The sequence below is a fragment of the Vigna unguiculata genome, chromosome 5 (genome assembly GCF_004118075.2).
Source record: "Vigna unguiculata cultivar IT97K-499-35 chromosome 5, ASM411807v1, whole genome shotgun sequence".
NCBI classification, from domain to species: Eukaryota; Viridiplantae; Streptophyta; class Magnoliopsida; order Fabales; family Fabaceae; genus Vigna; species Vigna unguiculata.
The window spans coordinates 42,335,445-42,407,533 of record NC_040283.1 but is presented as its reverse complement, the minus strand read 5'-3'; the positions used below and the strand labels follow the sequence as shown (position 1 = coordinate 42,407,533).

General features: G+C 30.1%; 5 protein-coding genes across 7 annotated transcripts; 1 reads left to right on the top strand and 4 right to left on the bottom strand.

The window, feature by feature from the left end:
- Positions 1–3,140: 3,140 nt before the first annotated feature.
- Positions 3,141–19,881, top strand: LOC114185570 (ubiquitin carboxyl-terminal hydrolase 8). The gene is made up of 13 exons (XM_028073386.1): positions 3,141–3,376; positions 3,719–3,970; positions 5,036–5,177; positions 9,942–10,001; positions 10,359–10,451; positions 12,197–12,532; positions 12,683–12,823; positions 12,933–13,103; positions 15,039–15,302; positions 15,426–15,574; positions 15,792–16,322; positions 16,954–17,224; positions 19,068–19,881. Exons 1-13 carry the CDS (start codon positions 3,291–3,293, stop codon positions 19,188–19,190), a joined length of 2,619 nt encoding a protein of 872 aa, XP_027929187.1. The 5' UTR covers positions 3,141–3,290; the 3' UTR covers positions 19,191–19,881.
- Positions 19,882–25,848: 5,967 nt separating this feature from the next.
- LOC114183972 (putative axial regulator YABBY 2) lies at positions 25,849–34,673 on the bottom strand. Of its 2 annotated transcripts, none has more exons than XM_028071192.1 (6): positions 34,162–34,673; positions 32,148–32,267; positions 31,870–32,008; positions 30,947–30,995; positions 29,776–29,851; positions 25,849–26,285 (listed from the first exon to the last, which is right to left on the bottom strand). In XM_028071192.1, the coding sequence occupies exons 1-6, from the start codon at positions 34,231–34,233 to the stop codon at positions 26,181–26,183; spliced, it is 561 nt and encodes a 186-aa protein (XP_027926993.1). In that variant the 5' UTR covers positions 34,234–34,673; the 3' UTR covers positions 25,849–26,180. The 2 variants fall into 2 exon arrangements, with proteins under 2 accessions (XP_027926993.1, XP_027926992.1); XM_028071191.1 differs by lacking the exon at positions 34,162–34,673 and adding an exon at positions 32,966–33,047.
- An 18,650-nt stretch (positions 34,674–53,323) lies between these two features.
- Positions 53,324–56,905, bottom strand: LOC114185544 (fasciclin-like arabinogalactan protein 15). 2 transcript variants are annotated; one of them, XM_028073337.1, is made up of 3 exons: positions 55,322–56,905; positions 53,875–53,958; positions 53,324–53,681 (listed from the first exon to the last, which is right to left on the bottom strand). In XM_028073337.1, the coding sequence occupies exons 1-2, from the start codon at positions 56,622–56,624 to the stop codon at positions 53,885–53,887; spliced, it is 1,377 nt and encodes a 458-aa protein (XP_027929138.1). In that variant the 5' UTR covers positions 56,625–56,905; the 3' UTR covers positions 53,324–53,681; positions 53,875–53,884. The 2 variants fall into 2 exon arrangements, with proteins under 2 accessions (XP_027929138.1, XP_027929137.1); XM_028073336.1 differs by having other exon boundaries at positions 53,341–53,681; positions 53,840–53,958; positions 55,322–56,904.
- A 5,118-nt stretch (positions 56,906–62,023) lies between these two features.
- LOC114184977 (E3 ubiquitin-protein ligase RHF2A) lies at positions 62,024–66,146 on the bottom strand. Its single transcript, XM_028072423.1, has 9 exons — positions 65,923–66,146; positions 65,490–65,648; positions 65,353–65,399; positions 64,162–64,224; positions 63,944–64,052; positions 63,476–63,864; positions 63,252–63,359; positions 62,808–63,166; positions 62,024–62,393 (listed from the first exon to the last, which is right to left on the bottom strand). The coding sequence occupies exons 1-8, from the start codon at positions 65,926–65,928 to the stop codon at positions 62,854–62,856; spliced, it is 1,194 nt and encodes a 397-aa protein (XP_027928224.1). The 5' UTR covers positions 65,929–66,146; the 3' UTR covers positions 62,024–62,393; positions 62,808–62,853.
- A 5,051-nt stretch (positions 66,147–71,197) lies between these two features.
- Positions 71,198–71,665, bottom strand: LOC114184736. Its single transcript, XM_028072046.1, has one exon. It carries the CDS (start codon positions 71,663–71,665, stop codon positions 71,198–71,200), a length of 468 nt encoding a protein of 155 aa, XP_027927847.1.
- Between the last annotated feature and the right edge of the window lie 424 nt (positions 71,666–72,089).

Below are 72,089 nucleotides of genomic sequence, written 5' to 3'. Positions count from 1 at the left end.
TTTTTCATTTCTCTTCTTATCACTTCACAGTAACTTATAATTTTATTATTTCTGATTTCTTTTAAGTGTATACTAAATGTTAATATACCTCTTTGATATTCATTCATTACTTTGTCATGACTTTTGTATACTTTTCTTTAACTATCCATATTTTTCAATTTTACTCTTTAAATAAAAGTTTTTTAAATTAAAATAATTATTTTATTAATTTTATTTTTCAAGTAACTGATTTTTTTAAATTTATTTGTCTTTTAAATTTAATTATTTTTCAATTATAAAATTACCTATAAATAAATAAAATTTATTTATAATAAAATTAATAATATATATATATATAATTATACAATTATAATAATAATAATTTTATTATTTTTTATTATAAAAAGTAAACACATACATACAGTAAATATAAAAAAAATTAATTTATAAATAAAGCAAAATTGTTTTAAAATATTTTGGTTGATTGTATTGATGAATGCATTGAACCATTAACATCAAGGTTGAAAGACCAAGACCAAAACTTTGATTTTCAAAGTGCATGATAATTAGGCATTGTTATAGGAATAAGATGCGAATAACATAAGAGACACAAGAGAGGCACGTGATGAAAAGTGGATGCACATGAAATTGGTTCATCACGTGAATAGGTGAGTGAAGCACCAGCTTTACAGTGATAAAATAGTGCGAGCTGCTGTTAGGGTTTTCTTCAGGCCCACAACCATCATTTTATGTGTCATAGCCTCGTGCCAGAGGATTTTTCGGATCTGTTTTCTTTTTTCAAAACTTTAATTTCTATTTTAAATATTTATTAAACTTTATGCATGATAACATCCTAAGTGAACTTAATAGTATGTTTGATATATTTATTAAATTTTATGCATGATAACACCTTAGGTGAACCTAGTCCCATTCACAACATCCAAAAAAAAAAAATACTATTTTTGTTCCTATGTTAATTAGGGTAGTTTGTATTATGATAACTCTTATTTTCTGATTCATAATTGAGTATTTATCCAATTGAATAAATTTTATTATTATACCTGATCAATGATGTGAACTTCTTTTCACCAACCATACATAATAATTAACTTCAGAATTAGAATGGTTTTTTTTTTTTTTTATGTGTTTACTGTTCCTTTTATTTATTTTATCATTGGAAAAAAGTGGTGATTTTTCTTTCAATATATTTAAAACAAGTATAAGTTATAACAAATTAAATAATAATGTATTATGTTCATTTATTAATAACAAAATATTTGTTTTGCTTCATTTCAATTAAATTATTTTTAAAATAAATTTATATTTTAGGTTCTAGTTTGTTCTATCTTAATTCATTCATGTTTTGGTGAATTCAAAGTAACCATAAATTATTTTCTAAGAAATATTGATAGTGTGAAAAAATACCAATTAATATCTTTTATATTATTTGAAGGGATGCTAAAATGGTAGTTTATTAGATGTTTATGTAAAATACTGTACTCCATCAATAAACTTAAAGTAAAGCTTTTAAAAATTATTGAATAAATGTATAAAAACCATTGAATAATATTTTAAAATAGGGGGACACTGAAATTTAAATATACAGACAATATAATTTCTTACACTTTATCAAATAGTAAATTACATTTTTTGTAAAATTAATGACTTTTTTAATGACTACTTATGAAGTTTTATGGACAATGTTTTTTCTTTTATAATTTTTCAACTGTAATAATTGATAAATTACATTCATAAATAATAAATATTTTCAAGCTATATATTTAGTACTTCTTTTCTCTCCTTTGACATACTTTAAGCCTTTGTTCACACTTGTTACTAAGAAGACAAAAATATATCAAATATTTTACTAAACTAGATTTACATTATTTTGAAAACAAACTACGATTTTTTTTTTTTGTTAGAAAGTGAACTTCGTTTTGGACCTTTTTATTATAAGAACTAAAGATATTTAAATCTGGACTGATTTTTTTTTTAAAATTTATAAAAAACTAAAATATGATTTTTAAATTACTTTTTGTAGTAATTGTGTTGATGTTACTTGAAGTATATGAATAATTTACTCCACAATTATTGTTTGTAACAAAAGATAACTAATATATCTATTTATTAGTTATTATAGATTACATGTATTAAAATAAAACAATAGCTCAGGTATCTTAATTTTACTATGAGATTAAGTAACTATTTTTCATACATATAAAAGAAAGTTAAAAAAAAAAGTGAAAATAACAATAATCATTAAAATTATTTCACAATCTCTTTAATTGATACTTTTTATCATAAAATATTTAACAACTATCTTTTGAAAAATATTTTACATTTATTTTGTAATTTCCTAACAATTTCAAAATGTCAGAACTATCGAATTCCAAAATATTAGCTAGGATAGATTTTATGTTGAATTTTAATTAAAACAAATTAATCAATATGGTATGTTATATTTGATTCATATTTTAATAAAAGAAATTAATTAAATTCAGGAAAATATGTCAAATTTTTAGAATACATAATTATGAAAATATTTAATTTAATTCTTATATTTAAATTTTGATTTTATTTTTTACATTTGTTGATTCAATTGAATATTTATTTTTTGAAAGTATGTTCTTTTCGATGAATTAACGTCAATGTCATTTAGATGTGTAATGTATCAACATTGTCTATTACGTGTTAAAATTCAGATATTTTTATCTTAAAATTCTTCTAATACAAATAAAATATTTTAAATAAAAAATGTTTCATATTTTCACAGTGACAAACCCATGTTTTTATATATATGACATTTTTAAATGATTTTAAAACTCATTTAAGTGAAGCTACCACAAACTATTATTTTCAAAAAAATTAGTAGAAAATTACTAATTAAACCAAACTAGAAAGATTTTATATGGCAATTTATATTTAAAAAATCTTATAAACCAATGATGTGATTATACTATAGGAATGATGATTACTATAGTATTGTGAAAACGATTTTTTTTCATTTAAATTATAAATGAGTTGATGTTATAAACTTTAATTGGCAAAATTAATAAATATTAATTGTTCGAACATTTTCCGAAAAAAAAAAAAATACGAGGGGCAGTAAATAAGTTAAAAGTTTACGAAAGTAGAATATTTTTTCCCTCCCTATCCTGTAATAGTATTGTCATTTGCATCCTTCTCTTCTCTTCCCTTCCCACAAAGCTCCACTTGTTACTTCTTTCTCTGCAATTCTCTCATTTTTTGCTTTCTCTGGTTCTATACATAATCTGCACAATTTGGAAGCGAATTCTGAATCTCTGTCTGCAATGGACTGTGCCTCGGAAGATAGCTCCGATAACTCTCAGCGACCAGACTCACACAAGGACCAGCGAGTCTATTTCGTTCCTCACAGGTCTCTCCCCTTTCAAGATTCCACTCATTTCTCACTTCAATTCAATTAGCGCCTTATTTAACTTTCCCTAAATCTGTGAGTCCATTTCCTCACTGTGAATCTCTGAAATCCAAAGCAACGGAACTAACAATGCACGTTTAGGGTTGGACCGATCGAGGCGAAGCTGAATTCGATTTTATCGGTCATATGTATTTTTAATGTTTTTCGTGGAATAATCGAACTGGCTAGCTTGTTGATTCTGTTGTGCCTCGTATGGATTTTGCTGTGATCCGAGCTTGTCTGCATTGTTTGATTGAGATTGAATGTGTGAAGAGCGTTGGTGGTTGATTCCGTGTGTTTCAGGTGGTGGAAGGATGCTCAGGATTCAATGCCTGCGGATTCGGATAAGAAGAAGGGAATTGCGTATGCCTCTATTCCTGGTTCGTCCTATGCTGGGCCTATGAAGATTATTAATACCATCTTCAGCTCGGATCTTGCGTTCAGTCTTCGGAGGGAGGAGGATTTGCAGCACATCCGTGAAAATGGCGAAGTTGGTGTATCTGGACGGGATTTTGCTCTGGTATCTGGAGATATGTGGTTGCAGGCACTCAAGTGGTGAGTGAAGATAGATAGGTGGCTTCAATGTATGATGTTTAGGTTAGAATGTGCACTGATGCAACTTTTTTTTCCTACTTCAACCTAGGTTTGGATTTCATAGCTTTTTGAAATTTAGATAGCAGGCGTTGTGCTTTGTATTGTGTGAAATTCTTCTAGCTTTGAACATTTGTGGCACAGCTTTGTGCTGTGTATTTATGCTTAATTGTTTTAACAGTTTTTGCCACTCCCATATTCCACAGTCAAATAATAACGTTGCTTGCTGAACTTAAAGAATTTCAAGTTTGGACATAGTCATCATTGATTTTTCTATTTCTGTTGCAAATGAGTTCTACCTCTTTTTTATGCTTGAGTTTCTTGTATACAAGTCCATTAATTATTTGTGCAAATTTTTCTTTTTCACCGGAAGATGTGCTAGATTTGATGCAAGATAGTTGGAATTTCTGTGAGTGTTTACAAGTTCTTGGGAAGCTGGTTTGCACCTTGCAGAGTGTTGTCATGACCTTTGAACATGTCTAAGCGTACTTTTTATATTAGTTAAGGACTTCTTTTTGAAGGTGCTATTAGTGCCACATGAAGAAAGCTTTGTTTACCAGACTTGTCACTTTTAACGATGGATTTTATGGAGGAGAGCTCTAGTGGTATTTAATCTTGTATCGTAGCTCACCCCATGACTTTTTTATCAAAGTTGCTTTCTTGGTCGTATATGCTAAACAAGTCCCCCTTGATGGGACCATGTTATATATGATACATGTAGCCTAAACTTAAAAGTAACTAGCGTATAAATGATTCATAATTCAATGCATCGATTCATAAATTTTAGTCATATTGCTCCTTTTGTCTTTGTTTTATTGGCATATTTATTTTGTACAGAATTTCAAGTGGTTACTTGCATTGCATGTTCCATGATAAGTAGATCTATAAGGTGCAAGTTTTTGTTTTTAATGTGGATTTGAAATTAAAAATAGTTAATGTTTCATGATGCTACTAATGAAAGTTTTCTGACATCTAGAATATTTAGATTGTCTATATCTGCATCATCACGTGCTTTGATATTTCATGTAGGCATAGTGATTCGAAAAATGTAGTGAAGGATGACAAAGGCTTTTCAGCCACTGACAGTGATATGTCAGATGTATATCCTTTACAACTCAGACTTTCTGTTCAGAGGGAAACAAATTCATTTGGAGTACGAATAAGCAAAAAGGTCTCTTTCTCTCTCTGCTTGGTTTTTTCCCTCTCCAATTTCTTTTATGTTGTGTTGGTATAGTGAAAATGACCATGAAAGGGAAGGAAGACGATAGAAATGAGTGGAAATGAGGGAAGTTGGTCTGTTTGTTACCCTAGAATAGCATAATTTTTTTCAAAAAAAGGTGTTCTTTATACGGGCACTTTATGAAAGTTCATCAAGTTTCTTTTTCTTCTTAAATTTAAATTATGTTGTTTATATCCGTTATTGTCCTTATAATTTTGACTCGCGCTGCTTACATTTGATTATGATTCTTTTGACATACAAGAATGTGTCACCGGTCACCTGAGTGATGTAGAACATTAATCACTAGACCTATACTCGCAAAAATCCATTCCCTCTGTGTTCTGTCTTGCTGCATCACCTCCAAAGCTTTTGCATGATCATTTGGGTCACCTAAGTTTGGCAAAAATTCAAATAACGGTTCCTAGTCTCAAACAAATTTAGGTTTTAGAAGGTGAATCTTATAAACTAGGCAAACATTCACTTAAAACTGTAACTCCTTTTTTCCTAAGCAAATTGAAAAAAAACGTAACTCCTTTTTTTTTCTACCATTCACTTAAAACTTTGAAGTCCTAGCCCTTTAACATATTTTGTTATATTCATTGATGAATATTTTAGAAGTACTTGTGTATATTTAAATCATATTGGTATGAACTTTTTATCTATCTTCATATATTTCTTTGATGAGATGAAGAACCAATTTGGAAAAATATTTTAAATTCTTAAGTGACAATGACTAAGAATATTTCTCTATTGAACTTTCTTCCTTTGTATCCTCTCAAGGAATTTTGCATCAATCAACGTGTCTTCACATACCAACAAAATGAAGTTGTGAAAAGAAAATTTGACATTTAATTGAAATTGCACACACCTTAATATTTAATGCAAATGTTCCGGTACATCATTGGGGTAATACAATTTTCATTGCTTGTTTTGTAATAAATAGGACACCCTTTTATTCTCTAGAATACATAATTCCTCATTCAATAATTTTTTTTTTTTCAAATGAACATTCTTACATCACGTCTCTCCGCAAAACTTTGGTTGCACATGTTTTGTACATGATGTCTCCCCAAAGTCTACACAAACTTTTTGTAAGAGCTATTAAATGTTTTTTGTTCATTAAGGAGAAAATCTTTTTGATAACTACAATAGGACATTTTAGTTTACTTTAAATGTGTTGTTGGAAGATACTAGATATCTCTTTGTAATTATTACTTTGAAGTTAGAGTTCTCTAGATATAGAGACTGAGGTATTGTTTCATTTAATCAATTCAATAAAATCTTTTCTCTCATACAATTTAATCTCTTTCAAGTTGGTATTAGAGCTCTCGGTTTTGGAGGCTCTTACACATTTCTTCATTGCCGTCTTAGATGTAGTTCCTCTTTTAGGTTGCTTGAAGTGCACCCAACTTGTGTTTCATGACCACTATCTTTGTTCCCCCCCTTTTCCATAGTTGCGGTTCCACTTTTAGATTGCTTGAAGTGCACCCAAGTTGTGTTTCATGACCACTATCTTTGTCCCCCCCTTTTGCATTGCTTTCATTGTCATGGTAGCCTAAAATTATACTGATGATCACACGTATGGATTCACCATCCTTTGATCTATTAACAACTAGAGTTGCGTCACCATTGGAGTAGCCAAGCACTTGCATGTGCAAGTGGGCTTCACGTGCCAGGTGTTTTTGTTGCCACTTGCTTCGCCAAAGTCTCCTTTAGGTGGTAGTTCCAGACCTTCCCTGCTTTGCTCTTTCTTCTTGGGTTGCATGCGTCTCCTTTGAAAAATGCATTGCTCACGACGATGTTTGTGTTTTCTCCTTTAAAATGTTTTTTCAAAGATAAGGAATTTCTTGTGTTTTGGCATGACAACTCGACTATGTAATGCTGCTCTTAAACATTTGCTTGATGATAACTGTCTTAATGGTCAAAATTGTTTCTAGTAGGCTCAATTTATTAGAACAGTACGAGTAGGGTAAACCATATTGAAGTTAAGTCCATATCTTGGGGTAATCCTAATAATTTCTATATTGGGATTATGATGTTTGGCAAATTATTACAAGGTTATGAAGACACATAACTACAAAATTTGGTAGAGATTATATGTTCTACTCCAATGCCCTTAAATTTGGAAAGACCTTGGAACTACTTATTCCATGTGACAAGACATCTCTGCATGTTATGAGTTAGAAAGCAAGATTTTTGCTTCAAGCCATAGAGTGAACAATTTAATATACAAACCAAAACCAGAATCTAGGAGGTTGCTCAATGTAAATCTCCTCTTCCATATCACCATGACGAGAGGTATTTTTATGTCCAATTGGTAAATAGGACATTGACGAATGACAACTATAGCAAGGAAAAGGCGAAGTTGAGGTCATAAACCTAAGTGTATCCGTTAGCTACTAGACAAGGTTTGAGATGATCTACTTCACTAATGGGACCAACCTTAATGACATAGATCCATCTACAATCTAGAGGCTTCTTACCAAGAGGAAGAGTGATAAGCTCCAAAGTATTAGTGTGTTCAAGTGCATGCATTTCATCAATCATGGCTTGTCACCATCCATTTAATGGTATATGTTGATGACATTGTTTTTACGGACAATGACCACCATGACATCTCACAGATGAAACAACACCTTTGTCACTACTTTCAAACCAAAGATCTTGGAAAAATCAAATATTTATTGGGATTGAGGTGACATAATCCAACAACGGTATTGTTAAATCTCAAAGGAAGTATGAATTTGATATTTTGGAGGAAATTGGATTGATGAACTCAAAATCTGTTGACACATCCATGATCCCAATACCAAACACTCCTACTTAATCATAGGGAGCCTCTCTCAGATCCTGATACGTACAAAAGATTAGTTGGAAAGTTGAACTATCTTACTGTTATTAGTCCTGACAATTTCATTGCAATCTGTGTGGTGAGCCTATTTCTTAATTCCTAATGTTATGTCACTAGAATGCAATTAGTCATTCATATATTGAAGTACATTAAAGGATCTTCTGAAAAGGTTTGCTATATGATCACAATAATCACACTAAAGTTATATGTTATTTAGATGTTGATGGGGCAAGCCCTCCTTCTGATAGAAGATCCACCTTCGGATATTATGTCTTCATTGGTGATAACTTGATATCTTGGAAGAAGTAGAATATAAAGTTATGATCTCATCTACTTGTGAACTTATTTGGCTTAATCAATTACTTAAAGAATTGCAAGTTTGGAGATGTCACTAAAATGACACTTATATGTAAGAAGCAGGTTGCTCTTCATATTAGCTATAATCCTGTCTTTCATGAAAAGATCAAACACATTGTGATTGATTGTCATTTTCTTTGAGAAAAGATTCTATTTGGAGACATCAAGACTAAGTTTATTTATTCAAATGATCAATTAGTAGATATTTTTATTAAATCTTTACGGAGATCTATAATTGATTATATTTGTAATAAACTTGGTACATATGATTTAGAGGCACCAGCTTGAGGGAGAGTGTTAGATATTGTTAGATATAATGTCATCTGTATTAATCATGAAATTGGCTTAGCCTATATTTTCTGTATGATTTTTTATTCTAAATACATTATCCTATGTGTATTTTATACTAGGGAATTAATCCTATACCAAGTTTTCAACCCTTTTACACAAACTAGGAGAAGAGGGTGTAGAGGAGATATCCCTTCTAGTCATGCTCCTTGTAATTCTCTTAAGAAACTCCCGTCCATTCTCATTAGGGGCCTTGGGCTCATCATAAAGTTACTCTTAGCGTAACACGACACCTCCATATATATATATATGTATGTATGTAAGTGTACATACAACAATAATTTGATTTAATACAAGTGCTTTTTTAATCAAAATCATGGTTATCAAACCCGTGGATTGACTCGTACACTCATACGAGTCTACAAGTCTAGATAGTAGTAATGAGTTGACTCATTTGTAAACTCGTTTTTGAATAGACTCGGAGTAGACTCAGTTGACTCGTAACAGACTCGCGATTTTGAGAACGAGTCATCGAGTTCGTAGAATCGCTCAAAACGTCAACCAAATTGTCATTCGTTTAAACCCATATGAAAACCCCAAACCCAAATAGAAGAAAGGAGATCTAGAAGCCCAAATCTCAAATCCAATACGCTAAACAAAGAACGAAGCGAAAGAGAGGGTGAAAATGCGTACCTAACCAACTCGAACGTCATTACACCATTGTTTGAATGTGTTCAGCCAATATTTGAATGTCGTTCCGCTGTCTCACATTTTTGTCTCCCTCCACACGCTGTCTCACATGTATTACACACACACCCACACACACACACATATATATATATTTTGTTTTCTTGATTTAATTTGTTTTTTCTGTTTTTCTAGAACAAAAAATTATTTCATTTTTAGTTGATTGGCACTGATTTACAATGTTCGAAAGTGGGATTGCTTCAAATTCTTGTTATCTCAATGTTTGTGCATCTTCATTTCCTAGACCTAGAAGTAAAAATGCTTTAGGACACATGACTTAGGACTGACATTGGATGGAAACATTGGACTAAAATAGACTCTTACGAGTCTACAAAGCTCTCACGAGTCTGCTTAGATTGTCGAGTATGATAACCTTGATCAAAATCATTAAGAAATTGTGATACTTATTTGTTCATTATCTTGTTATTATTCAAATTCTAATTTGTTGTTCCCATTTATTCCCTTCTTTCCAGGACAACGCAGTTGAGCTTTTTAAAAGAGCCTGCAAAATGTTCAGTGTGGATTCAGAGATGGTAATGGCAATTTCCTTTTACATCTATATAATTATGTGTGTGAAGGGAAACACTTACTCTAAGAGTAGGTTTTGTCTAATTCCTCTAATAACTCTTTATACACTCTAAATTCCATTAATCCAACACTTGGATTAAGAGTTGACATTAAATAGATCAAGTTCGATTTCTTTGTAAAATTACATACATGGGTATGTTCAATTCACCTAAAATTCGATATGCATGGTTATGAGGATATCAGATTAACTTTTTGATTTTTTTTTTGAGAAAATGTTATTAAGTGGACCCCCTTCCAATGTTTTACACACAATTGCATTTCTACTCTTGAAATTGACATTGTTGTTACATGTTATTGCACAGTTATGCATTTGGGACTATTCAGGCCAGATAACGTTTCTTATGAATGACAAAAATCAGACCCCAGTTGACTGTCAAAGGCAGTCTGATCAGGAGGTTTGTAGTATTATATGTTGTTTAAAGTTGGTTTGTTTATGCTTTGATGTCCTTGTATGATATTTTCAGAGTTGTAGATAATACTTTGGTCACAAACTATTCCATTTTTCTAGTGTTAGGGATGAGTGTATGTATGTTGTGTGCCATAACTTCTTAGCTACTTGGCATACTTCAAAGATTATGGTTGTTGCATATTAGGACCGTTGGATGCTTTAATGGATATTTTGAACTTTATGGAAAAAATGGCGGCATGTCTAGACTACCACTACACTTAGGGGTGTCAAAGTGAATTCAAACTGATGAGTTAATCTGGCTCATCATGGGTTTGAGTTAGATTAGGTTGGAAAAAATAGTCTTTTCTTTTGTTTTTTAAAATGAGATTCAAATTGAACTCGACTTACTTAACTCACTTGTTGAATGAGTTCGAGCTGAGTTGGAGGTGGATTGACCCAAAACTCACAAACAACAACTTCATTTTTTTATTATAATTACTTTATACTTTTAAATGTTTAGGTTATCACTTTGGTATTTGTTAAGACTAGAATGTTGTTCAGCTGTGCTTGAATGATTTGGATCCTTAATTTATTTGTTTGCTCAATTATATAAGTTAACACGTTTTTCATTTACTATCTTTATAATATCACTTCTTAATTGTGGTTAATATTTGGTGAAATAGGTCAATACCTTGATTGTAGTGCCATAAACAAGTAGGTTGAGTCGATCTACTTTGATTGCATTGTAATAAATATATGAAATAAGTTGGGAGAACAAAACATGCTTAAATGAGTCAATCTTCTTAACCTACCAACTCATGATGAGTCAAATTTCATTACAAAATTTTTGGGTCACAAAAAAGTAGGCCAAGTTGAGTTGACATGTTTTTAGTTCAACTCTTGAGTCATTGGCTCACTTTGTCTCTCATCTACATCAAGTGCACTGTGTTTTATGTTTGGGTCCTTTATTTGTATTTATTATATGACTTTAATAATTTTGGTAAAATGTTATCATGTTTATATGCTTCGGTCAATATCAGGTATTACTATATTGATAGTTTGGGACATGATATCATTATGGCTATACTTTCTGTGCTATTTATTTTGTGTGCGATATAAATTTTTCAGTGTTCAATTATGATTATGCTTATGCAATCAGATATTAGTTTTCAGACACAAGCAGATGTTTAGTGGTCTTGTAAAGAAACAAGCTATTTCCTTTTGAGATTTTTTACACACAAAAATCTTTTCTCCTATATTTTGACAAGTTTTTATATTTAAGAAGATTTTGTCCTCTGAATTTTCTTGCTGAGATTAAACTCTTTTCCCTAGGCCTATTGACGCAAGAATCTTAGGGTTGAATGATTTGGGAAAAAAAGCATAATTTCGTGGAATGTAAAGATAACGATAGCTTCTTCAATAATTTCTCGGAAGTTGTTCCTAAGAAATTGGTTTTTAACCAAGTCCCATTGTATGATACACGTATAGTTGATGTTGTCGAATGGGATAGAGGCTATTATTGTTGTTGTCTTTGCTGAAGATAACTTAAATTTCTGTGGTTGTTTGTTATCATTTACTTTGTCTAGATTGAGTGTCTCCTCATGACTCCTACTAAAAATTTATCTTAAGTGACTTGAACTTCTGAAATATTGGTTGTATGAAATTAGCTTCCATTGAGATAAGGCTATTGTTGTCGTTGTTGATTGGATTTCCTTATGTGCCTTGTTAATATTAACTTTGCCTGATATACAGATTCTTTTGGAGTTGCAAGTTTATGGGTTAACAGACTCAATTAGATGTAAGGATGGGAAAAAAGACGAGATGGCAAATTTTTCTGGCAGTACTTCACTGAAGATGAATGGCTCTATTGACAGTGCGAATTCTGATTGTACGCATGCCAATTCTTTGACCTTCTCTTTAGGCCCCGGTGAAGCTGGTTCCTTGGGATTAACTGGATTACAAAACCTAGGAAACACTTGCTTCATGAACAGTTCCCTCCAATGCTTAGCACATACACCAAAGCTCGTTGATTATTTTCTGGAAGATTATGTTAAAGAAATCAATCATGAAAACCCTTTGGGCATGAATGTATGTAGTAATTGATCTCACACAGCTCATAATAATTTAATATTTTGATATCTAAATGTTTTTTATGTTGCCATTGGTTGGGACATAGAAACTTCAATACCTGTGTTGTATTCTACTATTTTATTTTCTTGATATGTGCTTCTTTGCCAGGGTGAGATAGCTTTGGCGTTTGGAGATTTGCTCAGGAAGTTATGGGCACCTGGAGCAAGCCCTGTGGCACCAAGAGTATTCAAATCAAAACTTGCTAGATTTGCCCCCCAGTTCAGTGGGTTTAATCAGCATGATTCTCAAGTGTGTGCATTTGGCCCTTTCGTTCTCTTTTTTGCTAAAACTTTTGGCTTTAAAAGGTTGGTGTCTCGTGTTCCCTAACATTGTCAACTATATCCATGCGTCTTAATAGGAACTTCTTGCTTTTTTGTTGGATGGTCTTCACGAAGATCTGAATCGTGTTAAATGTAAGCCTTATGTTGAAGTAAAGGATGGAGATGGTCGACCAGATGAAGAGGTTGCTGATGAATATTGGCATAATCATTTGGCTCGCAATGATTCTGTCATCGTTGATGTATGCCAAGTATGTATTCATCTCATTGTATGCAATGTAGAATTAATTACATATACCCACATGTCGTGAAGAACTCAGTTTCGTAATGGTTGTTAAGTAGTTATTTTTAGAAACTTTAATTAGTGATTTACTTGAGCATTTACGAGTGTAATAATAAAAGCAATTAGTTAAAGAGTTCAAACTACTGTTTGAACCAATTAGTTATAACTATAGGAACAGATGTTATGTATGTTTGTTATGCCAAATTCGCAAGTTCTGGAAATTACAGCCTGATCCGTGTCTATAATATTGAAAAGATAATTTTTATGAATTCAGACGTACCATTATTTGGGCAGAAAATCTAATTTCAAAGAACTTCTGTTTTAAACAAATTCCACACGTATTGTGTTAAAGATTATATGATATAATTGAGCTGGTTTGCTGAAAAATAATTCATTTCTTTGTGGGGAAGGGGGCCGGATGTAAATAATGGTTTCATGTGAGATGAAGGAGCCATGAACAATTAACCAGTAGAATTTCCACAGTTGGTTGATAAAGTTAATAGTCAAACAAATTATATTAAGTCTGTTTGGACAAACTTCTCCATAAATACTTTTAGAAGAGAAAAATAAGAACAAAAAATGAAAATAAATTGCCTTATTAAAAAGTGAATTTTAAGTCTTGTTGAAAGTCCCACATGACTAAAGGTAACACCAATTTACAGTGTCTAAGTGGGTGCAAACCTCACCTTACAAGTCAGTTTTGAGATGTTGAGTTAGATTTAAAGTCCACTTTTTAATATGGTATCAGAGTTATGAGTTAGAGTCTATCCTAGCAAAAAAATTTGTTTGGTGAGTCTATTATTCCATATGCTATTAGGTCGCTATCAGACCACCCATTAATGTCTAATTCTTTGCTCGAGATGTGTATGCCTCGACTTGAGAGATGTCTGTTGAGTGGGTATAAACCTCACCTTACAAGACAGTTTTACAAGACAGTTTTGTGAGGTTGAGTTTAGGCTTAAAATCCACTTCTTTACAAGTCTAACTCAACCCTACAAAACTGACTTGTAAAGTGAGGTTTAGGTCCACTTATATAATATAAATTGTCTTTATTTCTAATCGATGTGTTATCTTCAACACACCCATTATGTAGAGGCATCTATGTCTTGAACGTGGAACTAGATATTTGTAGGTAGCACGATGGACGGAACAAATAACAAATTTCATTAGGAAGTGAATTTTAAATCTAGTTTAATTTTACAAAGCTGATATGTAAAGTTAGATTTGCACCTACTTATATCCTGTAAATTGACTTCATCTTTAGTTAACGTGAGATCTTCAACACACTCCTTCACACTAAATTATGGACATTTCAAGTGCGGGATTAGATATATCTAGGTGGTCCAATAGTGAGTGGTATGATAGGCCAAACAAACAACTTTCACTAAGATGGGTTCTAATTTGATATCATATTAAGATGTGAACTTTAATCTTAACTCAACTTTGCAAAACTAACTTATAAAGTGAGGTTTATACTCACTTATATAAGATAAATTCTCTTATTCGATGTGGAATTTTTAACGTAACTAATTTGTAAAAGTTCTCATATTCAACTTTTCTAAATTCTTTTTTTTTAACTTGTGCATAAGCTAATTTTGTCTAATGAAGAAGTTTATTTCATTATTTTGTTCTTATTTTCCTCTCCTAGAAGTGCTTATAGAGAAGTTTGTCCAAATAGACCAGTGGTTCACAATATCAGTTATTGGTGAAGGGGTTTAGAATAATAAGAAATCCTCCTAGATTGAGTGATACCTCTCCTGCCAGTGAGCATGCTATTTTTTTTTTAATTCGTTTGAAGATGAAATTTGGTGTCCTTTTCATGTTCATGAGAGCTATTTTAATATTTTTTTCTTCCTATGGTAACTCTCTTTACCTTACGGATTGCATCTATCATTTTATGCAGGGTCAGTATAAATCAACATTAGTTTGTCCTATTTGTAGGAAGGTCTCTGTGACATTTGATCCGTTCATGTACTTGTCATTACCTCTACCTTCAACAACAATGCGGACAATGACTATAACTGTTGTTAGTGGCAGTGGTGATAAAATGTCTCCATTATCATCATATACTATTTCTGTTCCAAAAAATGGAAGATTCGAAGACCTGACCCGGGCTCTTAGCATTGCATGCTCTTTGGGGACTGATGAGACCTTATTAGTAGCTGAGGTTTATTTTCTTTGATATCTGTTTAACTCATTTGAAGTCACTTCCCCTTCATTTTTGGTTTCTTTGTTGATACAATTTAATCCTGTAGAAAGCTACATGTCTGATGCAATTGCTTTGATACAGGTATACAACAATTGCATTATACGATTTCTTGAAGATCCTACCGATTCATTATCCTTAATAAGAGATGCTGACAAATTAGTTGCTTACCGATTTTATAAAAATAATGCCGACGCCCCTTTGGTTGTTTTCATAAACCAGCAGATGGAGGAGTAAGTCAATATATTTGTTGTAATAAGATTGATTTTTTATCATCATTTTTTTCCTAGTCTCGTAATCACTACAACATGATGCTTGGATTCAGTATGCATTTAACACTCACTGCCACAGACTTGCTCGCATCCATATACTTTTTTTACATGAGCTTCTTTATTGACTCCTGTGACTTCCTTGCCTTAATAAAGTTTCTATTTGATATTATTTTTTCAGGCAGTTTGTCTATGGGAAGCGAACTCTAAATTGGAAGGCCTTTGGAATTCCTGTTGTAGCTAGGCTTTGTAATGTTACAAATGGATCTGATCTCCGCAATTTGTATCTAAAATGGTTCCATCCATTTCAAAATCCAATTGAAGAGGCCTTAGAAAACTGTGCCATGTCTAAGGAAACTGAAGTTGCAGAAATGGAGGTCACAACTCCTAGTGTAGGTTCAAATTTGAATGAGTTAGACACTTCTTCAGATGGAGGAATGGAGTTTTACCATACAGATGAAAAGGGAACTATCAAGAATTCCGAGATACTAATGAATGAGCCTCTGGCAATAAGTGGAGAGTTGAGGCTACTGCACGTGCTTGTGTGTTGGTCAGAAGAACAGATTAAGAAATATGATACACAACTTTGTAGTTCCTTGCCTGAGGTTTTCAAGTCTGGTTTTTTAGCAAAGAGATCTCAGGAGTCAGTTTCTCTATACAAGTGTCTTGAAGCATTCTTACAAGAAGAGCCTCTTGGACCAGAAGACATGTGGTTAGTTAGCCAGTTTTTATTGCCTTAAGAAAGTGTACACTCTTTGATTGGCAAGCATGTTAATCTGTCCAATGTGGAAGATATTTAAAATAGATTACTATGTATTTAAGCTTTTCCTAATAATTTTAGTTCGGGTTTGCATTAGCTCTGCATATTTATTCAGCTCATAACTGCTATAAATTCATCATAACCATCACTAAATTATCCTATTTGCAGGTTATTGTTGGATACTTAGTGCCATTATAGTTCAAACCCTTAATAGTGTCTTATTAAAAGACTGATCAGGGACAGACTCGTTTTGTAATGAATTTGAATTTCTGTTTAAACATTTGTCTGCATCTATCTTAAATCTCATTGTTAATCTTTTCTCCCTGTTTTTCTCCGTCAATTAGTACAAGTTAGAGCAACTGTCAATCTTCCTTATTTTAATCTTATGAACACAGCTAGGAAAATATTTTTGCTAAACTTTTGTTTTCCATCAGAAAATATTGCTGTGCCAATATTTCATACAGCTATTCTGATCTGTGAAGTTCTATACCCGGGTTATCACTTGCAACATACCCATTCTTCTCTTAAATTACTTATCTTCTCGTTTGGCTATTATCTAAGTAGCAGTTTTCTGTAATGTTAGGTACTGTCCTGGCTGTAAAAAACATCGTCAAGCTAGTAAGAAGTTAGATCTTTGGAGACTGCCTAAAATTTTGGTCATTCATCTTAAGAGGTTTCAATACAGTCGGTACTTGAAAAACAAGCTGGAGACATGTGTTGACTTCCCTGTTGATAATCTCGACTTGACAGCTTATATTAGCCACGGGAATGGTGAGTCTTACCATTACACACTTTATGCTGTCAGTAACCATTATGGAAGCATGGGAGGTGGCCACTATACTGCATTTGTCCATGTAAGTGCTGTTTTTTTTAATACTTATTTTCTGTTTTTTAAGCTTATAATTTGGGATATTAGAATTGGTTTTGAAATATTTGAAATGTTTTGAGTTTGAAATATAGAGCACATTATAGTCTCTAAACATTAGAAATGATTTGAGAACTCAGACGGCTCTCTTCATTACTGTCATGATTATGGATTGACTTTTGGACCTCTATCCAGAATAGCTTACCAGTTGTAGATAGAGATGACAATGGCAGGGATGAGTTTCGCTATCTTATATCTATCTTTAGAGAAAAAATTTTCTCCATCCCCATATCCAAGTTCAGTGGTTATTAAATTTTTGTCTCATCTTCATTTCTATCGAGTAACCAGTCTACCTGTTCTTAGTGTTTTAATATTAATTAATTAGTTTTTATAAAATAATACAAAATTATAGTAAAAAGAAAATATTATCACATTCAATATTAAAAGGAGGTTTGTTTATTCAATATCAAATATTTAGAAAATAATTATAATTGTATATATTTCAGTTATATACATTTCAAATTAGAATACCAAATAAAATCTTATGAGAATCAAAATATTTATTAAATTTGAAAACATTATTAAAACTTATTTGTTAAACTTTAAAAATATTTTTAAAATATAAAAGGAAAACAAATATTCAAATTAAAAAATATTTTAAATGTCTATTTACTTTAATTTTTTTAATTCTAATGAAATCTCTTATTTTATACACTAATAAAAGTTATTATACATCACTTGATCAAAATCACAAGAAAAAATATTAAACTAATAATAATAAAATTTTAACATAGATATTTCATCTTTTGAACTTCAATATATGTTAGATGGTGAAAAAGAGATTCATGACAATCACATTAAATTATTATATTATAGCAAATAAAATTTATTTATACAATTATAGGGATAAAATTACACATATGATAATGTGTTAGAAAATAAAAATAATTATATAAAAAATATCAAAATAGTATTCTATATAATAAATATAAACTAACAAATAAAAGTATTAAATAAATGTTCAAATGTGTATCTTAGAAATAATTTGAGACACCATGAAATGAAATCGCACAATAGAACTCAAATGTAAAGGGTATGAAGATGAAAAATACCTTAGACATTTAAGAAAACTTTTCAAATATCAACCTAGTCGATGATTGAGAGATAATGAAAATTGTTCTAGCTAAACAAGAGTTCTTTAGATAAAACAAAAATTAATAATAATAGAATAAAAAAGAAAGATAATTTTTTATATAACTTAGTAAATGAAATGTTTATGCTATTGAACACTTAAATTAAGAGGGTTAAATATTCTCATGTGAAAAAAAAATACAATAAAGAAAAAATATTAAAAAAGTAGTAGAAATATTCAAATGTGAGACAAAAAATATTTAATTAATATACATCATTTGAACATACTTACATTGTGATAAGATTAATATATATATATATATATATATAAGGTTATTTAATAGACTACGATTATTTTAATAATTTAAACAGGGACGAAATAGATATGTATATTCCCATCCCATCTCCTACTGAATTGAAAAAGTATGTTATTTCCTATATCCATACTCATACCCATCCATACCCAGTTAATGCGGAGATTTTCGTCAAAACAGGGACGAGTTCTGGTAATACCCATGGAGGTGGGTTTGTTTGTCATCCTTAGTGGTAGATGGTGAAATGTTGATTGGATATGATTGACATCAATATGATCATTATGAAATTTTGGAAGGTTTTTATTATTTGTAAACTGTTTAAAAAAACGCTCTCATTGCAATTGTTAATGTTCATCCGTTTTATCTACTTTTCTGTGTTTCATGTAGAGAGGTGGTGATCAGTGGTATGACTTTGATGATAGCCATGTTAATCCCATCAGCAAGGAGAAGATAAAGTCTTCAGCTGCCTATGTTCTTTTCTACCGAAGAAGTTTTGAAGTATCAACATAATGAGCGTAGCAAATAGTTCGAACAGCTTATTGAAGCTAGATACCATTTATTAACATTATTGCCGCCAGAGTCTTACACGAATACAGCGGGTAAACTTTGGCTCAAAGGTAAGATTATGGCAATGTGGCTGTGGTCAGAGGATTTAGGTGCGGAAATAGTGTCTGCGTGTCAAATTAAGATTATGTACATCCGAGCCTCTTCACACCCCTCAATTGGGATGGACCGCCCCTTTTCTATAGTCTTACAAGTATACCTAACAAGGTAGCATTCTTTTGTTATTTACTCATTTAGAAGTTTTAGACTAACTGGAGTTTCGGTAGGCAAGCAATGGAAACTTTAAAACTTCAGGCAGTACTAAGGAATGAAGACTATAACATAGTAACGTTTAAGAGGAGAGGGACATACCTGAGAGATGAAAGCATAGTGTTTACAGCTGTTTAACCTTGTAAAGAGAATATCTATTTTAAAGAGAGTTAGACCAAATCCTGTGAATTAATTTTAGTCCTACTATTCTTTATTCCTATTTTGCTCTTTTAGTGGAGACTGATTGATTATTCAGGTTTGCCTCAGCAAATTGATGTTCTACTTTCTGTTATATATGGTGACCAGACCGTCGTCTGTCAGAAATTCACATTTGTAACGGTTCTCTTTGAAAGAAATTATTTTTAAGGGGCTTGGTATTTTCTTGCAATAGTTCGAAGTTCTTGACATCATTACATTTGGATAGCACAAGTACAAAGGATAGTTTTTTCGAGTTCACAAAATATATGTTTAAATATTAGCTGTACCTCATTTAAGTGTTTCCCTTAGTAATATGACGGTGGGAACCTCATGTCATGTGTTAGAAGATGATTACTAAGGACATAAAATGGTCGTGGTCTTGGATAAAATAATTCTACAATTCCAGATGGAAAAGATCGCAGAAGAAAATGCAATTGGTAGAAACTAAGTTGTTGCATTTGAGTCTGATATTCAGAAGAAATTAACTACAGTGGATTGGAGTAATCCCGTAATCATGTCTGACAGTTGTTAGTTCTGAGCAGGATGGACCACGCTTCCTTGGATTGTTGTAGTACCATAGTACTTGAGGCAGCCTTACGCATAACCAGGACCACAGGTTTTTCAAATTCTGCTAATTCATCAGCATTTATGTGGTACTTAGTTGTAAACATACTCTACCCTTTAGCAGGACCCTTATTTGCTACACAACTACTTCTCCTTATCCTTGGTAAATATACCATCCAAAAGTTTCACCATCCTTTTAATGTGGTTATTTACATTAATAGAAAGCTTTTGATATTTTTATCTATTTATGTGCATTTGTTGCAGGGTAGTTATTTATGTGCATTTTTAATTATATTGTTGTGATAAAAATGAAGTTGTACACAAGTAATTAAAAGATTTAAGAAAATTTTTTAAATATCATATTAGCCAATTTTTTTAATAAATAATGAAATTATTTTTGCAAAACATGTTATTGAACACTTAAATTGAGAATTAAACATGTTTATGCGAAGAAAATTAAAAATGAGCAAAATATTTAAATGTAACACATAAAAATATTTAATTAACATACATAATTTTAATATAACTATACAAGTTGTGATAAGATTAAAAATATCATAGAATGAATTTTATGACAAACAAAAAATTAGAAGAGAGAAAGAAATATGTTTAGGTAAAAAAAGTTATAAAACTAAAGATTAAGAATTAAAATGAAGTATATGTGATATGAGTAAAAAAGAAATTAAAATATAATATATTTTATTTATCCCTTATTTTAATTATTTATTGCATTATAATATAGAAATGCATAATTATAAAAAAAATTGACCATATAATCTATTATATTAAAATCATAATTAATTAAGTCTTCATATATGTAAATACAAATACAAAATTTGTTATATTTTTAAATTTAACTGATTATGTTGTTAACAGGTAACTTGTTTTTTGTTATTTCTTTATTTTTTGTTCTTTAATTTTGTATAGTTAGAAAGAAAACATCGCTAGAGAGTTTTTATTTATTATATATATATCTCAAATTACAGAAAAGAAGAAACTAAAAATTTTGAAGTTTCCTACCTCTAAAATGTTTTTTTTGCACACCACAACCAAACTGTTCGCAATTGCTAGGTGAACTTTAAGTGAATTTAAAAAAATGAATTGTATAATTTGTGATGATGAGACAAGTGACTGTTTTGATTCTATTTAAATACACAGTTTGTCTGACGTTAATATACATGATTTTGCGTTTTTCAACCTATTTAACGTTAAAAAACGTAACATACATCTGTTCACGATGTAAATTAAAAAAACAAGGTAAGCTTTTATTTATTTATACTTAATTATGCTTGACACGATTTTTTGATAAAATTTTATTATTCTTTTCTTTTCTTGTAAAAAAAGATTCAAAAGAATATTGCTTGAGTTGATTTGAACACACATATACAGAAGACAGAGATATTCATTCTTCTCAAGATTCTATTACATGATTTTATTTGTGTAAGGAGATGCAGTAAAACATCAAGATCCCATGGGGTAAATATTTCCAAAATTATAATTATATTAAATAATGTCATAATTTGCCCAAATAATCGACTTTACTCACGGAATATAACTTTATTGTCATTGTTTTCGTTCTTCACCCCATTTTTGTAATGTCAGCGTGACTCTAGCAGAAAAGATGAAACAAAAAGTATACATATAATCATTATGTTATACATAAGTTTACATAAAGAAAAATGCATTTAGTATCTTTTGTATCAGAAAACTTGAGAACAAACAGAATCACTTTATCTTGAGTGAGACTATATTATAGAAAGAAGAAGTAGTAAAGAGGCAATGAAAGAAAGAGTCATCTTTCTTATGTAATTCGATAAGAAAAATATTTTTTTTCCTACTATTCATACAATCCACGATATTTTTAGTTATTAAAGATATGAACTTAAAAAAAAAGATTAAAAGACAAAATAGTAAATGTGTAAAAATTTGTTAGATGTATAATAAGAATATATATTTAATAAATATAAGGAAAAAAAAAATGAATGTTGTATGGGGCGGGATGGTCCTACTGGGAAATTAGGTGAAATGACAGTGAGAAACATTGATTTATTGTTTTCTGCAAAGGAAGGTAAAGTGAAGTGACCCATGTATGTAACTATGTTTGTTTGAGACAAGATCCATGCATCCAATTAACCCACCAACTTATCTGATTTGACGTTTCAGATTCTGTACTTTTAACCTTATCCCATCGGACAACCACTTTCTTCATTTCCTCATTCTTCATCTCATTTCTCTCCTCATCTCAACCAACATTCAAATTCAAATCCTTTTCTTCAATCAATATTTATTTCTCTTTATCATAACTTATACTCTTCAAAATATAATTCAGTCTAAACTTTATTTTTTAAGTTGACTTTTAGAGGATTGAATTAACCTTCAAATTATAATTATTTAAAAATTTATTCTCAAAAAATTATTTGTTAAGTCTATTAAATTATTTTTATAAAGTTAAATTAGATTTAAAATTCACTTCTTAAATTAATATTAAAAATTTTATAATTTATTTTAACTATATATATATATACATTAATTATATGAGACGTGAGATAATACATAAATGATGTGTTTGGTTCAGAGTTAAAGAATTGATTTTATTTGAATCAATCATCCAACACAGAAACAATAATTAGTTATTTTTTCATTCAATGTGAATTTTGTATTCTTTAATTATTTTGGAAATCAAACAGGTATTAATTTCGTCTTAGAAAATTAATTTTAACCAATTCAAATAATTTTGACACAAAACCAAACACACATTTAATCTCTCGCATTAATTATGAAAAATCAATATACATGATATACACGAGATCAATAATTTATAAATAAGTTTAATAAAGGTGAATTAGATATAAAACTTAATTTCTTTTAATGTATAAAAATTTTATTTAAAAACTTACGTTAGAACTTGTAAATTATATTATCCATATAGAAAGTTGTAGATGTAGAATGAATTGATGGTTGATATAAAGTGACAGTAAGATTTGTGAAAATGAAGGCTCGGCCTTGAATGAAGGATTGCAGTGTGATGATTCGGAGACAGTGGTGAGCCCAAAAGATTGAGGGCATCACAAAATAGTCGGATTTTGCACAAACCAAAGCATGCGTGTTTTGACCATACATAATATATATATATATATACATATATATATATATATATATTTATATATTGTCAACTCAACCATTTTCCATTCTTATCATAAATAATTCAATGTCATTATTTATCATTAGTTAATATTCACTCAACTTCATAATATCAATTCTCATTACAAATTTTACTTTGCAAGTGCAATTTCAAATTTACACTCTAAACTAAAAACCTTCTTCATATTACAAGACCTTTTTGACAAAATATCTTACTGGAATATATATATATATATATATATATATATATATATATATATATATATATATATATATATATATATATATATATATATATATATATATTGAGTTATATCTGTTTTGAAACACAAAAATGGATTCAATGACTTTTTTTGTTATGTGTTATTGCTTGGTTTTGGATTTAAAAGTTCAATATAATCTAATTTAACAGTTTATTTTAGTTTGAATTGGATTTTTTTTTTAATTTTTGAAATAGTGAGTGTGTGAATATAAAATATGCTATTTTACTTTCACTAATAATTACGAACTTTGTTTTTTACAGGAATCTTCAAACGAAACTAAAGACGCTTCCATCATGGGTTTGATTTGAGGAGCTTTTATTCACTGAAGTATTTTTTTTAATATTTTTATTTTATCGTTTTTAATATAATTAGTTCTAAACTGAATTTCAATATTTTCCAAAAAAATGTTCGATATTATTAAAATGATATTATATTACAATATACAGTATTTATAAAAAATATGAAATATAATTTATGTTACGAAATATTTATATATGTTAGTTATAATATAATCTATCTATCTATATATATATATATATTATGAAGTTTAATTAAATAAAATACACATTAATTCTGTGTGAACACTAATTAAAACATAATGAACCATAAAAAATTAATGAAAAGTAAAAAATATGATATCTCATACGATACAACTCAAAATATGATATCTTCATTGTGTGAAAATAAATTATTAAATAATTCTTTTGAAAATAATTAATTTTGTTTGTATTCAAGTGTACAGGTAGTAGGATCTCTATATAGTTACTAAATATAAGAAGGGCTAAACCATTTTTAACGCACTTTCTCTTGCTAGATAAAAATTACTATAAAAGTTATAAAATTCTGAGAAAAAAACGTTAATTAAGATATAAGGCGCTCCGAAAATTTTAACAATCGAAAAAGTATATCCAGAGAAATGTTTTAAAGAATTCTTTTATCGAGAAGGATAGTAAATTTTTGTACGAAAATATATAAAAAAAATGTTCTTTATATATGTTGCTAAACAACATAAATATCACCAAATATACTTCTGTTGTTTAAACAAATTTATATGATAAACATTTATATATAACTAAAATGAATTTTTAAAAATCTTGGTATTTTTGTTTTATTAGAATAGGTTGGATAGAGACCATATATAAATAGATTAGACCTAGCCCTGAAACAAACGCTGCAACTTGTTCTCACCTTTCTAAAAACAATAAACATATGTTTAAATAACTATAAATTCTTAAAAATTATTATAGGGAAAGTATTATAAGCCTTCTTTTATAAGAAAACAATATTGAGAGAAAAGAAAGCTTGAGTAGAAGTACAAAGTATATGAGTGGCCAAAGCCAAAGGAGAAGAATCATGAAAATCATGCCCCACAAAACACAACTGGAAAAATAAAACAAAACCTAAATATTTATACCAAAGTATAAAAATAAATAAAGTTTATTAACTATTCCTTATATTAGGGTGAAAATCAAGAAGTTTCGACAAGATGCTATTCTGGGATCAAATCATGGTCTCTTATGAAGTTTTCACTTCAGTCAATAGTTGTTGGCATGAAACTTGGCTGATGCTACGAATTTAGGGTTTAATGAAGGGAAACTGGGGTTTCTGGTTAATCACTCTCTTCTGCATATAGTTCCTTTTCAAAGAAAGATTAAATAAGAAAAAAGAAAAAAACTGTTCTGAGAAGGTGGCAGAGTAAGTCATGCATGCAACCCCTGCACTGTATGGTGTTTCTTTCAGAAGGCTGCACTGCATTAACTGAACAAGACGGTCCAGGAAGAACAACAAAAGCATCAATCAAAGACAGGAACAGAAAAAAAAATCCATCTTTTTTTTTATTCATTTTAGAAAGAATCGCAATGTTCAGATAACCCCAGAGCGCAAAACTCCAAGATTGTATCAAGAACACTCTAAAAAAGAAGAGAAAAGAAAGAAAGAAAGAAAACCGTGATGAAATAACACGATGGATAAAAGAGTGTTCCTGTGGATGAAACACCATAATCTCCGAAAGAAAGAAAGGGTCAAATTGCAACATCTCAAAGATGAAAAGCACTGTTGAAGTGGTCCTCTTGGACGATGAGAGAGTGACACACTCATCGATCGCTTATCATCAAAAGAATAAAATGTTGCAATCGTCCTTTGATATGCAGAGACGCAATCACCCAAAAGAGAAAGATAATAGATTATTGTTACAAAACAAAAGGACGAGGCGTTATTATAGGAGAATGAAACTCTTACAATAATGTTTGTTTTCTTGAGTGCCTAAGTTCAACACAGTAATTAATGCAATCACAAGAATAGCAATCATATCATAACAGCTAGAAAAAGCGCAACACAATCCTTATAGTGTATCATATTAAACATTTAAACATGGGTAAGAGGCTGAGGTCAATTTTCTGTAGAGTCTCCGTTCCAGTTGTGTGATTGGGAAATTTCATCAACCTCATTTTTCACTGATTTAGGTCAAACACAGAAGAAAAAAAAAAACAGATGATAATAATAATCTTCCATTTATATATAATCAGTAAAATCCGTTAGACTTTTGAGTAGCATCTCCCTGGTCCAACTTTCCTTGCTTATTGCCATCCAGCTTTAACCCAAAGTGAATGTGAGGGAAATGTGCCCACTGCATATACATATTCATATATAAGACAACACAATCAGAAACAGAAAATAAATTAAGGTATAGTGTTTCAAACCATATATAGTATGTAATAAGACCTAGAAAGAGTACATATAGAGTTGATATAGTTGGAAGTTCCACGTCGACTAGACATAAGGCTAATTCATAATATATATGTGAGGTACAAATCTCACCTTACAAGTCAGTTTTGTGGGGTTGAGTTAGGCTTAAAGCTCACTTCTAACATATATAATATAAACCTAAGCTTTTACAAATCACACACATTCATTGAACAGTTGAAACCAAACCAAACCAAACATATGTTATATTAATCTGTCATGAGAGTTCAATTCAAGTCTCATTTTCATGTGGCTTTGTGTTAGTGGCCTACAAATTAATATTGTGCAGAGCTTGTGTTGTGAGTTATTTATTTGGAGGAAAGCATATATAAAATGGATTCATGGTGCAGACTACGGCCTCTAACATGAATGCATATATATCAGATTGGAAGTGTTAATTACACTCATACCAGAAAACAAAGGAAAGAACACATGCATATATATATATATATATATATATATATATATATATATATATATATACAAAATGAAATCTAAAAATGAAATCACATGGTGCTGATTTTAATTACATGTTCTGGTTTAAGCAAGTGGTTTGATAAATTCTGCTATATTTCACTTATCAAACATTCAAATGTGATCTCATACAGTAGTTAAGTTAATAGCTGCAAAAGAGAAATTGTATCTTTTCCCACAAAATAGTGTGTTTGTGCCCTACAAAAGCCGTGCAAAATGATGATTTTATCCAGAAGAAGTCAATTACAGTGTATGAATGTGTGTGCATACTCTACAAAAACACTGCAAAATAATGATTTATCCAGAAGTCAATTAGAGGGTGCATCATTGTAAGGTATCCCCTATGAAAACTAGGAACATTGATTGATTATTTTTATTGCATCTCTTCTTCCCTATTAATTTCTTTGTTGTTTTGTAAAATAAAAAAGAAATATGGATTTCACATTTTTCATTTTTGTCTTGTTTCATTTTTCCTCTATTAAACACATTCAATTTTCTATATCTCAACTATTTTCTCTCATGTCACCCTAGTAATTTCTTCATATTTTTTTTTACATACTAAACTGAGTGGAAGAAGGAAAATAAGGGTTTGACTATTTGAGAGTGTAAAATTTTCTTGCACCATTAAGTAGTTGAAAAACAACCTCGGTATGAATAATAATTAAGAACAAAAAGCATAATCTTTTCATAAAGAAAAAATTATATAATAGAATAATGACAATGGAAAAAAGTACTATCAATTAATTTTAATCAAAATTTAAAGATATTGATAATGTGTACATTTTTGTGTCATAAGATGTGCAATGAGTGTCATGACATGAGAGGAACAGAAAGAGAGACAAAAAAAGAAGATTAAAACAAATATATAATAGATTATATCATGTGAAAAAAAAAATAGAAGGATAGAATATATGCAAATAGGATAAGAGAAAAGAATATGAAAAATAACAAGTTTGAATTGGACCACTTTGTTAAGAATATTTTTATCAACAAATATATTAATTAGATACTATAAAGCACATATACAAGTTTTATATGGCCAAATGAAAATGAAAAAGAAAAAATAAGCTGCATAATCAATGTATATCAATAAGAAAAAGATAGTTGGATGTTACTCATCTTAGCTTTATTAATAAAGTTAAAGTTTGAACTGAACTATTGACTGTAATGTTACTAATTAGTAAGAAAGTTTAAAAACCAAAGTGGTTCACATACCAAAAATCAATGACACCACAAAGTGGTTCATAGTTCTTGTATGTCTAAATCTGTGTCCTTTTCGTTGTAAAACTTATTTTTACACATAATGAAAATCAAAACTTCAACAAAGTCATGTTCAAGATAATGCATAAAAAATAATATCATCATATGCTTCTTTCTGATATACTTGGCCAAGCCATTTTATTTATATTTTTTTTGGGAAAGATCATTTTTCCATAACCAATGCATAGATACTGTGTTTGTCCTACATGACTTTTTCTTTTTTTTTTTTTTGCAGCAACAATATTTTCTCAACATCTAAATGGTAATTGCCTACTTCTCACAGGTATCAACCTCATCTCATATACTTGCACCATTATATTTCTCAGTTTTCAAATGGTGTTAAAGAAACGCTACCAGTTTAAGAAGAATAAAAGGTTTTTTGACAATCTTTTTATGTTATATACTATATAATCTACACCTACATTGTAGACTTGAATTAGGAAAGTTCAGGATACAAGACTTGTCAGTGAAACAGAAGGAAAAGGCAGAGAGAGTGAAGAATCAAGAGTCTTCAAAAGGGACAGAAAAAGAAAAAAAAAAAAAAAACATCATTGTACATTGGTTCTCATGCTTCAGTTATTCTCACTTACCATTTTATCATCCTTCAAAACACTGAACTTATATTAAAATAAGTAAGTTTTGTGAACTGAACACATACAAATGATGTAAAGAGATTGTATTAACAACTTATATCTTGGTAGATAAGGTTAGAAATAAGTCAATGATGATAGTCAAACTTACCTCATTTAATAATATTAGAACTAATACTTTTAATTTCAATTTCAGTTTATAATCTAAGTTTTCGTACCATTTGATTCCCTCTCATGTTAGGTTTTTTACATTTTAGTAATTTTTTTTGGAATAAAACGATAGTTATGAAATAAATAAACGAAAACATGACTAAAAATTCTTTTTTTTTTCTTGTTAAATCAAAGAGTAATAAGGTAAATATTTCATATTGTAGGAGTTTAAAATAACAAAGCTTTATAATCTTACTGTTATAAAGACTAAACTGGGACTTTATTCAAGATAATAATTAATCACAGTCATGAACCAATAAATCAAATTATACTTTAACTTCAACTTAACTTGTAACAAAAACTAACTTAAACTCATTTACTTCAACTGACTAGTCAAGTCTAAGAATTAATATTTAGTTCATTCAAACTATATGCTGATATTATGTTATTAAACGACTGGTGCAGGAGATTCTGCATAATTCTAGCCATAGAATTTCATTTATCATCTTTCATGTAGCAAATAACAGTTTCTTTATTTGTGATTTCGTCTTTCACACAACAAACTATTTTCTGAGTTCTACATGCATGTTCGTATTTATCAGTGTATTTAGTGGAAGGACATGATCATATGCCATTACTACACCAAAGTTTGATATAAAGCAATAGCCACAAAGAGAAAGAAGGCATTGGCTTTATTGGTAATGTTTCTACAATAATTGAGAGGACATTGGGTTTCAATCTTCACCATGTTAACGTAAACGACAAACTCATTTTTTATTGTGCAATCATCACATGTGAGGGGGAAACAACAGATACAAAACTTGCGTGCATTCAAATATCATATACCAGAATGCATATGCAAAAATGGAAAAGGAGAATAGTGATAAAGCTTAAACTCACGTTTTTTGCAGCTGTGCTAAAAGCTTCTCTGTGACTGATATCTGGATTACTAGCCTTGATTCTTTGTATTTCCTCTCTGCAATAAGAGTTATTTATATATCTACATATATATATATTGCACTTGTATTCAAAGAAACAACCACAATGTTAATGAAAAGCATCACTAGTAATTGTCTATAATGCACACATATATGTAAATATTGTGATTGTTCATCACTTATATTTTATATATTTTGAAAAAAAAAGTTAAAGCTGATTATATATATCTTTTAAGTAATTTAACAAATATTCAAGTTATAATTTACTAAAAAAATATTTTTTTTTAAGAAAATAATAGGATATATCTTGTATGAATACGCTTTCAACTTTTTTTTTAAATATCTTAACAAATTTAAAAGTACAACCTGTTACATTTCTCTTTCCCTACATGCATATAGTATTTATCTTTTTCAATTTTTTTGACTTGTAAAAACAATAGCATGCACTGATTGTTAGACAATAACATTTTTTTAAAGTGAACTTACTCCCTTCATTTTCTTTATTATTCCACTTTAAAGAAGTTTTCGTACTTTTGTTTTAAAAAATTGAAAAAAAAATATTACTTTTAAACATGCTCTTAATTTTACCTAATTCCCAATATTTTACATGTTTATCCTAAAGGAAAAAGAAAATAGTGAATATTAAGAAGTTAAAAAAATAATTTAATATATACTATGTTTTTTTAATTTGTAGGGTATCTTTAAAGATAAATGAAAAGGAAAAGGATAGAAATATATGTCAGATATATTGCATAGTAACAGTGTTTTAAAACCAGCTATATCATTCATGTTGTTTCATGTTATAATTATGGTCCCAAACTTTTTCTTTTAATGTAAAATCATTCTCTAAAATTTTTGTAGTCATAAGAATTTACATGTGTACATATAACTCTTCATAATACTATATATAATTTATTTAGAAATGTATATTTAGGTGAGTTCGTCCAATTGTCCATCACTCAACCAAACATATTATTTGAATAGTCGTTCACATCAATCCTTCGATTCAACTATTTTTCTTTAATTTTAAACATTAACCAATTTCTATATACAAATATAAGTGTAGATATAGATGATACAAAGTAGATGGAAAATGTAAGGAATAGTTTATTGTAAATTGACAGATAACTTACTTAATGAACCGGTTATAAGCAGAAGGAACACGCTGTCTCTTCTCTGGAGCTGTATATTGATCATGAATTTATTTAGTTTATCATACTCAAAAAAATTGCATAGACTGTAATTAAGTACGTGTTCATGACAAATTAGCAATTAAATAATTAGTTAACACTAAATGAGATATTCTAAGAACCAAAATCTGGTTGATGAAGAACTTTCAACAAGAGCTGGCCCCATAGTTGGACAAACTGGCGCAGTGGCAAATTCAATTCTCAAAAAGTTACTTACTGAAGTACCACTGTCAATATCAATTAATATCATTTAATTATGAGTAATAAAATCAATAATCTGACATGAAGAGGGGTGTGTGTATGTACGTGTGTGTGTTTGTATTAGTTCACATACTGTGCTATTAACTGGTTGATTAATTAAGTGATTATGATAAACATGACTAGAAAGAAGTATTTAACAGTAAAATGTGGAAAGAATTTGCATATTTGTACGTGTAGTGTTGAGATGTATATGTAGCTAGGGCACAACATGATTGCAATCAATTAAGGATGGGTCAATTTGTTGCGAAAGGTCACCATCTGGTTGGGGACACTTAAATAGAGATGAAGAAAATATAGGCCAAATTGGGTATCTTTGTACCACAAAAAACTTGAAACTCAGAAAGATGGACGCCCACTCTCATGAAAAAACTGAGTTTAACAATGTGGCCTCAATGATGGCACATATTGTTCTGCTTGGTTTCATTAATTAACATGTGCCAGTTGTGGCATAACGTTGTTTGAATCATTGTGTTCTCATACCTTCTCAGAGTATAACGGAAAATTTCAGGCTGGCCTATACTTATAGGACCCGTGTTCTTCATTCAAATTATAACTGGTAGTTATGTATGCCAAAAACAAAACAAGAATTAACGAGTGTGACTCACGACGAATGGGAGGAATCCTAGGTTGCTCATGTTCTACGGACTCAAATGATTTGCATTTTGAAGATGATCCCAGTTCCTTGCTGCATGCTTCTTGAACACTTAGGTGCTGTCTCTGTAACTTAGCAACGGTAGAAAGATGCTAAGAGAAAAACACACACACACACACACACAAAAGTATGAAGTTCAGAAGTTACTCAGCAAAAAGAGTGCAAAATGAAGAAGATGGAAATAATAATGAAAGATGCAGGAGGGTTTGAAATATAAATATATATATATACCTGAGTTTCTTGAGAAGGAAAAGGTTGAAGTGATGCTCCCATGTTAACTGATAGCAGATTTGCACAGTGTCCGCATCTAACCGTAACAATGGTGAGCAAACTGCTGCATGGAACACTAACCTGCCAAAACCCATTTTGGAACAAATATCATCACTTTCAACTTCACTGGGCATTGATTAGAAACTAAGTAGTGACGAATGTGTAATCTTTGTGTGTGTCTGTTAGGAACACAAGGTAAATGAAAAAGGGTGTATGAGATGAATTGGAATTGTCAATGCTTTAAATTGTTTCGTACATAATTGTTTGGACCATCGCCATAACCGAATTAATATCAGAGCTTCACAGTTGTCGATGTTAAAGTATTTATATATATATATTAGAGAATTGAAGCTATCACATTCAATGGAAAGGTGGTTCGAAGCAGCAGCATTGCAATAAGAAAACAAATTGGTTGGTGAGGTTGTGGGAGAGAGAGAGAGAAGTAATGTTTTGTTTGTGTTTGATTATGAGAGAGAGGAAGATAGTGCAGCTAGCATATTGAATACTACATGTTAGCAGGAAGCTGAGGAACTGACATGGCAAATTTAAAAGTTAGCACTCTCACAATGTCTCCATTCACTTTTTGGCTGACACTGCAAGGTAAGATGAAAAAAGATAGACATTGTAGCTCATAGTGATCGAGGAGGAAAGAGAGAAAGAGAGAAAGAGAAAGATGAAAATGACATGACTGGAACGGAAACCATGAAAATGAAATTAAAACACAAACACCGTTAACCACTACTGCTACCAAACAGATATGATTAAAGAAAAGTGATCACCATCATGAAGCAGATTAAATTTACTGCTCCTTGTGCAGTGTCAAGATCGGAGGAGAGAAAGAAAGAAAGATAATGCTTTCTCAAAAGGAGTAACTCAACAGAGATATTATGATGAAAGGAAAGAAAGGTAAAGGAAAATAAAGAGTGAGTGAGAGAGAGAGAGAGAGCATGGCATTTTCTGGTGCGTAAATGGATTTGTCTGGACGTCATAATCGCCACAAGTTCTTGTAGAAAGAAAGAGAGGACACTGTCTCAGTACTTAAAAGGTAGCAACAAGTCTGAAATTGTGAAAAAACCTTGATCATCAAAAAATGACGCTTCACTGGCAAATCATGATGAACAGAATACACCACCTTCAACCTCATCACTCCTCAGTGAAAAGGAATCAATCGAAGTAGACTGAGGAAAGAGAAATCACCTCACAGATTTGTATAAATTTCGTTGTATGAGCTGTTTGTTAGTACTTCACAAAGAAAACAAGAACTGATAAATTAAGACAACGGTTGACTTTTTACACAACATAACATATATAGCATGTGAGATCATATATACGATGCTATATATATAAATATATATATATATATATATATATATATATATATCCTCATCAAAAAATTAAATGAAAAGAACAAAAAGAGGGGAAAGGGCTCCATATATTACAAGAACCCTAATACCTGGGAGTAGCCCTACCTTTTGTCACAGCCCTCAAATTTCTCATGGGTTTTGTTTGTAAAACATCTCACAAATCGCCTTTTACCTTTCAAAATCAGTACATGCTTCCTTACAATTATGGAGAGTTTCTGGGTTTGGAGTTTAATAATAATTGTCTTCTGCTATTACTCACGAGAGTGCTGACCTCTAACAAAATTAACACCACCGCTGAGGTTTTTAGCATAATAAATAGAGGTTATAAAGAAAAACCCAGTCACAGTTTCCCATAAAATATAAGATGGGAATCAATTAATTCTTGATCTAAAGTACATTCCAGTAGAGAAATTCACTTCAATGATGAATTTTCAACTCCTCCTTGAATTCTTTTGGTTTCTTGATCTCGATTCAAGAGATAAGCAAAAACCCGTATTGAGAAAATTATTAGCTGGTGAAACACATGGTATAATAATAATAACAACAAACAAGCTTAGAAGAATTCAGGGAAAAAAGAGAGAGAGAAAGAGAGAGAGAATTGAGAACTGTACCGCTAGAGTGGTGTTGCAGAAGTTGCAGTGAACATAACAAACACGTTCGGTTGCCATCATGTCCATTGACATTTTTGTTTTAAAAAAAAAAATTGTGAGTGTCCTTGGTGTTTGCTTAGTAGATTTATAGGCAGATGAAAGAGGAGAATTCCTTGACTGAAACAAAGCGAAGAAGCTAGATCAAGGATTTACAGAAGACCCAGAAGAATATAAGACAGAGAATCATAAAGGTTAAATAAAGAAAAGAAACTTTGTTATTATTGTTTTTTTTAATGCGGATGTAGAGAGAGAGAGAGATAAAGAGAGAGAAAAATGTGAATGGTTAGGATGGGACTATTCTGGTCGGGGAAAACCAGTGAAGTGGAGTGGGATTAGTGACAGTTTAGAATAATGAAGAAAAGATGGATTATGGGAAGTGTGAAAAATATTTGTTGGTGTGTGTTTTTATGTGCGCGTTTGTGAAAGACAGAGAAGCAGAGAGTGGGGAAAGAAGGTGTGTGGGGTGTGGATGTGTTATGATTGAGAAAATGAGTGGGTGGGAGTGACCCATTCTCTCTAACCTCTCTGCCTTTCTGTAGCGGACGAGGGGGGCGAGATATTAATGCTTCCACGATATTATCATATTATCATATTATGATATTATCATCACACACAGTTAGTTACTACTACTACTACTCATATGAGTAAGAGAAAGCTTACAGGGATCAGAGACATGTTTAGAATTTGTCATTCAAATCTATGGATCTGAAAGATAGATAAGATAGTTAGTTAGTTAGATGCATACATTTTCTGATTTCTGATTTCTGATTTCTGACCCTGGGGACGGGTTTCAAGTCTAAATCACATAATTCTGTGTTAATTACACAGTAAGTCAACAAAGCTTAGTAACAATAATAATGACGTCGAAGGACCCTGGAGTAGCAAGGATTGTAAATTGGCTTTTTCTCCATTTTTGTGTCTCCGGTTTTCTATTGCGCTGTACTATTTTGCAAAGTGAATGGACATTTTTTCATTTTTTCATCACAAACTGAATAGACATTTTACTGTACATCTTCATGTTTTTTCCTGTGAACGTCTTACACGTGGGATTTTCATTTTTCCTCACTTCATTCTTCAGGTTTGCGTTCATTTTTATCTCATGATATTTTAAAAATTCAATTTTGACACATGAAATCTTTTAAATGATTTTTTAAAATAGTAAATGATTTTATAACAATTAAATTTTGACAATTTTTTTCTATAATTTGAGTTAATATTCTTTATGTGATTTTTTATTTTTTTATTTATTTATATTTCAAAATCATTAAAAGATGTCAACTTAGGTGGTAAGATAAAATTATTAAAATTTAGTTATTATAGTATTATTTTCTTTTTGAAATAAAAAAAAATAGAAAATCATTTAAAAGATGTCATTTTTTAGGAGAAAATTGTTAAAATATAATTGTTAAAAAATTATTTTTCTTTCTAATTTTCATATGTGGGATTTTACATTTTTTTTTTCTTTTTGACATAATGAGTTTTAGTTTCTTGAACTGTGCCTTGCTCTGTGTACGTACACTGCATTTCCACCACCACCTTGGTCAGGTCATGTTTATACAGTTTCATTTCAGACACCATATTTGAAACATCCAAGGCGTGTTCTCAAAAGAGAAATGTCGTCGATAAAATTTGAAATTTACGATGATATTTAAAAATTTTTTTATATTAATTTTAAGGCATGTATAAAATAAAATTAACATAAAAGGTTTCATTATATTCTTATTCAACTATTCTAGCTGAAGCTGATGAACAGAAGCTGGGAAAAAAACTTTATACTTGTGTGTAATATTATCCATGTATTTACTCACATATTTATGAAATTAGGGCACTTTGTAATGTTGTAACCTGGTTATTCTATATCTAATTGTGTAACAAAAATATTCTAAAATATCTTATTAATGATACTGGTATTAAAAAAATCTTATGTATGAAAATACTCAAATATTTAAAAATTATAGTTCTGCAACATGTCATCGGAAATGTTTTTCTCTAATTCACTCATATCCTTATTAACCTTTTGTTGCCTTTCTATGATTTATTTTTGAATATTGTTTGTACAATTAATAATATTTTCTAAATTAAGAGGGTTTCCCCTAACTCACATCAAACATAGGTGAAGTCAAACTTATTAATTAAATAGTTAGGCTAAATTTTCTCAAAATTAAAAGCATATTAAATAAGGAAGCCCAACATTATAGGTCATGAAAAATTATGATTAACAAATAAACTTACTAAAAAGAATAACAACTACAGTTTAAGATATTTTGGTATAGTATGTCATTATAGTTCGTTAACCTAATTAATTCGAAGTATATATATGTTTGCAATATTATTCAACATAAGTGTCTGTATAAGAGCTATTTATATTTAGTATATGCACTTACAAATGAATGTATTTTGGAAACACTTGTGAGAGAATATTTTGGATACACATGTTAGGATTTTACATTGGGTTCATTTTGACTGCAGTAATATTTTTTTAGAAACTAATAATTTGTAAAAGGAATTTAAAAAGCTCAGCATCTGTTAAGGTACATATTTACAGTTAGATTTATAACAATTATGTATGTGTTATAACTTACATGGAAGCCACCTAATAGGAAGCTTTTAGTTTAGATTACTCAACTTTTTTTTCTTTTAATTAAAAGAGTGCCATGGGTAAATATATAAAAGATTAAATATGTTTCTAGTTTTTAAATTTTAATGTGAAATCTTATAATTTTATTGCATAATTTTTTTAACATTTTCAAATGATATTTTATATTGATATTTGCGTTATTTATATATACTTAACATGTTTCGGTTCAAATGATATTTTGAAAGGAACAAAATAATAATTTGTTGCATAATTTTATATCTAGAACTAAAAATATATTTAACATAAATATAAATTATTATGAATTATTTTTTTTAATGTGATGCGAAGGCTCTGATTCTGGAATCATGCATTTTCCCCCTTCAATAAGAGATGTTATCTCGACAACTGGAGTGTCAGATGTCGAATAATCTCTTTATTCAAACAAATAATATGATGTTTTATTCTTATATTCTTTTTTACTTTAGCGTAATTGATTTATTTTCTCTGTGAAAATCATATCAATGGGTAGGGAAGTTGTGAATTAGGCGTGGGTGTGAAAGTATTATAACTTTTGAATTTAACTCTACGAAGGAAATGAAAAAGGTTGAAAAGGAACTTTTTATGGAATAGGAATTTAGTGGCAAAGTGTGTGAAATGGAGGCCATAAGGAGAGGAACAACAATTTTTTTCAAAAAGTAGTCAACATGATTGAGGGACGCAAAACTCAAAATACTTCTTTCAGGAATAAAGGTTCCTTTGCCTTACAAAGTTTATCACTAAGAAAATAATTAAGGAAACAAGAATGAATTTAAAACACAAACTTTCTTAAATTCTTCCTTATCTTGGTGGGGAAGGAGCAACGATTGTAGTGGAGAAGTGGCAATAGAACTTGAAATATCACAAAGTTATTTGAATGGTTGAAAAATTAGAGAAAGAAATAGTTAATGTAAGGACCAACAACTAGCTTGTAGGCATTGGAAGAGGGATTCTTCTGTGAAGGCATCATATGCAATCTCATTCAAAGACACGATCCTTTGGTCAAGTCTAAACTTCAGCAGAAAATTAGGTCTTTGTTTGATACGTAATTATAGATAAAATACCTTCAAAATGAGATTTAAGAGTTTCTTCCCATGATTGTCACCTTAAGTGTGATCTTTGTGATCTTTGTACAAATGTCATAGAATCTAAAGAGCATTTTTGTTGTTTGTTTGTGCGTAATGCGCCTTATACCATTTGGATAAGACGTTATCAATGACTGTATCCTAAAATATTCCTGTCACAAAAGTTCTTACAAGTTTAAGTTAGTGTAATTTAATTTTATATAATTAATTTATTAGATGAAATTTATATTCATTTATCTTATTTTTAGTTAATGTGAAATGTTAACACATCTTTCATATATATATATATATATATATATATATATATATATATATATATATATATTTATTGAGTGTGATGCTAAATGTTAACCAAAGAAAATGATAATGTATTGATGTATTGCAAACATATCAAATATATAACATAAAAAATAAAAAATATTGTTTAGCAAAGATTAATTTAGATCGATTATGAGGATTAAAGTACTGTTTTCTACTTATATTTCATTAATATGTCTCTGTCCTATAAGAAAATGGAGTAAAAGATATCAAATATAATTAAAAGAGGAAAAAACTAAACTATAGGGGATTAAGAGAGTCTCTTAATTAGGCCTTAAGTTCACCACAATAGAAATCAACAGATTTCGAAAGATTATCTCTTCAATCTTTATTCCAATGGGTTTTATGTATTCTTTTAATAGATGTGTAAAAGTTTGATCCAAATCCTTGGGATTCTTTTTCGTTAGTAAGATTTATGCTTATCATACATAACTTTTATTGCTCATCTGAAGATGATATAGAAATTCTATGATAATATTTTTGCAAAGAATATAAATTTTCATGATTTCAATTAAATCAATAGAGAAATTATCATATTCAATCTAATTAGACAACAAAAATCATAATTTTTAAATAAAAATTGAAAATATTAGTATATAAAGACTTAAAAATAAGAGAACTGGTATAGTTTTACTTTTCTTTACCCAAACTCTATTATATTTTATTAGATAACAATGGTATATATATTTTTGGTTAGATCTGATGATATAAATCTACCAAAATTCAAACTGCAGAAGCCTTTAATATACAATATACAATGTTTTAAAATTTCAAAAACAAAAATGTTGGACTGTACCTTCAGTATAATACACCACTAAATTATTTACATGAGTCCTTAATTAGGTTGAATTTAGAGTTTCTAAATTTAAAGTTTACCTTGACGGTCTTTCTTTAGTATCAAAAGATCGTATATATGATTAAAACAATCAAAGTTATAGGCCCAAAAAACATCCAAAATTGAATTAAAATGTATCTAACATTAATGAAAGAGGACAAATACATAAGAAATTATGAATCCCTCAGTGAGCTACCTAATCCCTAAAACTTAGAAAGTTTAGAATCCCTAAGATACTATTTCTTTGAAACAGATCAAAGAGACTGTAGTCTAAAATACCATCCACATCACTATCCCATTTACAGAAAAATGGAATGAGAAATAATCTATCAATATATAATGAGGTTCCTCTATTATTGGTTATATAACTTCGTTTTCAAAATTATTAAAGATATTTATATGGAAAATATGTTTCTAATAAAAAAAAAAACTTAGTAAATCATTAAGAACATGTTTATCTAAATTTTCATCATTTTAATTGTTTTATAGAAAATAACATTTTTGAAAAGTATTTTTTATAATGGTGTACCAAGTTAGTATTCGAGAATCTATAAGTTGAACATTTTAATTCTTAATATTAAAAAAACAATTCAATGGTATTTTTTCAATTGATTAATAAAGTATAGAACTAACTTTATAAAACAGAATTCTTTTTATTCATTTTTAACTATCAGAGTACACAAATATTCACATATCTTATTTTTCCAAAGTCAATGCCTAAGGAGAGGTTTTCAAATTAAAATTTAAAGCTCGTGTAATCTTGGTGACTAATTTAAAGGTTTACTTCAAAAATTTTAGTATAAATTTCCAACTCAATGCAAATTTAAATTTGTAAATGATTTAATGAACTACTTGTTATAGATTCAAAAAATATGCTGAAGCAAAATAATTACAAAATAAATTAAACTTTTACAAGAGAAGAAAAAATGAAATATTAAAATATGTTTTACGATAACCATATTAAAATTAAAATAAAATAATATTAAGTAGTTAATAATTTGATATTATTTTAAAAAATATGTAATACAATATATTATAATTAATTTAAATTTTACTATTTATATTTAAATAAATTAGTTTCTATTATATTATATTATTTTATTTTAATATTTAAGTAATTTTTTTATATTTAAGATAAATATGTCTAATTTATGTAAATTAAGATTATTATTTTTACTTAGTTCATTGTAAATATTTCTTTTAATAAATATATTATTTTGTCTCGTATCCTATATTTTCAACTTAGTCATATTTCATTTTTTTTGTTCGTGTCATTTTTGTATCCGTATTCGAATTTGTGCCTCTTAGTTGACATAAGAGTCTCACACCATGTTATAAACATTTTTCTTGTTTGTTAAATATGAATATAATTAGTTTATATGTTGACTTAAGAAAATAATTAGACTATAAATATACCGGTGAAATTTGTTATAGGTGATATCAATTGTTTCGTGACAAAAGTCAAGTGGAATGAGTCACGATCGAATCGTAATTATTGATCTCTTACACTCTTGAGTAAAAAAAATTGCATTCTGACTAATAATTATAACTTTTAGCATAATGATAAGTGGTAGACTCTAACAATTGGACTAATGTGTTAAAATTTCGTCATGCTAGTCAATTTAGTATAAGTAATAGAACTAGTGGTATATGTCCATCTGCTAAACAACATGGTAATTGCTTTGCTAAAAACAAGTTGAGGCATATTAGAGAAATACTCTATTAGATTTTTTCTCAATTTTTTATTTTAAAATCCAAATATATAAGTATTTTCAAATCTTTAATTGATTAATTAATATTTTTTAGTATAAATTAAAAAGATTATTATTTTAATTTATTAAATTACTTCATTAATTAATAAGTATTAATAATTTAATTTATAATATATTATTATCTACATTGAAATATTACTTATCTAACAAATATTTTTATTTTAATTTAAAAAAAGTGATTAGCAAGTCAGATAGATCGATGAGTCAACCCATGATATAAAGCACTAAATTAATAAGTGAAATATGTGAAATGGAGTTAAAGAGTTAAAAAAATAGGAATGTAGACCATAGAATTATGTGTTTCCGATGAATCGGACCCACTTTTAACATGGAATTGAAGAAGGGTGTTCATTAAAAATGTGTTGGATAGTTGATTTGAAATTTAGCATCGTGTTTTGTTTTAGAAGTAGATATGAGTGGACCAACCCAAATTGATGTTCTGATTTGTAGCCTAGTGTTGAAGATAATGTTACTTTATCACGGAAGTGGCCACATGCATGCAAAAAGTGCCCTCAAAAGATAACCTCTCTGACGTAGATTGTTTACCATCTTAATTTCTAAAATTCTTTTTTTTTTATCTAACATTCTTTATGTTAATTTAAGTTTTTTATTTTATAGTAAATTTTGGAATTAATTTGTATACATAAATCTTAATTTGAATTAATTATATACACTTGACGCAATTAAATTTTACATTAAATTCCAATTTCTCATTATATGTATCGCATATCTAACCATTAACCATTATGAGTATTCTCTGAACTTAATTGGTAAGGAGAAGAGAAATAGATTTACCATAAATATATTATTAATGTGAGCATTGGGTGCTCTATTTTTTGCATAATTGACATTTATTGATATTTTTCTTTTGTTCCATTGCTATCCAAAACCTTAATATCTTTGAATGAGAGACCAATATATATAAAGTGGAGGCAACACTCAAATTCATATGCACATCACAATCAAAATCACCAAAAACAAAAGTTGCCTAAACCCACATTAGAGCCCTTCAGAAATTGGCATGAACAATTCATCATTGCGACACTGTTAAATAGTAGCAACGATTAATGCACCAGTCTTGTAAAAGGAAAAAATCTACTCAAGATTAGTTTTTCTCCTGATACCACAAAACCTAACTTAAAAAGTGAAATTTGCATCCACTTATATATTGTGAATTGGTCTTATCTCTAGTTGATGTAAGACTTCCAACACAAGAAAAATATCCAAGAAAGTTCACTAAGATAGGGTCTAACTCGGCTTTGATATCATGTTAGAAGTGGGTTTTTAAGTCTAACTCAATCCCACAAAACTGGTTTGTAAGGTGAGGATTGCATCCACTTATATATTATCAATTGGTCTTATCTATAGTCGATGTAGGACTTCCAACAATATATATAAAATTAATTTTTAACTTTATTTATAAATATTATATGTTCTTTTTTTTATTGTCTTTTTTAAATGTTCATACCATTGTTATAGTATATTGAATGTACTAGTATTGAATTTAAAGGTTTCATGCCTAAAAAGTTGTATTATTTAAATTTTTGAAAGTATACACGTTAAGCATTATTCAATATAAATATTTGTGTCTATCTTCAATTTGGATGGTTTTGTGATTCCTTTTATATAAAACAAGAAAAGAAACTTATTAGTTGAACAATTTTAGAAAATCAAACACCTCTTAATAGTAAGAGAAAATTTAGATTTTATATATTTCATGAAATTCAATTGATTGTATTTTTATGTTTGATTTTCAATTGTATATTTAATTGTGGTTGATTTTATCACATTATTTTCATTTCGTGTCACCTAAAAATAGGGATGTCAACGTGGTGGATAGTAGCTCCCTCATACCCTACTCGTTGGATAAATATTCGTCCCGTACCCGGTACCCGTACCTATATCCGTCGGGTATCCGTTATGCGGGTACCCATCTATTTTTTTCATATTCGCGGGTATCCACAGGTACCCGCGGGTATTTACAAAATTATTTTAAAAAGTAAATATTTAATCATAATTAGTGCTTGGATCAACAAGTCCACCTTCTCCGATTGATTATTGAAAAACAAACAAATAAAACATCACTAACAATTTATATTGTAGTTTATTTTTGAATGAAATATTAAAGAAATTACTAATTTCATCAATGTCCACATCTTGCAACATTGTATAAAGTTTCATGTTGTCCAATTTTAATCTAGAAGAGCCTGAAAATATAAGAAGTTCATTAAAAATTTCTAACAATCACGATTAAAATATATAAGTAAAAGTGTTAATTTCATTATCTTCTATGTTGGTCCATAACCAGTCTTGGAGACACATCAATGCCTCCACATCATTACTGAATGAAGACTCATAATGTTTTTTACTAATATATAAATATATATATATATATATATATGAGGATACTTTTGTGAATTAAAGTTTAGCGGGTACGGGTATCCACGGGTACGAATACTATGGTACCCGTACCCGCCCCGTTAACATGTGAGTATCAAAAATACTCGTACCCATGGATAACAGGTATCCATTTTTTATATTCGTTTCCTACCCGTTATGAATTTTATCCGCGGATACGAATTTTTTTGACATCCCTACCTAAAAACAACATCATCGTAAAATATATATTTTTGTAGTATCTCATCTTATTTGCATGTTATTCTTATTATTTACAAAATATATATTTTTATCTTTATAAAATCGTTTTATTACATTAAAAAATACAATCATATACATCCTAAAAAAAAAGCATTTAAAAAAATCCTCTACAAATTGACCCTTACGATTTTGGTTACTCTATTACGTCGAAGAAAAATATTCTTATCACCCAAAGTATACATTCCTCCTAGTTGGTTTGTTTAAGATATTTTTTAACAATAGTAGATAGAATGATATAAAAATATAGAATAAAGTTAGGTTTAATGGTATTTTTTGTCCTTATCCATACCTATATAAAATAAAAAAATGCTATTAAATCAATAAAATTATACCAGTCTATTTGATATGCATTTCATAAAGAAATTGAGTATTTCTTATTACATTAAATTCGATAGAGGAACAATATATAAACAAAGGCCAATTGACTGCAATATTTTAATTCCAATAAAAAGCATTCATTTCAAAACTTTCAAAATTCAACTTGGTAAGAAACCAAAATGACATTTTTTTTTTGTGAAATTACATCATTATTTTTTTACAACAACTAAAAAATTAAAAAAAAAACGTAACCGATAAAAGATATATATGAGTAAAAGAAATTAAAGCAAAAAAAGGAAAGAAATGGAAAAAGGAAATTAAAGAAAAAAATAAAGGCAAAACTAAAAGAAAATATATAATTTATCTTTTTTAGTAAAATCCGAAAGAGATGGAAGCAAAGTTTAGGGTGAGACAGAAAAGTACAGCTCTTTTGTATAATTTCTTGAAATAGTTGCCACAAAAATGTACAAACAGCCTAAAAAATGGTAGAATAATAAATCAAGACACATCATTTTGTCAAAAAGATGCCATACATCATGACATCTTCCTCAAAGCACGGTTCGTGTCTTTTCAAATCGATTTTCCCTGCTTAACTTTACACCATAAACACAATAATGTTCACCATCAATTTTTTCAAAGGTAACTCTCATAACTTATTACTACCATCTCAATCAAAACCAGTTTTTAGTTACTTAGCATAAATCATGTACTCTTAATTTTCTGTGTTGCTCATTTCAAGTTTTCAACTTGTCAATGCTGTCACTGTACTTAACAAACAACTCTAACTTTGTCCCTATTCACATATCATTGCTCCTAAATTCAACATAATCAAATGTTCACTCATATTAATCCAAAATAACATCCCTAATAATTACTCATAAATAGCCTCCAGCTTCTTGTATTTTTTTTTTACAGGAGTGGTAAAATAGTTTAGTAATAAAGTATAAAGGAAAGGAGAACGAAGTTGTGGGTTTATTTTTTCCGTTAACATTTAAAAGATATAAGGTGAGTTTGGAAGGAAAAATAAGATATAACATAATATTTTTAATGTAAAGTCTTAATAGTTGATATTATTGGTCTTATTTTTCTTATATATTTTCCAACTTATTCATTTCTACTATGTATAGAGAACACAAGAGTATACCATCATCATTGTCGAAAGACAAACCAAAAAAGTAAAACTATGTGAATATTTGTAGAACAGATAGACTACCCTCCCATGCTCTTTAACTCCAAGTATATTCACACAATTCAAATCAAGAATTTAACTTAAATTTCACAACACTCTACTACAAGAATATAATAAAATTCAAATACAAACTTAAAATGTTTACTGGATCAAAAAACATCATGGACTTATAGTTCATTATATAGTCACCAATATTCACTCCCTAGTTTATCGTAGAGAATGACAAAACTTTACAAAACATATTATTTTCACCAATCCAACAAAATATGAGTTGGACTTTATCATTAGTAAACCTTTTTATTATGATATATTAAGATTGATCACTAACGAGTCAAGAGTTGTCTATATAAAACACCGGACACAATATCTAACCTAAAATCTTAAGGATTAATGTTTATAGATCTTAATTTTTTAATATATCACTTTTTCTTGTGAAAGATAGTATCTGTTTATTCTTATAATCATTGAGTTATATAAATTAAGTATATTTTCTTTATTTATGAGATTGTAGTCTAAAGGGGTACAATATCACGAATGTTTCCACCAAAATTGTTGTGGTTGTTAGGAATTGTGGTAATGCTGATTAATACTAAAGATAGCAAACATTGTATCCACTTATCATTCATTTTTCACGCTAATTAATGTTTGAAACTGCAAAATGATAGAGCATTTTGGTGATATTTTTGGTTTGAGGAACTTTGATAAGTGTGGAAAGAAAATGTTCCATGTCATGGGTTCATGAATGGCAACAAAGTGAGATTCTTGGTGTTGATAATTGGGGAAGCATTGGGAAACAGTTGGGGGTGTGATATGAGACTAAACATGCTTTAAGGATTTTCAGAGTATTGTGGACAAAGTTGAGACTCAAACAATGGAGGGAATATTTTTTTCACTGGAAGGATGAGTCTCATTAATTCTTGCCTTTCTGTCATCTCTTCTTACCACATGACTTTATTTATTTTTTATTTTTTTTTTCCCAAGAGAATAAGTGAGTTCTTTGATAGAAAGAATAGAAACTTCTCCCACAAGAGGGCAAATGATTCCCATAAACTTTCCTTAACAACTTAGGGTAGAAGCTCATTCTAGGTAACACTGTCCCTCATAAGAGAATAAATCTCACCATTATGGAGTGTTCTCTTTATTTGTGGTGTGTTTGCAACATATTCAGATTGGAGAGTAGGTATTGAATATAGAAGATTAGTTTTTATGTTTTATTAACAAGTCCATATTCTATGTTAAAAAAATTTAGTGTTGTACTATGTTAGAACACTAAAAATTCATTGATATCAATATATTATAAAATATCAATATATTTTGAAAGTATCGTAAAGGAACAACATATAAAAAGTGTAATTAAAATTTCAAACTCGTTACTCTCAAATTAGTTTTTACTCGTTAAAACTTATTACATAATTTTGTATGTATAAACATCGATACTTAAATTTAGTCAATGTATTATTAGGATTGAACACTTACCACTAGGTCAAAAACTATAGTTTTTAGTCAGAACACAACTCTTTTCTAAGCATAACAAATGATTCGATTACGATCCAGTCCACTTGACCTTTTTGCCACGGGACAATTGATATCGCCTGCAACATGTATATGATATATGATATTTTAGAATACTTCATTGATACTTATCATCTAATCTATAAAGCAATAATACTTTTATAATGAAAATAATATATAATTTTTTATGTTGACAATGTTTAGTACATATTATTTTAATTTAAATTCACACAATAACAATCATATATTTATCATGTTTTTAATGATTATTTTACAATTTTTAATATACATATATTACGTACCATATTATATTCTTTTCAAAAATAAACATATATGTGTCTTATATATTATATGTATTGTATTTGTACATCATAGATGAAAACATTAACTATCAAGAGACAAAAAAAAAAGAGAAAAAGTTATAATTGTATAAGTTTTTGTGATAATTAATTAACATAATACACTCTTTTTCAAATTATTGATTTAGTTTTTATATGTGTCTCAAATAGTTCCCGTCAGATTATATTAATAATACTGGCTAAATTAAAAATATGTTAAATATTTATATATCAGATGTATACAAATATTACTAGATCAGCTAAACCATTATTATCTATATGTAAAGAAATCGATTTATCAAAGAAAAATAAACATTGTGGAAATCACATTAAGACTTTTGTGACCAATATTAAGTGAAATATTTAATTTCTTTCTGGTTTGTCTTATGGGCTGGTTAAGTCTAGATTAAGAAGATTTATTCGAGACCCTTTATCCTATCATATTACATATTAATAAACATGAGGTGGTTAATGTTATATAAGTTATGGACAAAAGTAGAAATGAACCTAAACCTGAGACTTCATATACTTCTTTTGAGGTTTCTGTTTTTGGTTGAAAGATCCATAAGGAATAGTACCTTGGGCTAGTGAAGTAGCCCAATTTCTTATCTCAATGCTTTTGACTTTGATCTTCCAGTTTTGGCTTGGGCTACACCCATTAAAATCACCATCGCGCTATTGCCATTAGCATATTAGGAGAACTTTTTTCTTTCTCGCACTCTATACTTTCTTCTCACACCCCCCCAGCCCTGTAACAAAATAACTAACATATATTATCATAATATATGTAAAATATTTGAGATTACACAATCTCAACCAAAATTATGTAATAATATTTTAGATTGTATAATTTGAAAAAAAGATTACGTATAATTTTTCATCTTTTTTATCTTTTATACATGTCCTTTTCCTGTTTAAAATATTAATTAAATAATTTTAAAAAATTAAGTTTATGAAAAAATATTATCAAATATTTAATATTAAAAATTATATTTTCCCCAATGTTCAAATATAAAAAAGAAACTATAATTACATCATAAGATCATATCAATCAGATAAGAGTCACATAATTATTAAAGAAATAAAAATAATTAGTATTTGTCCTAAAAATAAGTTAGGAAAAATATCAATAAAAAAAATTAATATAAATTTTGAATATTACCTAAGAAAATAAAGGCAAAATATGTAGATATTTATCTAATTTTCATACTGAATCTAAAAATTCAATATTATTTATATTAATAGTCATTCTTAATCAATGCAACAATTCCTTATCAAAATCGTTATAAATTTAATGAATACCTACGAAAAGAGGTGTATTTAATGTAAATCCTAAGTTGTAGAGTCCTACTCCCATTTGAACATATTAAATACTTACCCACGAAGATTAATTTTGCAATGCCGTAGTGAATGAGTAAGTTGACTATTTTTGGCTTTAAATAGATCTTATTAGTAGCAATTGTTGCTAACCAATCAATTTCATTAGCTAGACCATGTCATCCTACTTCACTGCCTTTTAGGATTCACATTAAATTCTGCTACCTTATATTTTTTTTTGGTTCAACGTATTTTATTTAAATTTTGTTTTTATTTATCAACATGTAATAGAATTGTAATTTATATAAAATAGAAATCTTCTTATAATATTTCAAATAAAAAAAATTGATCTCATCAAGAACTTAAGACAAGTCTTTGGACAAGTGAAAAAATTTTCATATTTTTTATAAACTTTGGTATAATACTTCTGAAGACTAGGATAGATCTACATGCAAATGACTATCTGACGCTCAAATCAATAAGAAATATATGAGTTTTTTAACTAAAATATAATGGCTATGAGCGTTTCCCTAATGAATAATATTTTTTGATTTAGAGATCCAAGTAATAAGAGCGGTAATGATGTGTCAAATAATATTAGTAAAATGAAGACTTACTTCAATATAATAATAATAATAATAACAATAATAATAATAATAATAATAATAATAATGTGTCAACATACCTCTTATACCAAATATTATGTAAATATATGATATTAAAGAATATCATGACGTAATTAGACTATGGAGATTTGTCATAGTCACTACAAGAAATATGGTTAGTATCTACATTCAAAATTCTTACGTAGGTAATGGACAATTTTTGTATATAATCTAATATTATTTATGAATTACCTATAAAGTAAATTTTGTAGGTGTGAACAACTAGCAGATAACTTATCTATGAAATATGCATTTATAAAAATTCAAAATTTTAAATAATTTTAATTTGTTAAAAATGTATAAAACTATCAAATCCTTAAGATAGTTTTATCTTATTATTTAATGCAACCTTTATTTGGCACACCTACAAAATTGTAATTTTGATGAAAATAAGTACTAAAAAAAGGGTACATATTGATATGTAAGTTTTTTCCTAGATGGGCATTGAGAATCAGGTCCTGATTTCATCACCAAACGTCCCTCTAAAAACTAGCTCAAGGTAATTTAAAAAAAAATACATTTTTGATAAATAAATTATTTTTAATAAATAAATTATATAACTTTTACATATGAATTTTGTCAGTGGATACAATTTTTAAAATAATTTTATATTTTTTTATGATATTTATTTTCTATATTTAGTTTCATAAATAATGTTTTATATGAAAAATTTTCGGAAAAACCTATCATATTTATTTACGAAATTATATACGATATTTTTGTATGTAATTTATTTTTTTATTAACCACGAACACTAATATTATCTACAAACATTTTTTTTAAATAAAACGACATTAATTAAGTAATGTTACAAAATTAATTAATTAATTAAGTAATGTTTGTATGTGTGTATGTTACATAGAAACAGAGGTATGACGTGTAGACTCACGCACCTTCCGTTTTTATGTTACCCTTTTTCAAAGCAAGTGGTTGGGATTCTATTTCCCCAAAATACTTCCTCTCTTCTTTTTTCCATTTTTTTAGGTTTTTTCTAAATGGTTGAGCCTTTTTCCTTTTTTATCTTTCTAGTTAAATATGGTAAAAATAATTTGCAACTAAATTTGGTTTTTTCTTTAAATTTTCTCCTGAATATTTTCAACATATCTCCTCATATAAGGAATATCTAATATATACATATATTATAGCTAAAAAATATTATGTTGTAACTAGTACTAACTCTGTGCCAAGTGGCATTATATGTATTTGTGTCTGTTCAAGACATCTGGAGTAAACAGGCGTAGAGAAAGACAATAAAAGATAAAATGAATTAATTTTTCCAATAATAAGGTCAATTTATTCATAACTTAAAAATCCATTTTAAAAGATTTAAATAAGAAAACTTTTTATTAATTAACCTGTACGTACACTAATCTGAATCTATAAAAGAATTATGTCATCATCTACCAATGAAACTTTTGAATCCCTTTGAAACTTGGAAGAATCACTTTGGATAATGATTAAGTATGATAACTCATTGGATTAGAAAAAATGGTTTGCCAAAGCTACTTACATCACAGACGTATATATCGTGTTCTCGCCCATACAATAGAAAAGGAAGAAAGTGAGAACAGAAAAAAAATATTAGTTGCGAGGCAAGGAATGTGATATTACAGTAAAGATTGTATTTCCATTTCTTCAGTAAAATTACTTATTGAATGGCACATGTCGGAAAATAATAATTCCTGATTAGTTCGTGTGTTAATGTGTGAAATATTGTTATTTTGATTTTAATTTAGTTTTTATATATAACTTTTTGATTTCCTACATATATTTTTTATATTCAATTTTATCTTAATTTTTTAATAATTAAAATATATATTCTTTAATCCAATTCTTTTTATAAAATTAAAATTAATTAAGTATAAATATTTTTACAAAATTAAATACGGATATTTATATTAAAATTTAATGATAAAAGAAATGATTAGTTAAAAAAATATTAATATAATATTTATACAAATAATAAATTTGATCTCAAATTGGAGAGACACAATATTGTTCTACTTTAAAAAAAAATGATTAACAAAACATGGATTAATAATATACAATACTTTAATATGTTAAAAAGTCATTTTTTTTATAAAAAATATATATAAGTGTAACATTTATATAAATAATAAATATGGTTTCACATTGGAGAGACACAATTTACTTTACTTTCAAAAAAAATTGAAACAAAACTTAATCAATGAGACATAAATAGAACCTAAATTGAATTAAAGAAACGTACAGAAATTAAATTGAAATCAAGATAATAATTTTTGACAATAACAAGTGACATTGCTATGTCTGTCTGATACAAACAATGTTACTGTCACACCAGAAGCCTGACATATGACAACAAAATAATTTTACAAAAAAAAATAATAATAAAAAATTTAAGAAATTTTTTTTTAAAGTGACATATCGTTAATATCGTTAATGCTGTTAATAAATTTTTTTAAGAAACTTAATTAAGATAATTTTTCAATTGACGCAATTGAAATTATTTTGAACAAGTAAACATACTGCCACCACAATATGGGATCAACCGAGTAAATAATCCTTCCATAAATGCCTTTAGTAAAATCATGTGTAGACAAAGACAATAAAAGATAAAATGAATTAATTTTTCCTATAATTATAGTCAATTTATTCATAAATTAAAATCCATCTTTAAAAGATTTAAATAAGAAAACTGTTATAATTATCATCATCTTTTTATTTTCCTCTTTTAGCATTATCGGAAGAAAAGAATCTAATTCTTGTAGCACTGTTGCGTTGGGAAGTGTTTGGATGAGAGAAAAATAGATAATTGGTTTCATGTTGAGTGTGTTAAGTCTTCTGCAAGAATTCACTTTAGAGACATGATGCTAATTGGAGACATAAAATCAATGAAATATAAATATAATTTAATTCATATAATTTTTAATATAAACCCTTAAAATTATTGTACTAATTTAACTTGAAGATATTTTTTGTAGACTGTTTAACTTATTCTTTACTTAATATAATGTTAACTTTATATTTAGACAACAATATAACCTTAAGATAAATTGGAAATAGAAGTGTGTGACTAATATTTTAATGTAAACAAGTTTAACAATTTATTAAAAAGAAGAACATAAACCTTTTTAAAAATTTTGGATCGAATATAGTGTAAATATCTTATGTTGATTTGATTAATGTATTATAAGTGATATGTCTCTTGTGAATTCTTGTAAAAGATCCATTAGAGGTATCATAGTGAAAAGTTCAGAATCAGATAACACAGGTACAATTTGATTCCTGTATTGAAATTCTTATTGATGGTAATTCAGACAAGATATGTACCAATGTGAATGGATTTATGTATTAAAAACTTTTTTTATCAACAAAAAATAAATAATAATTAAAGTAGAGCATTTATAGGATACTATAATCCTTTTACAAAATATACATAATAATCCCATACAAAATATATGCAAAAGCTTAACATCATAATTATAACTAAAGTTTTTACACTTGATCATAATTCATTTCATTACGAGGATACAAAAGCATACCAAGAACCTCACAAGTAACACCGACCAAAGGAATTGAATAGACAAACAAAACCAAAAGGTAGGAGTACACTAAACCTGTTAGAAACGTTTGGGACTCACATTTGAAAAATTGTTGAAAATTTAAGTGAATGTAAATTATGTGAAACAAAAAAACTGAATAACTTATAAAATATATTAAAATTTATCTCTTCCGTATAAATATTATATATATATAGTTTTTTTATAATGTTTTAAATAAAAATTATTAAACAATGTCTTGTCTCTTTCGAGAAAAATCACAAACGGACTTCCTGTTTTCATCCAAGAATTTGAAACTTTATGTTAACCTTTGGAATTTCTTTTTCATCAAATCCCAAATTTCCTTAACCTGTATTTGTCAATGATGATTTTCAAGATTGGACGATTGGAAAAGATAATTATTCTCCTTAAGATCCTTCATGTCCAAAGCTTCAACCTGTGTTTTCTGTGTATCCATTGTTATTGTGCCCTCAACCAACTCTAGTATTCCCACACAAACTACATGTCAATGTTCTTTAGATCTCAGAAAATCTTCCATTAACATACTCTAATAATTATAGTGGTCAGCAAAACACAGAATCGATGATGTACAAAATAATCTAAGATTATTTTGTTCTGAGATAATTCTGAGATGAAGAAATCACATATTTTTTCATTTCCAACTTTTTCTTTTTTGTATTACAATGTCATAGAAGTAGATCAATAAAAAATAGTAGCGCTTCAGCTACTTATGTTCAGCTTTTCTTGGAGTTAATAAAGAGTTTTGAATCGCTTTGAGAAGAATCACTTTGGTATTTTGTTTTAGCTGTTATTTTAACACTACAATAATATTAAGTATGATAACTTGTTGGATTAGAAAACATGGCTTGCCAAAGCTACTTACAGCACAGACATATATATCGTGATCGGTCTCGCCCATACAGATAGAAAAGGAAGATAGTGAGAACAGAAAAATATTAGTTGCGAGGCAAGGAATGTGATATTACAGTAAAGAATCATTTTATTATTGCATTTCCATTTCTTCAGTAAAACTACTTATTGAATGATGCACATGTCTTAAAGAAAGATTCCCTGATTGGTCGCAGAAAACCTTCTCATCCCAGCAACACAACAAACAACCCTATGAAATTGAAGAAGCTGAATCTAAGTACATACATGCACTATATGGTATGAAGAAGTTTAGGACTCAAAAGCACAAAACAAAAAAATGGACAAAAATGTGGGAAAATCACACCCAAAGCAGCTGGCAACATCCCATATTCAACCAAAAGATGGCCTTCATTTTTGACTTTTTACATTGAACAGATTTCCTCTGGATCTGCATCAAAGCATGTGCAAGCACTGTGTAAATAGACATATGGTAGAAAGAAAACTGATTTGCCTAATTATATATGCTGTCACCATTCCACTGAATAAGATCCTATTAATAAGATAATTTATCTAGTGAGTGAGTGAGATAACAAGTTGAAATCTCACATCATTTTTGCAGGATTAGGGAAAGCCAGAAAAACCTGGGCTTCTTCATTGACAAGAGGTGAATCTAGAATGTTGTCCAAAGGTTCCAAGCATCCAGCATGCTGCTTCAAGTAATTTTCCTGCATGTGACATTTCACGATTGAAGTTACGACAAAATGAATAACCAAACCTTGGACAAACAGTTGCTTTATTTAGATTAGCATGTGAAAAGAGATGTATAAATAACTTAACCCCAGAAAAACAAAGGAATCATTTGACAAGAGAATTCACATTTTGATATGTTAAGGATGTAGATCGAGCTCAGAGAGTCACAAGCACTTTTTTGCTTAAAAGGAAAGATATGAAAATATACATGGTCATCATAGCACATGACCATTTTGACTGGGAAGATGCAAAAGCTAGGCAAGACAATTTTGTGCATATTTCACATTTACTATTTGGTAGGACTTAATCTTCACCAGCAACAGCTACGTTTTGCTCTACTCTAAAAGGTCACATCAAAGGCAACTCAGAAAACTCTAATACATTCACTAACCCCGCCACTGGGTTTCTCTTTCTCAACCCTTTTCTTATTTAAAGTCAAGACAAAAACAAACTTAATTTCTCCTAAAAAACCCTTCTGTTTCACCTTTAGGAAACTTCACCTCACACATGTAAATATCTAACGATAAAATAAAAAAGTTTGGCATGGTATGAACTGTAACAACAAGCAAATAATACAGCCTTCCCATCATAACGTGTAGTTCCAATTCCCAATCCCTGCATTCGTCTAACAAGAATCATCAATTCTTCATTTATCATATCAAACAATTTGGGAGTGTGTGAAACATGGATTTTTGATAGAATTGATTTTGATATGATGTGATTTATGTATGGATATTTTCATTCTAATAACAAATTAGTAGTAAAACTCGGTTACTTTTATGCAACACAACACCAAAGTTCCTTAAAGTTGCTTCAACTTTAAATCAATTCTATACCCAAAATTATATAATCAGTTACCTAAAATCATATTAGCTGGAATTATACCGTGATTCTAAATGATATCTAACGTGAATTCAATCATGTTGGGTGGAACCAAACATATAATCACTAACCCGACACAAAATGTCTAATTGGAGATATCCTAGACAGACATGTCTTAATTTAGTTTTCTGCCCCCAAAAGAAACCAACCTTATACTGAACAAATTTCAACTCTTCCAGTCCTACCTAGAACCCACAAGGCCAAAACTAAACCCAACTCATAACTTCAACAGGGTTTTCCGCATTCCATTCTACAGCAAAAACTAAAAATAACAACGACGTGAGCCAATCAACATGGTTAACCAAAAGCAGCCACACAATAAAAGAAAACCCTTTAAAAGGAAAAACAAAAAATAATGAAATCCAGCCAGCCAAAGACATCGCTATCACCTCTACCCTTTTTCCTAATCCAGAGAAAAGCACGGGAAAAAACAACAAAGGAAACAGTAGACCGTACCTCTCCTGTGCTTGACAACAACTTTTGCAGCGGGTTGACCCGACTGGGTAGCGGTTTTAACCCGCTCCGCCTCCTCTTCCTCTTCCATCGGAAACAAAACCCCATCAATACCCTGCACTGAGATCCGACCATCCGTGTAAATATCCGGGTCGAACAAATACGCCGACCCGTCCCCGTGCCCGAATTTAACGGACCCATCAGCCTCCTGCGCCACCACCTTATGCGGCAACCGCAGAGTATCGTAACGAACCTTCCCGAACCTTCGAACCGCATTGTACATGCTCTCTTCAGTCTGGTACTCCGGTATGATGTGATAGTACATTATCCGCTCCGGCGCACCAGGTTCACTCAACTGCTCCGTCGTTAACTTCGCCATAGCTTCGTCGTTCGGAGCCAAAACGGTGAGAATGTAACCCTCAGAAACTAAACGACCCATTTCAACGGCCAACGACGTTAGATTCACGAGAATGTCCGCCATCTCGTTGTATCCACCGTAGTGGAGGAGCGTGTGGATGAAATCCTTCACCTGCTTCTCGCCATTGAAGTGGTGGTGCGGCCCACCTGGCCCCGGCGCAGGCGCCGGAGCCAGGGAAGGTCCCGGAGACATGGCGTCGTAGATCGGAAGAGCCGGCGGGGAGCCAGGGTTCGTCGGCGGGGGAGGTTTTTTGAGACGGTGGGTTCTCGGGTCGACCTCCGGGGCTCCCTCGGGTTTGACGGCGGAGATGGAACGGAGAGTGCGGCGGCGGTTGAAGTCGTCCTCGACGGAGCGGGGGAGGAGGAGGCGGTCGATGGCGTGTATGACGCCGTCGGGTCGGGCGAGGACATCCGGGTGGGTGACGCGGGCCTGGTCGACGGTGGTGAGGTTTTCGGAGAGACGGATTTGGTGGTTGGAGAGGGTGGTGACGCGGCGGAATAGGGTTTGAAATCCGATTCGGGTGGGGATGATGTGAGAGAGGAGAAGCGTTTGGAGGGAGTGAAGATTGGCGGGTTCGAGAAGGAAGCGCTTGAAATCAGAGTCGAGGTTCCGGTCCAAAGCTTCGTTGGTCGGAGCGAAGATTGTTATGTTGTGTGCCGCCACAGTTTCCTCTAGCTTCTGCAACAGCATGGCTTTCTCCACAAGCTCTGCAAGTTCAGTGTAATGCGAGTCCAGAAGAGCGACTAAGATTGAGTTGGAGTTAATCTGAGCCGTCGGTGACGAGGGAGAAGACTCTCGCAACGTTAATGCCTGAGGGAAAACACAGAGAATAAAGACAACGGTGCAGAATATGCGGAGGTCGGAGGCGCCATTGATGCGGCGACCCATGGCCGGAATGCGGTGGAGAGCAACCCAACCACCACCACTTCACTGGGAGCAGCAACTGTACGATTCCTAGGTTGGTTTGTGTCTGTTGGATAAATAACCTCAACCATAACATGTACGCTAATCACACAACCTGTGCCGTGTTTGGGATGAGTTTAAAAAGTGATTAGTTCTTTAATCCGGTGGTTTTATTCTGGTGGAACGTGATTACTATTTTTTTTACGAACGGTGGTGAAAATGGAATGGGGGAGTTGGCGGCAGAATTTAGCGCATAGGAAATTAACGCGAGTGAATGTGTCGGTTGCATTGGGAAGCGGGTGGGCACGTGGCGGGTTTGTATTGGTTGAGAAGGGAAGAATCGGACAGCATTAGAATGGGGTCCAGTAGCCAGCTGGAACATTGACATTAAACAGTGTTGTTGGAAAATTTGATGAGGGAGAAGAAAAGGTACTGGTTGAGTTTTGGTGTGTTGGAGGGGGCAAGATATTTACGTAGTAAAGAGGAAGAAGAAATTGTTAGAGTGTAGTTAATGTTGGTGGTGCCCACTTGGTATCCCATGTAATCATTCCCTTATATGCTTATTTTCTCTGATAAATAGTGTATAAAATCAAAGTACCACTTTAAGTGTCTATAAATGATTAATTGTTCTTATATATCACTTAAAAAATATAACTTTATTGTTGAGTACCGAAATCATATTGTTAGTTCAATACGACATTATCACGGTATAAACACCTTGATAATAGTAACGGTATGTACTTATATCGTGTAAGTTTTCTTGAATGAACAAGTTAACAAAATCCTAAAATTACCTATAACAGATATTGACTTGAGTAATATATATTCATCCAAGTAAAATTTCATGAAAATAATATAATAATATTGCTCACCATGTAATCTTTATGTATTGTTAGAAATATTCCTACACTTCAAACCCAAAAGTGTTCAAAAAAAAATATCCATCATAACCTTTTATTATATTATTTGAATTAAAAAAAGAAAATATAGTTAAAGAGGTCTACAAGACGAATGTTGTCTGTGATTAGGTCACAAATGTGATATTAAAGTTTAATCCATTATTAATATTGACGGAAAAGGACAGACTTTGCATAAGTGAGAAGAGTCACGACTTTTCCACAATTTTTTTATACATATTTTAAAATTATATTTATATATTATTATATTAAGTTATATATATATTATTTTAATTATTTAAAATATAAAATAAAAGTTAATTTGACGAACATTAATTAATAAAAAGATTAAGATTTTGTCTTTGAATTCTTTCGTAATCAGCAATCAAAAGAGTTTGAAACTAAAAAGAAAGATAGAGATATATAATAGTAAAGAGATATTGAAAATCAAATAAATCGAACAGTACATTCTCATAATATCATATTATGATTTATATTTAGATTAAATTTATGATTATCCTAAATTAGTATGAATCTAAATTATAATTTTGGGAATTCTTTAATGAAATTGATATAAATTCTAATTATATTTTCTCCAAATTTTAAATTTAAGGATTTTGGATTTTGTGTTGCTGTATATAATAAAATTTATAAAAATTTATGAATGTATATTGAACGTATTACAAATACCACTATACGTAATAAGTTAGTTGAATAGTCTTGAATTATAATAAAAATCAGAATATTTTAAATTCAATGAATTAGAACAATTAAAACCTAAAAAGTGTGAATCGCGGTGTAAGAATAATTTAAATACAGAAAACTAGGAAATGAATATTTTTTTTAAATTAAAAAAATTATTTATATATAGCATATTTTTTTTGTCACTTTTCATGGATAAGTTTGTTGAATTTTATAGAAAAGAATACAAAAAAAGAAAAGTATAACAAGGAAAATTTAGGTATTTTAAAAGTGTAGTAGATTAAGTGAAAAAACAATACATAGACTCGGAAAGGAGTAGTCGTGGACGACCCAACCTCTTTTCCTTTTTCTTTAAATGAAATAAATGAAGATGGCCTATTTTTATTTTATTTCTTCATTAATACTTTCAAATTATTAGTATTAGTAAGTATTTTCCTTTGCATTGAGTGAATCCGTGTTGGGAGGGATAAAGAGTCGCTAAAGTGAGTTTGACTCCATAATTATTTTGTTTATTCAATTTAAAAGTTATACATAATACATATATACCATATATTTAATGAATAACATAAAGAACATTTTAACAATAGTCACTTGCAAGTTTATTTGTCCTAATGTTTATACTCGAATAGTGAATTTTGCGATTTTTAGGGCACTTTTGTTTCCACTAACACATGACACCATCTTTTGTTGTGTGGTGTGCTTCTGGCACGTGCTCTATCCCAATTCTCACATTTCATCAAAAACTGTCGGTGCCACTATATTCTAAATTAATTTTAAAAGGGTAAATGAAAATAATTTGACAAATTATGGATATATCAAATTAAAAGTATGTTAAAATACCAGTCATTATCTTTAGTTACTTCAACATGAAAAGGTTCTAAAAGGGTATTCTATCCAATGATAATGTATAGAATATTTTTATAATATCTGTTAGTTGAATATCGTCGTATACTAAATTTAATGAATTTTATGAAAGTGATTAAATCTATATTTATTGTAATTTCTTGTCAGTTAATAACATGAAAAATCAAACTACTTTGACATTAACATTTGATAAAAATTATTTGTCTTTTCTAACTTCAGACTTAACCCCATAGGATTAAGTCTTACGCCTTAAAATATAATGCGAACAATATGGATTCTCAAAAAATTGCCCTTCTACTATAAAGTCATTATAATTATAAGACTTAATTATTATATTAGTTCTCTAATTCATTGGAATAGACTTTTTATTATTTTTGAATTCAATTTAGTTTTTTAATCTTCTAAAAGGATTTATTTTGATTTTTTTATTATTATTTTTATTCAATTTAATCCCTATTTTTTAAAACAATCAAATTTTATTATTTTTAATTTAAGATTAAATTAGTAATTAAGCTTAATTATAATTTATATATAATGTTAAAAATAATAGAATTTATGTATCAAATTATGCTATTAAATATAAAAGATTTAAGTATTTAGGTGAGGTGTAAAATAGAATAATTTGACTACTTGAACAAAATGATTTGATGTATAAATTATAAAATTATTTTAATTATAAAATTATTTTAATATATGTATATAAATTATAATTAAACTTAATTATTTATTTTGTCTCAAATTGAAAATAATAAAATTGTATCATTTAAAAAAAATAAAGAGCAAATTGAATCAAAATTTTAAATAAAAAGACTAAATTAAAAAAAGAAATTGAACTTTACTTAATCATTGAAGAACAAAAATCAACCTTTTGATAGAATTGGAAATCATCATGAAACTAAAATGAACCATACTAATAAATTAGATCACCAAATCACTAATTAAATATGATTCTAAATGATCCTTTAAGTTTATCCCCGTCCTTTCAAGAAAACGTAAATATCACGGTTTATACTAAATTACACAAGATCAAGCTTAAATTTTAGGATTTATAAAATATATTGAAAAAATCTCTTTAAAATACCTAAGTTTAAAAAGATAAAAGATTAATATGGTGTTGAAGAGAAATACTAATGTTATTCAAACCTAAATTATAAGTTGTGAAGAGACTATAACATAATATAAGTTCTAAACTTAAGTCACTGTATCTTCTAAATTTCAGTCTATTAATACTTTGTTTATATTATTCATAACGAGAACATGACATGAGCATTAATTCATATATATTGCAACTCAAATGAAGGTATAGAAAGGTGAGTTTTATTAACTAAACACTGTTTTTTATTTTTTACTTTAGCTTGACATACACGAAGCTTTGAAACTCTCCAAAATAAAATACATTCACTTGCCAACCTATTTTAAGTCAACTGAACCTTTGTTCAAGTTAAAAATTTTCTCATATAACTAATATGTGACAGCATAGGTTCCTCTCTTCAAAAGTAGGTATTTTTAATCCATTAAAAGAAAGAATTGATAGAAAGGTTTTTGATGAGTTTTCCTTGCAAACTGATCTCCTCCCTTTATCTATATTTGATAAAAGAGAGTAACCAAAATATCTGTAACTGAAATGAGAACGATTGAGAAATAGAACTAGATGACCGGTGTTTCTTCGGTTGCAGACAATAAAGCCATATACATCATATGACCAAGATACTTTAAAACAATAAAAAGACATTTTTTTTATTATCACTGAAACTAATGTGTATTTAACATGTATATGTGAAAATATTTTTATTATAAAAAACTATCATCATACAAACTAGTAAATTTCATTAGTATAAATTGAAAAAATAATTACTTTTTTCCGAGACTTCTACAAATACTAATAAGTTGTAAAAGAAAATGGTTTGCATTATATATGTTAAATACTTTTTTATCATACTATTAATAAAGTGAATAACATTTTAATGTACACAAGTCTTTTTTCAATTTTTTCTTTTAGGTGATTATATTTTTAATTCAAATAATTATTTACAATAAAAAATTATTTACAAAATAAAAAATAATAAAAAACTATATATAAACTATACAATATTTTTTATACATTAAAAATTACACAAAATAGTTTATTTCGATAATTAAAAATAATTGTAATTTAATAAAATTTTTACTATAATAAAAAAATGGATATTTAACTATCAAACTATAATATGAATTTTTTTTATTTAGAATATTTGAAAATTTAATATATATATATATATATATATATATATATATATATATATATATATATTAGTTAACTGTACTGTAAAAACTCTTTCTCTAATTTTATTTATCTTGTACATGTTTTTTTTTATGATAATAAAATTATTATCATTATTATTATAAAATTAAATATAAATACTTTTTATAATTTTATGGTAAATAGTTTTTAATTTATTTTATAATTCAAAAAATGGTTAAGCAATAAGAATTTTGAAAAAACATAAAAATAGTTATGTCTGATTAATTAGCAATATAAAAATTATACTGATATCAGGCATTAAAAACGTAATAAAGTAATAAAATAACCTTAAGAAAGCCACAAGGAATGAGAAGCTTCTAGGCACAGAGACAGACAACAGAAAGAAAAGTATACGGTTGAGGGGCGAAACAAGGAAGAACAAAATGAAACTTCTAGTGGCTTTGAAAAACTGTTTTTGAGCGAGTAAGAGAAAAGGTGTCATATTTTAATTAGAATTTTTGGGTTTTGCAACTCGCAAACACATCAAAACCTAGACAGACCACAGCCTAAGAGAATTTAAGCCTATACGATTTTAACTTTCAGCACTTCATAAAAATTCTTGGAAGGTGCAGATCAAGTGCAGGAAGAAACGCCCATTTTGTTTCCACTAAATCGGACTATCCTAGCAAGAATGATAGCAATTTTGACAACAATGGTGCAAAGTCTCTACTGATCATGTTTCACAATCAAACAGAAATTTCAGAGTATGACTTAATGCCCCCAATTATCGTTGAGTTTGGGAACAGATGAGGACATAGCACTTTATGTAAAGATTATCTGAGAAATATCTATAAATAAGTTTACAATGTGAATATACAATCATATATAGGTTCCTAAGTTTCAAACGAAAGAGATCACTGCAGCCTTTTCAAGTTCTTTATTTCCAAAATCACAATTGTAGGTCTTCTTCTGCAGGCCAATGGATTATCACTTGCCTGGCCTGCGCCAGCCAATAGGCAATGCATCACATCCATGGAATTTCACATCCCCAATGGGCAATTCTATTTCTACCTGATATCATTGAAACATCCATCAGCACCACATTATAAACAACAATCAATCAGGTAAACAACCAGTGCATGCCACAATGATAATTAGGACTAATGAGAGGGAAATTCAATTCCACAAAAATGAACTAACAAAATCTCTGCCATGCCTCGCTAAACAAGAATTTATATCTAGCTTCCGTCAGAAAGCTTCAAAAGCAAAACCTCAAGGGGTTATGACAACATATATTTTTTTATAGGAAAGAATGCAGACAAAGATTAAAAATACAGAAAGCCAAGAAAATAGAAGTAAAATCTTTGAAGAATGAGTGGGGAACTGTAATTACATTACAAAAAAAATAGTTCTGATAAGGTGCGATCAGAACATGTATCTTCAGTACTTCACATTAAATAAATTTTAGAATAATTAAAATTGTACCTTTTAGACAGAACAAATCTCAGTTCTTGCAATTCCTTCTATATGCTTAACTTGAACTAGAACCTGCAGCGCAAGAAGCTTTTGTGTTATTGTCTCCCAAAAGACCGCCCCCTTCAGTGCCAGTTAAAGCCTGATCATTAGGTCCTTGAACTGAATCATCCTCTAAATTACTTGGAGCTGAATTAATATTGCTTCTATTACTGTCTCTGGTCTCCAGCCGTTCCATCATGCGGGACACAGTTGCAATCCCTGCATTAACTTCTCGCCTAACATCAGATCCAATATCAGACATAGCATTGTTACGAGAAAACCATCTCTCCTTCCACCCTCTTGTACTCTTGGAAATTGACTCCTTGTACCTGAAAAAACGAGAAAAAATAGAAATTATAATGGCAGAACATTGTACTTTACAAGACCCACATCCAACATACAAAAGTCCACTACCTTGATGACACAGCATTCAGTTTAGATTTCAGAGACTCTGAAAATGACTGGAATTCTGATGGGCCTGCTCTGTCTTGACTACTTGGAGATGACTGATTAGGAGATCTCCTGTATGAATTTCAGACCCAAAAGTTGAGAACTACTAAATGTAGAATACAAGGCAATTATGAATGTAGAAACATTTAAAAATAATCTAGAGATTCAAAACCGAAAATGAAAATGACCTATTGTTGTAAGATGGTCCTTGATGTTCTGTACCAAGAGCACTAGATCCAGATCCAGAAGCAGAAACCTGGTCTGCTTGAACAGGAGCAACTAAAGTCAGTTGTGATGATTGTTCTCCTGTCGCAGGAGTTGGAGACAGATTGGCAACAGCAATAGTAGGAGTTGCTTCGTCATCTCCTCTCTGAGATGGAGAGGAAGAAGTAGGAGCCATGGGAGGCGAATTAGGATGAGTTGAAAAAACTAAAAAGTGTGGGCGACCTTGAGCTGATGACCTATTTCTCTGCCCTTCCCTTCTAGCAATGTGGCGTGCTCTTCCCATTGCTGCTGCCGCAGCTAAGTGTTGAATTATACGCTCTTCAAGATCAGCATCACTAGCTCCAACTGGCAACTGCACGAGAACCCAAAAATCACATAATGCATGATAACACTTCAAAATACTTTCAAACTAGCATAAGTAGACTACAAACATGTTGTAACTCGAAATCCCCTAGTGTTGGATGATGAAATATTGTGGCATTTCTAGGTGGATTGATCCTAAAGTTTCGCTCTCTTTCCACTGCCTCAAGTAATTCTTGGCTGCAAATACAAAAAGCAGAGAAGCAAGTAAATAAATCTCTAAAACAAATAATGACAGAAGCAGATTAATAAATAAACAAGAATTAAGAACATCGCGAAAACTACAAACCTTGTTGGATCTTTGAGACTGATAGGTTGCCAACACATGGGGCACTGGGAGCTTCTTTGACACCTAAAAGATAAAAGCTAGAACTCAATACAAAGTCTTCCTCCAAAGATTGTTAAGCGATTTGAGTAACAATTGATTGTGGCCACGGGCACAGAATTAGCCATTTTTTTCCCTTGATACCAACATTTCTTTTTCACCAGGATATGTTCATGAAATTAAAGAATAAGCCACAAGGCATGGAAGAAACATGAAATTACGTGCATAACATATTTGTGAGCCTAATAGGAGCATGCTATAAATGTCCATATCCACACACTTCAAAAAACAGTAACTCATACAACAGACTGGAAGATTGCCCAAAACATTTCCTTTGTTCTTTCGGAAAATTTTCACTAGGACAACAACGAATTGACCTAGTAGCTAAGCAAGTTTGTACGTAAGTGTAAGAACTGTATAAAATAATGATTGAAATTTTTATTCTGGGACAGTATTAATAGGTTCCTTTTATCACTTGGACAGTGTTAAGAGTTATCAAAATGTAAACCAGTCAAGTTCAGGCCCTACTGGTTTATTGTTTATAAAATTTGTTGGGTATGACATCTGATTTTCCAAGAACCTTGACTAACTATAGATCAATAAAGTGACTCAAACAAAGAGGATGTAATGATTGAAGGAACAATATGAAATTGGTTGTTGACATAAGCCCCGAGAGTCATTGACATACTCAAGTGCTGGGATTTTCATGCCTGTGAAAGCTTCATGCCAACTTCAGAGAAATAACAATAACTTCAATCCTATACATAAAATTCATGATACTCTCTCTTTCAGCTGATAATGACAGCTTATTTTAAATTGAGCACCAGACGCATGTTTTCCTTCAAAATAGACAAAAACACATACGCAAAGTATTCTATTAAGAAGCACCTTCTGCAAGTAGATCAGCACAAAATACAGCCATACAAATTCCTTACTTTAGGAACTCAAATCACTGATCAAGAAACATAACAGCGGCTTTAACAATAACGATTCACAGCAATAAGAATAGTAACATAATAATAATAATTATAATAATAAGTAATAGTAATAAGTGAAACACCCATCATTACCACCAAAGTGCAGACCAGCCCAATCAAACATGAATCCCCATGATTAACTAAAAAATAATGAATTAACGAAACCGAAAAACAATACCATTCGAGAATGCACTGAAGATGAAACTCATGCTTGCAACTGGTAACCTGCAAGAAGAGTATAAGAATAGCCTGATCAATAGGGTTTACAAGCAGTCAACACTAATCACAACCATAACAATTGAACTAACACCATACCGTGGAAGGATCACTGTCACAGAAGGCTTCAAGGCATATGCTGCAGGCATCATCACAAGCGTCCTGAATTCCGCCCTCCACAAAAGCAGCGGCGGAAGTCAAATGCGCCTCAGACTTATTACTGTCATCACTGATATTATTCCCTTCCATCCCACCACCCTACAAAACAACACCCCGCTGAAATCCACACAAACAGACAACAACAACTGTGGACATAAAATCCCAATCGAATAATCAACCCACGCCGTCACGCTACAATATTCGGAACACAGCGAAACAAATCAAACCAGCACTCATAAAGGAATCAGATCAAATCATAGAGTCTCGGGAGAAATAGATTCCTAATCGAAAAGGACAAGGCATAGAAGAGAGAGAGAGAGAGAGAGAGGAGAAAAATTCAGAGTAGACAGCGGAGTAATCGAAACGGTGTTACCTCCATGGAGAATTGCGCGAGATGACTTAGCGAAATCGAGATTCGAGATGCGATTGGAAGAAAACCCTAGCGAGAGCGAAAGAGTGAGAGAGAGAAAGAGGTTTTCTACGGTGCGGTGTGGTGTGGTGCGGTGTGAAGTGAGTGTGTGGGTGCAGGCAATGGGGGTTACCCATTCCTTTATGTTTTACTTTTTGGAAGAAACCAACCAAACCAACCAACCAACCAACCATGGAGTCAGCTAACCTTACCTTAGCTAGCTCGGTCTTCGTCCACCACTCTCTGTTCTCCCGACACGTGGCATTCCCAACGAATCTCTTTGACGAGTCTCTCACCTTACGCGTCACTCTCTTTTGCTCCGCCTCATCATACATACATGCACATTATCTATATCATCATCTTTAGTTTATTTTACCTTTCACATTCATATTTTCATATAATTACATTAATTGTCTTTATTTTTATTTTTTTCTAAAATACTACATACTTTTCAAATATGAGTTTTTCCAACACCAAAAAATCTTAATTGAATTAAAGGCTTGAGACCCTTGAGTCACAAACAAGTGACAGAAATTTCCATTCATTCAAATTAAATTATGAGGAAGTGCTTAGTCCCTACCACGTACCCACGCGCAATTACACCAAGCAAACTTCTTACAATACAAAATCTCGTGTGAATACAAAATTAATATTCAATCTTATAACTAAGTCGGTTATTATAAATGTGTTTTATTTTTATTTGACTTAAGATTTATACGAGTGTATACAACTCAACACTAGGTATTAATAATTATTTAATAAATATAACATAAAGGGTTTAACAAATAATAAATATTATTATAATACATTATAAATAATTTTATACAATCTTAAAAGGTAAGTTTTAAATCTATTTTAACATTATAAAATGAATTTGGAAGATAAAATTTATATTGTAAAAATGATATTTGTATCTACTTATATAATGTTAAGTGTGTTTTTAATTCCTTAATTTTGATATAAAATTAAAATTTGTCTTTATTCAAAATATATTTAACCTCACTTATAGATTCTAAATTTATTTTACTTTTAATCGATGTAAAATATTTAACTATATATTTAATCAATTTAGGGATATCAAAATGGGTTAGGCTCATCGAGTCGGTCCATCGGTCCATGAAAAAAAAGATGGGTTGGGTTAAATGTTACGAACTAACTAGTCCTCTTAAACATGTCATGTCTGGCATGTGATGCTACAAAGCAGGTCAACCCGTTATAACTCGTCAATCCATTTTCTTCTTACTTTTATAAATCCTTTCTCTTCCCTCCATTTCACTAGACTTTAACTATTCTTCTTCAGCTAGAAAATCACTACAAAACCCTACTTTCACTCTCTTCTTCTTCTCCTCCTCCTTCTTCTTCTTCATTGAGAAAAACCCAAAAAATCCACACGAAATTTTTTCTGTTCTTCTTTAGCTAAAACAACCCACACTCACGTACAAGGTGAAAATGCAAGATAGACTATCATCCCTCATCGACGACAACTCTATTATATATCTCTTTGTTCATTATGTTGTAACCTCTTATTCCATTTTGTTTATAATAGCAATTGGGGATTTAACAAATTAGGGATTGAGGATTTTGATTTCATTCGGGATTTTGCAAATTGGGGATTTCGATTTCATTGCATATTGGAAACCATTGTTATGAGCAACACCTTACTTCTTTATTCTTCTCCTTCTACATGGTCGTGGCAACATGTCGTTGCGAGAGATGTGGTACGCGACCAAGAATGATGTGGCATTACAGTCAATGGATAAGTGGACCAGTCCGCCAACCTCGTCCATTGGCAGGTTAAAGCTCCTAACTGGTTTTCAGATATCATAGTGACATGACACAGTTCGAGTTTGACATATTAAAAAGCCTAAACCAGCTGAACTAACCTTTTTTAACATCCCTAGCTTTGACATTATTCAATTTGATGCTACATTCCTTTTGTTAATAGTATTTGCATATGCATGACTAAAACATGGACGAATTTATTTACTTCTTCCCACTAATTAGTCCAAGTCTCCTTTTACTCGGTCTAGGTTTTGAGAAATTTGGTTTTGCCATAATAACATAGTTTTGACTTTTCATAGGCACAATTAAAGGCGTAAAATAACTTCGCCCTCCGTTCTAATCTGATGTTGTAATAAATCAATTATTTTTTGGAATAAGTAAGACTTTTGCCCAAAATTGAACACGGTATTGATCATTCACAATGTGTGAATAATTCAAACATGTTACCATCAAAGAAAAAAAAACTCTCCTAAAATAACGAAAAGAAAGGGACCAATAACCCTTTTATTAAAAAAATCAAATTTATGCTCGAGCTAGAAGATTACAGAAAGGCTTGCTCTTAGAAATTATATAATTTAAATGCGAAAACTAAAATTTATTTTATTTCCAAATCTATGAAAGAGATGGCACAATGGAATGTCTTACGGACATACATCAAGAAGAAAACAATAGTAGATAAATACGCAAATAACTAAAAAAGGCTACAAAGAACTTAATGATGTCCTTAAATTAAAATATTAAGAAACTTCAATCTATATTCACAGTATCATAATAAAAAAATTATTATAAAGTTTTTCTCAATTAACTATTAATTTATTGGCTAAAACAGTTGGTGGAAGGTCTTATTTATATCTATATAAGTATTGTGATTAATTTATGTAAATCACGTCTAAACCGATGGAAAAGTGACATGAACAGTGTTCTTTTAATGGAGTTTGAAAAATGAAGAAGACAGACTCTCATAACAGAAGAAAGTTACACTCTGATACCATCATATTAACAAGTGGATACTACCAAATGCTAAAAACAGACACACTGTGAAGACAAACAATTTGGTGAAGAAAATGGGTCTTGCACCACTAAACATTCATAAAATGGTCTATGGTATCAAATAGTTTAGAAATCTTAACCACATTTTTATTGAGTCAATCTTCATATATTCCGTTCAAAAGGGATCAGAAATAGTTGAAATATTTTGTTCACCTAATATATATATATATATATATATATATATATATATATATATATATATATATATATATTACTTTTTTAGTTTCAAGTAAAGTTACAAACTTAATTAACGAAATTAACCAGATTTATCATCAGTTCGTAATTAACGAAATTTTTGTAGCGGTTGCACAAACAACTCAATTTATGTGATTATTACCTGTTATACTTTTTTCAAGTTAAATAAATAAACTCAAATTTCTAATTAGACATAATTATGTAAATAAGTTCAAAGTAAGTTTTAAAAATTTATTCAGAAGTGCAAGACAATCTAATTGATGTTTTATGTTTTGTTGAAATGGTAATACTTTATTCTAAAGTTTGTCATATTAGTTAATACTGATTTAAAGATTAGTTTCGTTTTGAATATATAAGTTCTTCTCAAAAAAATATATGCACATATTTTTTTATTAGTAGATTAAATTATAGTTGTTTTTGTATTTTATGTTGATAAGTTGAACAATAATTTGATTTTTTGCACAACACAAAAAAAGATATTAGGTTATACAAGTGAGTTAAAAGCCAAATAAAAAACAAGTAAAACTTCAAACTTTAAATTAAATTTGGTTGAATAAAAAAGTAAAGTTGCAAGAGTTAACATTTTAGAATTGAAATTTAAACATCAAAAGAAAAAGAAAAAGTTTGAGTTTACATAAACAAATTAATGTAATCTTGATGTAGTGGTAGTCGTATCAATCATATTTATATTATTTCGTTCGACATTATTTTTCAACCATATTTTAATGTACAAGATGTTAAAAGTTGGAGTATTTATGTTTTGTTATTACGGTTATTTATAATATTCGAAAGTCCTTTTTGACAAAAGTTATTTGACATGTTTTTAAGATAAAATAAATAAATTATTTACATGTTTAACAAAGATGATATTGTCTACGTAGGTTGTTTTCTATTGTCGGGTCAAGAAAGTTTTTTCGATATCCAACCAAATATATAATTAGCGACCAAGTACGAAAGGGTAGAACAATGAAAGGGTGTTAAGTCGTTACATTACAAATCAATTTTAATCGATAGAGAAGCTAGAAATACTTGCTTCAGTATGATGTGAATTTACCATCTTAAAATTGACTTTTAAAACTATCTAAACATTTATCAACATAATTATGATTATCAAAATCAATTCTAAGTGTCTTTTTTGTGTGGTTTAAAGTATTCCTCGTTATTATTATGTAACAAAATTAACACGTCCAACACGCTTTACACAAAGAATTTACACATATACCGCATGTGTGTTTGGTTCTTCGACAAAATGATGTAAAAATGTAGAAGCAATTAAATACGTATTTGTATTTGATTCTGCGTCAAAATTGTGCATTGCGCACACAAAATTGAAGAAGAAACATAGAATTATATTTATTTACTTTTCAAAATTCCTAAAAGTTGAATGAGGGGTTAGGTAGTTGGTGAGCTGTCTTAAAGTATCTTCAACGCAATTCATTAAAGAGATTCTAAGAATTTAGATTTTACATTAAAAAGGATAGAGTAAGAGACAAATGTAACAGTATTAAAGATGCATTAAAAGTAAAATCAGAAATGAGAAGAAAGTGATGAAAGTTAATTGGAGGTGATGATGGGTTGAATGAAGGCGAGAGAAACTCCTGAAAAGGGGTCGAAGAGAAGAAGATGAAGTTAGTGTTGTTGAATGGCCGAAAGGGACCAAATTGAGAAGTTGGTCGAGAAAATATTGGATGAAGCGAATGAAGAAAGTGTAGAGAGAAAGAAAGAAGAAAGCATGTTGCAATGTTGCTTTTTGATTCACTAATGCGGTGCTATATGACCTACCCCTCCCGTTTTGAACAAGAGAAAGGAGTAAAAGAAAAATGTACAATATTTAGCTATTTGATGGGACACAAAGGGACATTAAAATGAATACATCATTGCTCTCGCCACTCACACTTTTTTTTACCTCAAACTTAACATGCCAATATCTGACAATGGAAGCTATTTTCTACTTACCCCTTCCAGAGTACAACTACAAGCACTACATGTTAAAACCATCAATTTCTTTTTCCTTCAGAAATTCGTAAAGCACTTTCTCAACGTTATCACGATAATGAGGAGGCTTGGGAAAATAGAAACAAGGACAACAAAATTAATCTTCACTAAACCCAATATATTTAATTAATCACTTTCTTATATGCACACACATATCATCGCGCGTCCACGTCACGCTCCAAAAGGGTTTCGTTTCAGTTGCGCGCAAATGACGAAATCATTGGGCCTGGCAATGCCATTCAGCAGTGGGGTGGTGTTGTTCTTGTTGTTGTTCGAGGCGCTGAGAATCGCTTCTCCAGAAGCCCGTTCCGTTGAACTGGGCCCACATCTCCTCTTCCAGCTTGCTGGTCTCCTCCGCCTCGTCTTCCGAGAGGTCTTCGTCCAGAGAGGGCCAGGGCCCGGGAGTGGGCCCAGAAAAATCATCGGGCCTGTGATCCAAGAGAGCCTCGTTTTTCTCGTTCTTCTTCTGCAGCAGGCGTCGCTTCCTCTTGTGCATGGCCTTCCTCACGAGGCCGGCGGGGACCTTGTAGGCGGCGAGCACAACCACGTCCATCACCGAGCACGGTACACAGCAGCACACGGCGGCGCACGCCGCCGTTGCATTTCCTGCGACCTCGCCAGCGCGCCAGCGCTCCCGGCACGTGACCGGCGGGGAGCGCCGTAAGACCTTCTGCTGGCGGGCCATTGGGAGCGGTGGTGGAGATTGAAAAGAGTGAGAGATCATTCCTCCATTGTTAAGAAGAAAGGAAGGGTTTGAGAAATGTGCGGTGGAATCGAAGTGAATGGATGGGGGAGCTTGAACCAAGGGAGTGCCAAGCTTTTCACAGGCTAACAAAACACTTTTTAATATATATATATATATATATATATATATATATATATATATATATATATATATTTATTTATTTATTTATATTTATTGTTGTAAGGTTGCTACCCCTTTATACGTGCAAAATGATATTTACACTTTCATGAAACAATTTTTTTTTCGTTCGATTATTCAAGAAATAAATTGTTCTTCACTTCAATATAAATTGTAGCTGCTATAATTCTTGAAGTGTCATTCATCAACTAAAAAAAGTAGTTTAATGATAAATTCTATATAAGCA

Bases quoted from the DNA above. Each gene is read 5' to 3' on its own strand.
- LOC114185570 (XM_028073386.1), top strand. From the start codon at position 3,291: ATGGACTGTGCCTCGGAAGATAGCTCCGATAACTCTCAGCGACCAGAC. The intron at 3,971-5,035 runs GTGAGTGAAGAT...TATTTCATGTAG, and splicing joins TGGTTGCAGGCACTCAAGTG to GCATAGTGATTCGAAAAATG. The intron at 10,002-10,358 runs GTAATGGCAATT...GTTATTGCACAG, and splicing joins TCAGTGTGGATTCAGAGATG to TTATGCATTTGGGACTATTC.
- LOC114183972 (XM_028071192.1), bottom strand. From the start codon at position 34,233: ATGTCAATGGACATGATGGCAACCGAACGTGTTTGTTATGTTCACTGC. The intron at 32,009-32,147 runs GTATATATATAT...TTTTTCTCTTAG, and splicing joins TTCCTTCTCAAGAAACTCAG to CATCTTTCTACCGTTGCTAA. The intron at 26,286-29,775 runs GTGAGTTTAAGC...ATGTATATGCAG, and splicing joins TTAGCACAGCTGCAAAAAAC to TGGGCACATTTCCCTCACAT.
- LOC114185544 (XM_028073337.1), bottom strand. From the start codon at position 56,624: ATGGGTCGCCGCATCAATGGCGCCTCCGACCTCCGCATATTCTGCACC. The intron at 53,959-55,321 runs GTACGGTCTACT...TGTCACATGCAG, and splicing joins TGTTGTCAAGCACAGGAGAG to GAAAATTACTTGAAGCAGCA.
- LOC114184977 (XM_028072423.1), bottom strand. The intron at 64,053-64,161 runs GTTTGTAGTTTT...TTGTATTTGCAG, and splicing joins AGTCTCAAAGATCCAACAAG to CCAAGAATTACTTGAGGCAG. The intron at 63,167-63,251 runs GTAGTGGACTTT...TCGTTTTTTCAG, and splicing joins CTGAATGCTGTGTCATCAAG to GTACAAGGAGTCAATTTCCA.
- LOC114184736 (XM_028072046.1), bottom strand. From the start codon at position 71,665: ATGGCCCGCCAGCAGAAGGTCTTACGGCGCTCCCCGCCGGTCACGTGC.